Source organism: Dryobates pubescens, chromosome 18 (genome assembly GCF_014839835.1).
Source record: "Dryobates pubescens isolate bDryPub1 chromosome 18, bDryPub1.pri, whole genome shotgun sequence".
NCBI classification, from domain to species: domain Eukaryota; kingdom Metazoa; phylum Chordata; class Aves; order Piciformes; family Picidae; genus Dryobates; species Dryobates pubescens.
Genome location: NC_071629.1, coordinates 6,132,713 through 6,203,238, shown reverse-complemented (window position 1 = coordinate 6,203,238; position 70,526 = coordinate 6,132,713). Strand labels below are relative to the sequence as shown.

The 70,526-nt window shown below is 50.4% G+C and overlaps 1 protein-coding gene across 1 annotated transcript; it reads left to right on the top strand.

The window, feature by feature from the left end:
• Positions 1–19,559: 19,559 nt before the first annotated feature.
• LOC104306375 (gamma-aminobutyric acid type A receptor subunit epsilon) lies at positions 19,560–58,765 on the top strand. The gene is made up of 9 exons (XM_054169425.1): positions 19,560–19,653; positions 24,828–24,976; positions 25,169–25,236; positions 48,063–48,283; positions 49,608–49,690; positions 51,064–51,201; positions 53,451–53,603; positions 56,424–56,626; positions 57,687–58,765. The coding sequence occupies exons 1-9, from the start codon at positions 19,598–19,600 to the stop codon at positions 57,978–57,980; spliced, it is 1,365 nt and encodes a 454-aa protein (XP_054025400.1). The 5' UTR covers positions 19,560–19,597; the 3' UTR covers positions 57,981–58,765.
• Positions 58,766–70,526: the final 11,761 nt, after the last annotated feature.

Genomic DNA, 70,526 nt, shown 5'->3' with positions numbered 1-70,526 from the left:
GGGATGGGGACTCCAGAGATGGACCCAGTAGTCCACATGAGGTCTGCCCACAGTGGAGTAGAGGGGAAGAATCTCTTCCTTGGCCTTGCTGGCCACATCTCTTTTGATGCAGCTCAGGGTGAGGTTGGTTTTCACCCAACAGTACCCCCAGGTGCTTCTCTGCAGGTAGCAAGTGCTAGATGTACTTGGAAAGAAAGTTTCTAGCAAGGACCATGATCAGTGATAGCAGCCTGGCATTCGCCAGTACCAGGACAAGAGGACACAGTCTCAGGCTGCGCCAGGGGAGGTTCAGGCTGGATGTTAGGAGAAAGTTCTATACAGAAAGAGTGATTGCACATTGGAATGGGCTGCCTGGGGAGGGGGTGGAGTCACCATCACTGGAGGTTTTCAGGAGAAGACTTGATGGGGTGCTTGGTGCCGTGGGTTAGTTGTTTGGGTGGTGCTGGATTGGTTGATGAGTTGGACGCGATGATCTTGAAGGTCTCTTCCAACCTGGTTTATTCTATGTATGTATGTACAGTTCAGGATAATTTCTTTCATTACACAGCTGAGGAGCTGAGCACTGAGAAATCCCCTGCAGGCTCCAACCAAGGCAGCCTCAGAGATGCAAGCAGCCATGGGTTATGGTTATTTTCCAATGGATGATGCTTCTTCACATGATGGGAGGAAGGCTGAGCAGTCTCCAGGGCACTGACAGGGATGAGTGATAGCAGTGTGGATGGGGGAGCAGAATCAAATTTCTGCTGGAATAAAGGCACTGAGGATGAAATGCCAGAAAAGAGAATGACCCCAGCACAGCACTGCCATTAAAGCAATGCTCATGAGATGTGGTGAGAGATTGGGCAGATGAAGATGCCCCTTCTCTGCTACTGTTCCCAGAATACTCCCTTAATCCTTTAGTGCAGGCTTGAAGGAGAGCTTCTGCTCTCCCCGAATCAGACAGTGTGACAATGGAAAAGCAGATCACAGCTCTCTTGCTGGCAGAGTGGTGTGAAACAATGGGGATATAAAGAAGTGGTTATCTCTTTTAAAAAGAAAGGTCTGGTCTTGCTTGGCAGGTGTTATTTATTCTTCCTAGCCAGGGGAGCAAGAAACTGCAGCTGGAATCTCTGGTTGGCTTCCCAAGGTACTACTGTGACATTTTAGTGATCTAATTCCCCTCAAAGGTGGCATTTTCACTTGGTCCCCTGACCTATCACTGTACATTCTCTGTGAAGCAAACTATCTGCTAACAGCCCTGACATCTCAGGCTCACAGGAAAAAAGAGAATAAGGCTGTGATACTAACACAATGAAGGGACTCTTCACCCTGTTAATCCCTGTGAGGTTGTACCTGGCCATCTTCCCCACGTACTCTAGGGCCACAGGTTCCTCAGAAGCACACCAAGGTGATGCCATCCACCTGTGCAGCTCCCATCAACAGAACAGAATAGACCAGGTTGGAAAAGACCTTTGAGATCATGGAGTCCAACCTATCATCCAACACCATCTAATCAACTAAACCATGGCACCAAGCACCCCATCCAGTCTCTTCACAGAATCACCAAGGTTGGAAGAGACCTCAAAGATCATCAAGTCCAAGCTGTCACCCAACACCTCATGACTACTAAACCATGGCACCAAGTGCCACATCCAATCCCCTCTTGAACACCTCCAGGGATGGTGACTCCACCACCTCCCTGGGCAGCACATTCCAATGGCCAACAGCTCTCTCTGGGAAGAACTTTCTCCTCACCTCCAGCCTAAACCTCCCCTGGCACAGCTTGAGACTGTGTCCTCTTGTTCTGGTGCTGCTTGCCTGGGAGAAGAGACCAACCCCCTCCTGTCTACAGCCTCCCTTCAAGTAGTTGTAGACAGCAAGAAGGTCTCCCCAGAGCCTCCTCTTCTCCAGGCAAAACAACCCCAGCTCCCTCAGCCTCTCCTCATAGGGCTGTGCTCAAGGCCTCTCCCCAGCCTCCTTGCCCTTCTCTGGAACATATTCAAGAGTCTCAGTGCCCAGTAATGGTGACTCCACCACCTCCCTGGTCAGCCCATTCCAATGAAAAAACCTTATGAACAGTCCATTCAAAAGTCCAAACACTGAAGGGAGTTCTAAGCTGTTGTGCCTCAGCATGAATTTATGGTGGTGAAAGTACTCACCACTCTCTCAGACAAGAGCAGCAAAGACGTGTCATCATTGTGGCACCTGAGCAGAAAAATGGACTCAGGGAAGGAAGTTTACTTAATAGCTGATATTACTAGAAGAAAGCTGCTCTCTAGACAAACACTGAGCACCATTGCTCTTTAGTTTTCAATTTGGTTTTTTACCTTGTGAAGTAGCATCTAGACTCTGTATTTGGTGGCAGATAGGGAAAAGATGCATGTTTCAGGCTCTTGTACAAGTAGGGGCAGTATCTCCTATAACTACATGAAGGGAGGCTGTAGCCAGGTAGGGCTTGGTCTCTTGTCCCAGGCAACCAGCACCAGAACAAGAGGACACAGTCTCAAGCTGTGCCAGGGGAGGTTTAGGCTGGATGTTAGGAAGAAATTCTTCATAGAAAGAGTGATTGCCCATTGGAATGTGCTGCCCAGGGAGGTGGTGGAGTCACCATCACTGGAGGTGTTTAGGAAGAGACTGGATGGGGCACTTGGTGCCATGGTTTAGTTGATTAGATGGTGTTGGGTGATAGGTTGGACTTGATGATTTCAAAGGTCTTTTCCAACCTGGTTAATTCCATTCTATTCCATTATATTCCATTCTATTCTATTCCATTCCATTCCATTCTATTCTTCTATCAGAGGAGGCTGTGGCTCAGGGTGCACCTGTGTGATGTTTCCTGGCCCATTTACACTCCCCTCCTGCACAGCTCAAAGTGATGTTTGTGCTGGTGAGACCTTTTCCTCACTCTGCAGTGTGGTTCTGGCTTCTTTGGGGGAGGCACACCAGGTTGAAGTGTTGCTTCTGACAAGCGTGGCTTGGAGGAGGTAACCTGCTGAGGATGTAGCTTGCAGGATGTCCTACCCCACAGCCAGGCTTCTGGTTTCCATTCTCTGAGAATAAACTAGTTCATGCTGGTGTAAAAAAGAGTGTGCAGTGAAGAACACAACTACAGCAAAATAGTTTATGTAAAGCACTGATGTGGGAGAAATTTCATAAGAGGCTTCATGCCTCAAAAAGGCCTTTTGTCAAAAATAGAAGCATTTTCTCAAAGAAAGAAGAACCACATAAAAATCAAGTTTCTAACACAGTCTTACTGTCATGCTAGTGCTGTTCCTAGCTGCCATGGAGACCCTCTTTTCTCCCAGAGTGAGAGATGCTGTCATGGCCCTTTTCTGGGCAGGACAGAAAGCAGAAGCAGCAGCCCTCTCAGGAGTGACTGGCCTGTGAACACTGGCTGCCACCCACCCAGACAGCTGGTCCTACAGCAAAGCACATCGAGGACAGAGATCTTTGAGAGGGCAGCTTGGTTAGGGAGCATGAACCAGGGCAGCACCGAGGGGAGGCTGAGGGAGCTGGGGTTGTTTAGCCTGGAGAAGAGGAGGCTCAGGGGAGACCTTATCGCTCTCTACAACTATCTGAAGGGAGGTTGTAGCCAGGGGGGGGGTTGGTCTCTTCTCCCAGGCAACCAGCACCAGAGCAAGAGGACACAGTCTCAAGCTGCGCCATGGGAGGTTTAGGCTGGAGGTGAGGAGAAAGTTCTTCCCTAAGAGAGTTGTTAGCCATGGGAATGTGCTGTCCAGGGAGGTGGTGGAGTCGCCATCCCTGGAGGTGTTCAAGAGGGGATTGGATGTGGCACTTGGTGCCATGGTTTAGTAGTCATGAGCTGCTGGGTGACAGGTTGCACTTGATGATCTTTGAGGTCTTTTCCAACCTTATTGATTCTGTGATTCTGCTGTGATTCTGCCAAGGAACAGGGGAGATGCTGACTTGCCTGGGAGGGAGCAGGCTGGATGGGGATGGGTGTGTGGGGAATCTTCTGCCTTGAGACTGGGTCAGACAAAAGCATCTCAGCCATGCTGCTAAACCTGCAGGGAAACACTGGTGTCCAGCAGCAGTATTTTGTTTTCTTCCTCTGGGAAAGGAACAGAGAAACAGCAAACCCTAAACCAGGCAGGACTTGAGGGTTCCCCACCTCTGCTCTGAAGGGGCAGGGCGGCTACAGGGATGGGGAGAATCTAGGCAGAGAAACCAGGCCATGGAAATAAATGCAAATGACTTTGATCACAGAGTTTCAAGCCCATTTGCTCTGCAAGAAGCATGGCTGTCAGAAGGGATAGGCAGTGAGAGGGGTGGGATGTCGCAGCTTGCAAGATGAAATGAAGAATGTGGCAGATGCTTTTTTTCGCCCTAGCTTCACAGAGCCCTTAGCAAGAAGCCCTCAGCATGGCTTTAATGGACCAAAGAGGGAGGATTTCAAGCTTCAGCCCCATGCCACTGCATTTCTGTTGGTGCAAGTGGCAGCACGAGGGCTCACACAACAGTGTCAGCGTTGGTGTCACGCCTGTACAGTGATGGAGCCAGCAAGTGCCAGACGCTGGACAGGACTGGTGATGAGGAGGCAGCAGGGCCACAGCAAATGGCATCTCCCTTTGGCACAGGGAGGTTCAGTGCATCAGACCTGCAGGGATGCCTTGGGAGCCACCTGCCAGAGCAGCAGAGCCCTTCCAGCAGCAGCAGGGGCAGGGGCACCGCTACCTGCAAGCAGGCTTCTGCACCCTGCCAAGCACTCCTGGCGAGTGCTCACGTGGGGGAAAGCTCCAGTTGTGTCAGTCAGCATTGCTAGGCGTTTCTAAACAGAAATCCCTTTGGGGCAGGGGCTCTGTTTTGATCCAGAGCTGCATGTGAAGGGACGCATGCCTCTGCTCTAGTTTCTGAGTGCCACTGTTGTCATCGGCTAATTATCATTAATAATTAATCACTGCCACTCACAGAAAGGCTTTTCCCTGTCGGTCAAGGCTTGCACAGAGCACTAACAGATTTTTTGCCCTGCAAACACAGCTCCAATTTGGCTCGAGGGCCTCTCTGGCTCCGTCTCCTAGGCTGAGGCTTGTTGGCTTTTTCTTCCTTCTAATAAGTTTGTGATGCAGTGAGGCACCTGGAACAAATCTGGTGAGACTCATGCAGTGGGAACACAACTGTTTGCAAAGAGGTAGCTGGGAAAAAAACACTATAACATAGCAAAAGCAATGACTGCAGTTAGGGGGGGGGTGGGGGGAGGGAAGATGACATTCAGAATGTTTCTGCTAAGGCCAGGGAAGGAGAGACCCCAAGAGACCTGCTGGCCTCAGGGTCATGCAGCCACTGGGCACAGCCATTGGGCACACGAGAGATCCATCTCTCCCGGCAGGAGCTGCAGACATTGGGCACAGCCACGATCCATCTCTCCTGGCAGGAGCCACTTGCAGCATTGGCCTCTCCACAGCACTTAGATTTGGTTGTGGGGTTTTAGGTGGTGTTTTTTTTTTCCACCTCACAACTCAACTGCCAGATCCTAAAACGGGTCAGGCATATGGAATCATGGCATGAGCAAATACGACTGGCTCAAGTTCAGGTTTATGAGGAACTCAGTTGCCTTTTTCTCTCTCTCTCTCTTTCTTTTTTTTTTTTCCCCCCTTTCCCCCTCTTCTCTCCAGCTCAACCCAAATCCCCAACATAAATTATGGAAACCAGGAGCTTCCTGGCGCAGCCTGCAGCTGCTCAGCACAAAAATTGACTTGCTTGCCGTCAGCGCTGCCGCCCGGCGCGAACCTGGCAGCTGAGCCGCCGGACCCGGCTGCATCCCTGCTTTGCGATTCCACGCGAGTTCGGCCAACTTGGAGCGCTTCACACTCAGCCAATTAACAAAAACAACCAGAAAAAAACCACACACACACACACACACAAATAAAAGGGTTTAAAAAAAACCCCACCACCCCTGTTGGTTTATTGAGGAAATTTCCGGCTGGCTTTAATTGGGGCAGCTGTTAAGGCAGCAGCTTTCACAAGAACTAAAAGTCGCTTTCAGATGAGTAGAGCTCTTAAAACGGCTGCTGCTTTGATAGCTGCTCATTGCCTTTCTTGTCTGATTACTGAGCTTTAGTATCTTCCCTGCAAGCTTAAGGGGGAAAAAAAAACCAACCCAGCACCACACCAAAATCCACTTTGCCTGCCTCATATTTCGCTCCTCTTGACCAAATATTATCTCCTCCCCTCCTCCTGCTTCGAGCAGGCTCTGTCAGCTGGAAAATGACCCCAAACTTGGGCTTTGCAAAAATTAACATGTAGAGCATTTCAGATTAAGAGGCTCTCTCTCTTCCCCTCCCCAGGATCCCCGGGGTTCACAAGCACTGTCAAAAAGTCCCAGCCGATGTTTGCCGCCTTGCTTCAACGTGGGAGATCCTGCCAAGAAAATTAACGGGGCCTATCTTCACGAAGGGAACAAACTCATCTAATCCTGATGGTGAGTACTGAGAGACATGCAGCTTGCTAGCTTTCTGTAATGGCTTTTTTAATTCAATTGTTTGAGGTTTCCCCCCCCACCCTCACCCCTTTCCAATCCCATCCACCTTTTGGGGTTGTTTTTTTGCTAGCAAAGCAGGGAAGTTGAATAAAGCACACAAAGGGTCCTAAATAGCTCAGACAGTCCTAGAGTCTATGAGCTGGAAATTTTATATCCCTAGGGAGCTTGGAACTGTAAGGGCTTGACAAAAGCCCTTGATATAACAATATTATGAGCCTTGGTCTGATCTGCTGGGAATTCTCACCAAACTTGCCTTGATCCCAGCATGGCAATGGGTGGACCTGGCGCTCTAGAAGTCCCTGGTATGTCTTGGCTTTCTAGTCCTTGCAGGAAGGATGAAAGCAGAGTTGCAAGGTCCCTGGCAATGGCCTCAAAGTAGAGAAGAGATTTAGGTTGGATGTTTGGAACAAATTCTTTACCATGAGGGTGGTGGAACACTGGAACAGGTTGCCCAGGGAGGTGGTTGAGGCCCCATCCCTGGAGATATTCAAGGTGAGGCTTAACAAGGCCCTGGATAACCTGATCTAGTGGAGGATGTCCTTGCTTACTGCAGAGGGGGTTGGACTAGATGACCTTTGGAGGTTCCTTCCAGCCCAGCCCATTCTGTGATTCTATGATACAGCCCATTAGTCTGGGATGGTGGCAGCCACTCTTGCCTGAGCACAGCACGGTGTCCCCATCTCAGCTGGGGGGGACACTGCTGCCAGGCTTCACACAGGAGCAAGACCAGGCTGTCTGCTCCCCCTGCCCTGCTCTGCTCTGAGGCATGTCACTGCATAGGGGTCTTGCTTTTGATCACCATTTCCCCTCCCAAAGCTGAGCTGCTTAGACAAAACTGACCAAGCGTTCCTTTGTGCCAGCTCTGGCTGTGAGAGTGCACAGAGCTGGGGCCGCAGCAAGAGCAGCTCTCGGGGGGAATACACATTGCAGATATGGAAATTGCTCTGGAGCAGAGTGAGGAATGGATTAAATTTTGTTCAGATTGAATCAAACCATCTCTTTTCTTTCTTTATTTTTTTCTACTATGGCTTTCCAGTGACACTGGGGGGGGGGGGAAGGAAACAATGAAACAAATTCATCTTGTCATCTCACTGTGGTGTTCAAACCAAAACAGTGTTCAGTTTTGTTTTGGCTTTTTAACCTACCCTTTATATTTAAAGGAAGTTGAATTTTAAGTGAACAATGGTGTGCTGAGGAGGGGGGGAAAAAAACCCCACCACCTTGAATCATCTAATTTAGAAAATGGATCGAGGAAACATTTTGGCATTCTTAGGCAAACCATTTTTCCTTCAAAACAGGTTGATTGCAGCTGTTTTTCTTCTTGGGTCGTGGTTCTGCTTCTCTTCTTGCTTCACCCAGTTGCCAAATTCTGCCTGAATTTGCCAGCTGCTTAGGTGCCTTGGGACTCGTGCACCAGATCTGCAATTCATTTAAAATTAGAACCCTTTTACTTCAGATCAAGCATACACCAGGAGCTGATGGGAGGCCCCTGACTTCTGAGTCCTGATGCTCAGTTTTCTGGAGCCTGTGCTGGGAATGGCTACCTGACAGCAGTGCATCCCATAATTCCCCTATAGGCAGTGCTCCCCAGAGTGCAGTTTCGCTCCTGTTCATAAATAGGCTGCTAGAAAAATACGTGAAGCCAGTGCTGTCCCCCTGGGCTCTGTGACAATGCCTCTGCTTCTGCATGGCCCCTTCTCATGGGAAAAGAGCCCAGCAGCCCCCCTGAGGTCCCCAGCCCTCCCTGGGCAGGAGGGAAGGACCTTCTGCAGGACTCTGGGACCTATGGAACACGCAGTGCCTTGCACCTAGCTGCCGACCACAGTCCTACCCCTGGGGTGGCAGAGGGCAGGAATTTAAATAAAGAGCAGTGAAGTTTCTATTTAGAGCCCGAGGATGCTCCTTGATCAGATTACAACAGTTTTAAGTAGGTCAGGCAGGAGACCCAAGATATCCAAGTCCCCTTCAAAGGCATCCGTCCGTCACTTATTATTCCAGGCATCTCCCTTTCGCTCTGCCTTCCTTTCACAGCCCTGGCCCTTTTTTGCTGCTCTGGCTCTCACCATGCTTGCCAACACTTGCTCCTTTCATTGCCTCTCCCAGCCCTCACCCCTGCCTGGCTCTGCTACAGAAGTGACCTCAGTTGTGTCATGAAGCTGTGGGGTACTCAAGGCCACTGTTTTGGGGTGCAGCTCAGAAGCTGGAGGCCAGGAGGGAGCTTGCCTGTACGGAGCACTCCTCTCCTCACCGTGTCCCTCCAGGTTTGAGCACAGAAGAGTTTAGGTGAAAGCAAGCAATAGCAGCAATGAAAACATTCAGAATGCAACAGAATTCCTCAAGCCTCCCTGTTAAACACTTTTATTCTGGGAAAATAGCTGCCTGTCCTGATCAGTTTGAGACAGCCTGGCTGCCCTCAGCAGCCATCCAGGCGTTCTTTCCAGCCAGTTCTACCTCTAATCAATCCCAATAATAAAGGCTCTGAATATGCACTGGACTCTTCCTGCACGTTTCCAAACTGCCTGGGCAAAGGAATGCTCAGTGAGGAGGAGAACAGCTTACAGAGTCCTTGCACAGCCCTGAGATGCAACCCTGTCGTCTTCATTACCCTGAAAGACTTGACTCCCCTCTCCCTCCGCAGGAGCAAGTCTGACAGGGGTGAGGGGATCAGTATGGAGCAGCCCCCGAGGCTGATCCTCCAGCAAAGCACTTCAGTGTGCATTAAGTCGTTTTTTTTTTCCCCCCAGCTGACTGGGGTTCTCAAGTGCTCATGATTACAGGCTTTGTAGAGGCTCGGCAGGGATCTCGCACTTGGGAGGAGCAGGACTTTGTCACCGGGGGGAAGGAGCCTGCAGGCAAGCTGGGCAGGTCACCAGTGCTTCACGCATCCCCTTGGTGCCATTCTCCAAGCGGGTCCAGTGGTGCTGGGAGCCCCTGAGCTGGGGCCAGGGGGTGCTGCAGACCCTTCTGGCAGCCCCTCCGGCACATTCCTGGGGCCCAAATCCCCGGCGAGTGGCACCCACTTTTGTTTTTATTGCGGTATTCCCTTCACTTGCTCTCAACCCATCGCAGTTTTCAGCTCTCAGTGGGATTTTTGTTGTGTTTTTAAACTCAAGGCCTCCTTCCAGCCAGGGAACGCTGAGTGCTTGTTTTTGAATATTCTGACAGGTGCTATTTTGTTATTTGCTTGTGATGATTCAGGACATTTGCATCTCTTTGTCCTTAATTAAAAAGCACTTCACCCTTGCTGCAGGGCTACGGCAGATTTCTCTTGATCTATTCATTTGGGGGGACTTCTAATCAACATACCCACTCCGTCGGTGCGGGTGCATTTCTGCCGGGGGGGGGGAATGAAGTTTGGTGCAGTGTGGAGAACTGTGTGGGTGTAATTATGGCTTGCTCTTCTTTGGGGTTTTTTGTGTGTGTTAGGTGAATTTGACTGCTGTTGAAAGGCATTTTCTAACAGCCTCTTAGAAGGCAGGAGTCCTCTGACCACCGAACACGCAAAGGTAAAGTTTGCTGCAAAGCCTGAGGCTAGCAGAGCTTGCCTGAGGAGTCGATGCTTTGCCTCCCTGCTGCAGGCTCTAGCCAAGGTACTGTGACAGGCTGCCCACAATCTGAGGGACCCCCATGAGATCCCACCCTGCTGGCACAGACACAATCTGGTTCAGCCTATCTACAGCTCTGCACCACAGCCCCTTCTGCAAACACCCTGGGTCATAGAATCATAGAATTGTTAGGGTTGGAGGGCACCTCAAGGATCATCTAGTTCCAACCCCCCTGCCATGGGCAGGGACACTTCACACTAGATCAGGTTACTCAGAGCCACATCCAGCCATGTCCCTCTGCATGTGGGACAAAGGTGTACATTCTCTGCTTGCTGTGTTGGAGAGCCTTTGGAGAACGCTATGGATGACCCTCGGTGCCTTCCATGCACTTTCTGCAAGGCAAAAGGGTCTCACCTTTCACAGCAGGACCTTATTTCATGGCAACATGCATTGCCTTAGGCAGTTAGGGAGCTGAGCAGGAGATTCAGCAGCAGCTTGCTGGTCAGTGATAAGTACAAAGACTGGAAGCAGCTTCCACTGCAGGAATACCCCAGGCTGCAGGGGAGGATACAAGGAGAGGACAGACTCCCTCCAGACACGGCCCTTGTGAGAGGGGGGTGTCTGCAGGTATGCTGCAAGGCAGTGGGATGCAGGAGGGTGATTCAGCTCCAGGCAGGGTGGTGGGACCAAGGGGCTGCTCTGCCCTGGCTCTTTGCTCTGAGGGCCTGGGATGATAAGCAGCAAAAGCTCTGCCTGGGCATAAGCAGAGGCCAGCTGCCCAAGATGACTCCTTCCATTCCCCCAGAACAGGATGTTTCTTAGCAGCTCTTTCCACCTGGCTGGGTCCCACCCACAGGTGGGGCAGTGGCAAGCACCACAGACCTGCAGGGGGGTCTCTCCCAGTGAAAGGCATCCAATCCCTCACATGCTGCTGTCCTGGCTGGTCCCCAGCTCTATGGATAAATGGGGATTGGGCTTTGTCTTGGTGACCTGAGCCCATCAGGGAGCAGTGACCCCACAGATGAGGTCTCAGGGGAAGTGCTGGGTGCTGAGATCCCATAACTGCTTTTGGATATTCCAGCCTGAACTCCTCTGTCTTCTGCCACAAAATACCAGACTCCATCAGGGCTCCAGCTGCTGTTCTCAGTGTTTATCTGTTCCTCATTTCCAGGCTGGGGCGCAGAGGCTCGTGGGAACCTTTGAAGATCATTTCTCCAGCTTTCTGAAGAGACTTCAGCCTCCTCTTGAATCCTTTTATTTTGCCTCCTTTCAGCGCATCGGCCCCGATTTCTCTGGGACTTAGCAGCGACAAACAAGATTAAGATTGGAGCTTAGAGAGCGTTAGGAGAAGATCTCTCATTCCTGACATGCTGGCAATTGCCAGATCCCAGTGCCAGCATCTCTCCTTGGAGAGGCACTGCACGTGCAGGGGTTTCTGCTCCAGTGGCTTTGGGAGCACAGAGGCTGGAGGGCAGCGAGCACGAATGCTGCAGCTCACAGTGTCACCTCCGTTGCACTTCAGCTGCCACTGATTGCTTTGGGCAACTGGAGGGGATGGGGTGGAAAGGAAGAAAACTGAAGGTGAGTGGCACAGGGGATGCTGGACACTGTGGCACTGGCTGTGTTGGCCAGGCAGGATCTGGGTTTCCACCCAATGAGGTATGAGGACTATTCAGATGGGAAGTAAAATCCAGCAGATGGAATGTACCTGTGTGGGGCTCACTGCCCAGCAGCTACAGCAGCACAGCCCAAGATTGTATACAGCAGAGAGAATAGAATAGAATAGAACAGAATTGAATTAACCAGGTTGGAAAAGACCTTCAAGATCATCAAGTCCAGCCTATCATCCAACATCATCTAATCAACTAAACCATGGCACCAAGCACCCCATCCAGTCTGTTGCAGTTTGAGCTGGGTGCCCCCCTGGTGTGTTCACTTCCTGTGTCCAGAAGTCCAGCCCAGAGGGATGGACACAGGAAATTGTGTATTTCCTACCATAATTCTTTGCACCACTATAAGATCCAGTGCGGAGTCTAGCACGTTCTCTTTCCTTCCCTCTCCGAGACTTGGTAACTGGGGGAGAGATCTCCCGGCCATGGGCCTGACTGGGCCCAAGGCCACAGGGGGATGGGCAGTCTCAGGCCTGGCCAGCTGAGACTAGCCCAGCAGAGGGAGGGGGAAGAAGGAGCCCTGGGGGTTTTGCATGCACCCTCAGGTGGGGATGGGATCTTTCTTTGTCACTGCGCTTTGAGTTTTCTGTAACATTTACTGCTTTCTATTTAAACTTTCATCACTTTTGCAATCCGTTTGTCTGAGTCGTTATTTCTGCCTGTGGTGGGGAGGGGATCTGCACCAACCCATTACACAGTCTCTTCTTAAACAGCTCCAGTGATGGTGACTCCACCACCTCCCTGGGCAGCACATTCCAATGGCCAATCACTCTTTCTATGAAGAACTTCTTCCTGACATCCAGCCTAAACCTCCCCTGGCACAGCTTGAGACTGTGTCCTCTTGTTCTGGTGCTGCTTGCCTGGGAGAAGAAACCAACCCCCACCTGACTGCAACCTCCCTTCAGGTAGTTGTAGACAGCAATAAGGTCTCCCCTGAGCCTCCTCTTCTCCAGGCTAAGCAACCCCAGCTGCCTCAGCCTCTCCTCACAGGGCTGTGCTCCAGACCCCTCCCCAGCTTTGTTGCCCTTCTCTGGTCAGATTTGTTCATATCAGCATTTTGCAGGATATCCTGAAGCTGAGGAAGAGAGCACTGCTGGCATTTCTCCATAGGCTCTTGCTGAGGAGCATCATGGGTGATCACAAGAGTATGGAGGTGGCAAGAGTGCAAATGGCATCAGAGAGCAACTGGCTGCTGGATGGAGTCTCAGCTGGGAAAGCAGCCCTGCTTTGCCATGGACTTGGGGAACCCTGGTGGCATGACCATGTGAGGGTCTCAGGGCTGCCATGGGAGCCAACTGTTCCGCTGTATCTTACCTGGGTTAAGGGCACATGGAAGGAGAGGCTGTCCTGTTGCTTCCTCACATCTGGGAGTAGGTAATAACAGCATGGAGGAGGCTCTCTTCCCCTGAATGAATGTTGCTTTGGGCCAGAGGTGGAAGAGGAGCTGCCAAGCTGCTCCAGGTAAGTGCTGCCCCTGTCCTGAGCACATCTGTGCTGAGAAGCCCACGTGCTGGATGGGGAAAGTGCATTGAGATGTGACAAGCCCATTCTCAGCTGGTCCCTTCCCCAGTGAGCTCTTGCTAATGCAGCCCTGCTGGAGTGGCACCATGGAGCACACTGCCACAGTCCCAGACACCACCTCTCTAAAACACACCAAAAAACAGCCCCTCCAAAAGTGTCCCTTTGATTCAGGCACTTCAGCAAGAAGGTAATTTCCTTCTTACTGGGGATGACACCAGAGCTTCACAGAGGAGGGAAACAGAGGTGCTGAGAATCAGCAGTAGCTCCCAAGAAGGAAAGAGGCACGAGAGTACAGGCTCACTGCAGGCAGCTGTCCCTGGGGCTTCAGAGCGAGTTCTACAACTGACAGCAAAGCAACACGGCTCGTGTGACCCCAGATCACCTTGTGTGTGCCACAGAAGGGACTGTGTTCTGCCTTGGCCCTGGGAGGAAAACTTCCTTCCCTGGTTTCTCCACTTGCCAACCAGGCTGACAAAATGTCAAGCTGCCAGGCGAACCACAGAGCCGGGGCAAGAGGAGAAGCAGAGTGCAGGACCCTGGCCAGCTGCTAGAAGCAGTTGTAATTGCAACAGCTAAACTCGGCCACAGATGAGCAGTTAACATTATTTGCTGGTGTATAAACCTTTCCAACCCTGTGTAGAAAGAAGTCATTGAAATCCCCACATCTCTGGCCAGAAATACCTAAGGGTATTAACAATGGAAGGCAACCGTGCCTCCGTCTCACTCTCTTACATTCTGCCAGGGAGGCTGTGGATGACGATGTGCCCTCAGCTCTGCCTTCAGAGCTGCAGTATAGAAAAGGTCAGACAGAGTCACTGCTGGCCAGGTCCAGGCCCAGGTTTTTCCCAGCTACTGAGCAACCCTGAGAGGAATCACTACTCGAAATAGAGCTCGCATCCCAATGACAGCTTTTATTGTTTCCAAGACCTTCCTGCCTCTTTTTTCCCTATCCTGAGCTATTGTGGCATGTGTTGACAAGGAGCTAGTGTGTCTCCATCCAGAGTCAGCCACATTTCTGCAGTGAAGAGAAGCAGCTGCTCCTGTTCCTGCAGCTGCATGTACCCAAAGTTTGCGTCAGCAGTTGCCCTGTATTTAAAATATAGAATGTAGTGCCTGGGAGTTATTCTGGGGGGGAGAGGGGGGGTGACACACCAAACTACTAGCTCATGGTCCTGTATTGGGTGTACACATCAGATGTGGGGATAGCATAGCTGCAAATTCCATCTGACAAAAGTATTGAACCACCTGGTGCTCAACTGGCTGAAATGTTTCCTTCTTTTGTCAAATGCTGCTGATTCTCTTCCCTTCCCATGTACGCTCCCTCTTTTCAGGTGCTGACCCCAGGGAGGAATGGAACATGTTCAGCCCCGAGCTGGGGAGAGCATCAGAAGAGCAGAACCATAAAAGCAGAGGAAATGGCACCTTTCCCATCCCCAAGATGACAGCAAGAATGAATAGAGTAGGGTAGGGTAGGGTAGGGTAGAGTAGAGTAGAGTAGAATAAAATAGAATAGAATAGAATTAACCAGGTTGGAAGAGACCTTCAAGATCATCAAGTCCAACCTAACATCCAGCACCATCTAATCAACTAAACCCAATCACCAAGCACCCCATCCAGTCTCCTCCTAAACACCCCCAGGGATGGTGGCTCCACCACCCCCCTGGGCAGCACATTCCAATGGCCAATCTCTCTTTCTGGAAAGAACTCCTTCCTAACATCCAGTCTAAACCTCCCTGGCACAGCTTGAGACTGTGTCCTCTTGTTCTGGTGCTGGTTGCCTGAAAGAACAGACCAACCCCCTCCTGGCTGCAACCTTCCTTCAGGTAGCTGCAGAGAGCAGTAAGGTCTCCCCTGAGCCTCCTCTTCTCCAGGCTAAGCAACCCCAGCTCCCTCAGCCTCTCCTCACAGGGCTGTGCTCCAAACCCCTCCCCAGTTTTGTTGCCCTTCTCTGGACACCTTCCAGCAACTCAACATCTTTCCTAAACTGAGGAGTCCAGAACTGGACACAGGACTCAAGGTGTGGCCTAATCAGTGCTGAGCACAGGGCAGAATGACCTCCCTGCTCCTGCTGGCCACACTGTTCCTGATCCAGGCCAGGATGCCCTTGGCCTTCTTGGCCACCTGGACACACTGCAGGCTCATGTTCAGCCTATTGTCAACCAGTACCCCCAGGTCCCTTTCTGCCTGGCTGCTCTCCAGCTACTCTGACCCCAACCAGTAGCACTGCATGGGGTTGTCATGGCCAATGTGTTGGGTGTGTTCAGTCTCATGCCCTTGGACTCTGCCCAGCCTGGCAAGGACTAGACACCCAGGATCAGACCACCGATCCCTTTGGGGAATCTCTTCCCTCTAAGCAACTGATTTTGGAGAGGGACTGTCCACAGTGGAAGGGATGTGAAGACTCCTTCAGGCCTGGCCTGATGCAGCAGTAGAGGATGAAAGTTAAGTTCACACTCCCATCAGCACTCTTGTCAGCCTGTGGGACAGCTAGCACCAGCTCTCGCTACGGCCCGGGCTGTCCTCCCACACCCTTCACTCTCCTTGGGGAATGTTCACGTCACATTTGTTCAGGCTCCAAACACATTTTTTTCCCCTGTGTCAGCACTGCAAGTTCACTCCAGCACCTCAACACCAAACTGTGTCCTCTCTGCTCCATACATCATCACTGTCCGTAATGGTGGGAAGCCAGGACCCAGCTGGAGTGGTTATTGATGTTGTGTGAGCCCAGATGCAGCATCTGCTGTTGTGCCTGGTCTGCCTGGTGAGCCTGGAAAAGACAAAAGCCCAGCTATGTTGAACAAATGACCTGGCAGGGGAAACAAATGTTTCTACCATGCAGGATATCCCTCAACCCAGAGAAAAAGGCTGAGGCTTATACAGGGTTTTTCACCCTCCAAGTTTTCCAAAGGGATCTTGCCAGCAGCTTCTCTTCAGATGTCCTCCACTGCTCTCATCCCAGGCATGTCAGCACATTCAGCCTCATGCATACTGCTGTGGGAGACTCACAGTCTGCCCAAGCCTGCAGCTGTGGGTGCAAGGAGGAGATCCATGTGAAACCTCAGCACGGGAACCTGTATTGCTCCCAGAGAATGCAGGGGTTGGGTAACAGGATGAGCCTCGGTTGATTACTAGGAGGAGAGCGAGCACCAAGGACAGTGGCTCTAACTGTGATCTGTCCTCAGAGAGATGACGTGGAGCAGTGACAGGAGGAGGGGAAGACAATTCACCTCTGTGCAGCCCTTCAGAGCTGTTTGCTGCATGGCCCTGGCAGTGGCTGCCTGCAAACACCCTGGCAGGTCCTTGTCTTGGCATCTCCAGCTCTGCCAGCAGTGCTCTCGAGTCTGACCTGTTCCTGCACAGCCCTGTGGGATCTGTCTCTGCCCAGAGTCTTGCAGTCCTGCCGTGGGTCACCTTGCTCCTCCACCCTTGAAAGAGATCTGTCTGTGAAGGATTTTGCCAGTGCCCAAAGCCCCATTTTTCTCACAAACAAGCTCCTAATCACCTTTGATTAAACTTTTCTCCACTTGTACCTATATTCCCTCAATTTAGCACTCCTGAATTTAGCACTCCTGACATAGCCCAGAAGAGAAGTCTCCTTGTGGAGAGAAACTCCTTGACTTTGTCACTGCCTGAGGCAAGGAGTGACCAGCCCCTTGCACAAGAGGAGGGCAGAGCATGCCTCCTGCCTTCACCTGCTACTCCAGCCTGCAGTCAGAAACACCATCCCACCAACACTGGAGCAGGCAGCACAGATTTCAGGACTGACACTCCAAAGGAGCTTTTGAGAGCGCATAGCAGGATTCAGAAAGGGCTGCAGACGTACCCAGACTTACACAGGACTCTGCCTATGGGGCAGCTCCATCTGAAAGCTCTGCCAACCTTGCAAGGTTTGGGATCCTGGCACAGGGCTGGAATTTTCTCCTTGTCTCTCAGGGCTAAATCTTGCAGTGAAGACTGCACAATCAAACCCTCATTTACTGTGGCAGCATGGTCCCCCAGGCTCTGTGCTCATGAGGACTCTGTAAATAATAGGTTTTATTAGTTTGCCAGATAAACTGAAACACCAGAAGGGACAAAAAGCATCTTGAATAAAACATTTCATCTCCTCTTTAAGTTTGGAGAATCCCATGAGAGAAGACCTCAAAACAAATGTCTCTTTAATGTGGAAAATGTGGGCTATTGCCTCCCAAAACACTGGTGCAGGGCATTATGTCTTTCTCAGCATTTTGACTGAGGGTGGCTTCTCTTGGTCAACATCATTCACTGTGAATTTGAAGTGGGGTTCTCCCAGGCTGAGCCTCTGCTGCTGCTGAGCCTCTGCTGCTGCTGAGCAAGGTGTTTGCTTGAAAAGCAGTACTCTGCCCTTGCTCTCCTCCACCATCAATGTGCTTTGCTCTTATCTTTGATCCAGGTAAAAGACTCAGTACCAGTTACAAGAAGAAACCACTGTAGATGAGGGGAGGACCGGTGCTGCAATGCTCCCAGTGCATACAATTGCCTGCAAGGTGTCCCCCAAACAGCATCCTAAATGGATGTTGTGATTCCCTGACGTTGCCCAGATCATCCCCAGCTTTCTAAGCACCAGTCTTGCCCAGACCTCTCAGATCTCACAGAGAAGAAGGGGTGATTAAAAGAAATCAGTCCCATGGTTTTCCCCACACACCACTTCACATCCTGTGTCTTGAGGGGGAGCTGAGAGCACATATATGAACCCCTGGATTTTCTGTTGCTGCCCAGAATCCTTAACAGCTCTGTCATCCTTCCAGTTGATCTTCCACCTTTCCCAACTTTATCTTCATCTGGATCCCTGAAGAACTTCTGGGGCAATTCAGTGGCTTGCTTTGAAGCTTAAAGGGCTCCTTTTGCCTTCACTGCTGCTTGATAGTCATTATTTACTCTTTTGACACGTGCTTCCTGTAAACTCTGCCATCCCAGAGGTGGCTTCTTTGCATGCAACAAAGGAAACATAATCGGCAGCTGCTTCATTACAGGGAAAAGCCACCTCGGAGCTGCGATGCCTACAGCTGGATTCCACAGCTTTGGGGCTGCTCAGATCTCATGCTTGAGGGCTTAAGGTGATCATTGCAAGAATCAGCAAGGGAGAGCCTGCTTAGGAAGAGGCTTGAAAAATCACTCAGGTGTGCTGCTGTCATTTACTGCTCGTGCTCTTGTAGCACTCCTACTCTCCACCCAAACGGGTCCTGGCTATTAGGCACCGAATGTGCCTGAGGAACAGGCATCTCCCCATCCCGCTGAGCTGAGCACAGGAGACAGCAGTTACCAGCACGCTGCAGATCGAGAGCAGAGAAGTGATTTGCCCGTGTTTATATGGGGGAAGCTGTGACAGGGCCAGGAGCGAAAGACTTAGGTGTTGAGTGTTCCAATTCAGTACCAGGGATAGCCCCAGCCCAGTCGAGATGGGTGGTACAAAACCCCCATTTGTCATCTGTGTTACCAGAGCCGCTGGGACATGCGGGCCCAGGACCCTCTGGGGACAGGCTCCTGCAACTCAGGGCTGTAACCAGATGACGAAGGACAGTCACTGGTACCTGCTGTAGGTGTAACAAAGTTGGTTCCAAGCGACTCTCACCCACAGCTCGCCAAGAAGGAATCTGTCATTCCTGTTTATAAGTCAGATGCCAGAAGTGAAAAGCAATGTCCAAGTGCGGCTTGGCAAACCGTGAGAGCAGAAAGCGACGGGCTGAAAACCCAGAGCCCACCCACGACCCCGGCCGTCCTACGGCTCCTACCCACACACAACCCCCGGCGATTTTTTTCCGGCACAGCAACCCCAACAGGTGGGAAAGGACCCACTGCCGTCGCCAGCTCCCTGGCAGCTCAGCGCGGCAGGAACCGACACTTTGCGTATTTTAGCACCCATCACCCACTCCTGGGCTGTTGTTTCTTTTTTTTTCTTTTCGGAACAAAACCCCAACTGCTGTGCAGTAAAGAAAAAAACTAAATTAAAAACCCACCTACTATTAAGAGAAAGCGAGCGCTTCGTTACGCAAAGAGATCTTTACACCAGCTGACGGTGCTCGCTCCCCGGCAGCAGATGCGCGGGTTTGCCTCCGCCGTGCGCGCACCCCGCTGGCGCTCAGCCCCCGGGGGGTGCGGGGGGAGGTAGGGCCCTGCGCCGAGCCCCTCCCCGCCGCGGACTCGGAGAAGAGATGCCCAACTTTCCCCTTCCTTCCCGCCGGCGCGGAGCGGGGCGCGGAGCGCGGAGCCGGGCGGGCGGCGGCGGGGCTGGAGCGCGGCGCAGCGGGCAGCGGGGGGGCCCCGCTGCCGCCCCCGCCCCGGCCCCGCGCTGAGCCCCGCCGGGGCGGGCGCACGGCCGCCGCCGCCACCGCCGCCCCCCCGGGGCAGGTCCTCGCCTCGTCGAGATGCCCGGGACGGTCCTGCTGCTCTGCCTGGCCCTCGGGCCGGTCCTGCGCGCCAGGTGAGCCCCCGCCGGGACGCCCCCTCCCCGCCTCAGTTTACCCGTCGGGCCAGTGGGAGGGAAGGGGGCTGGAGTGGCGGCATCTCTCCCCACGCCCCCCACAGCCGGGCTTCAGCGGGGGTTTCGGCACCTCTGTGCTCCCAGCGGCTCCCTCCAGCCGGACCCGAGGCAGGACCAGCTCTGGCCGCGGCAGCACCCGGTGCCTGCCTGTCCTTTGCATCCATCCTTCGCATGCCAGGAATCAGGAGGACACCCCGTTTTACCACCGCCATCACCTCGCTGGCTGAATCCTGCCGGGGGCTGAGCTCCATCCGGGGTGCCCAGAGCAGATCCAGAGGGAGCTCGGCACCTGGGGGACTCCAGTGACCACCGGGGGATTTCCATGCGGAGCCGGGCTGTTTGGGAAGGAGCTTGCGTCCCCTTCCCCTTACTCCTGCCTCTGACACCCCGAAAGCGCCTGCAGGGCTTGCAGCCCGGCAGGAGGAGGGCAGCACGGGCTGCTGCCTTGCTCTACAGGTTGGCCCCTGGTCCCCGCTCCCGGGTGCCAGCTGGGAACCCGGCGCCAGCCCCATGCCACCAGCGCAGTAAGGCGAAGAGGCGAGCGGAGGCGTGCGGCTGGCAGATTCCGACGGTTCTCTCCCACCCAGGGCCGGCGTTTACTCCGCTTCTCTGTAACCAGCGAGGAGAGGCCCCACGCACCAGGGGGTTTCAAGTTTCTTTTTCTCTCCTTCCCCGCGCCCCGTCCCCCCCCCCCCCCCCCCCAATTCCTAGCCCTGCTGGTGAGTGTAATGGCTAGATCAGGGAAAGAACATGTTGTCAGCAGATTGTTGCCCCCAGGGTTTCGGAGGAAGAAGGATTTTACTGGCTGAAGCTAATTGGCAGAATAAGCCACCTTAAAGCCGATCAAATCCCATTACAAATGCAGTCAGGGACAGGGAGCATGAATCCTGCTACTAATGGTCTGTTCTGGCAAGGCTTCCCAAGCTCAGATATGGGCAGAAAGGTCCATCCCTGCCAGTTCTTCGGGGTCTGTCTTCCTGTGGACAAGACAGCGAGAGCTGCCCCACAGCTTGTGCTCTCACACCCAGCCTCTTGCCAGCATGCTGGGCCATTTGAGGTTCAAGAGGGGGGTCCATAGTGGTCCAGGTTCTTCTGCCCTACTGTCCCTGCAGCACACTGCCACGAGAGCACTGCATTTTGAAAGGGTCAATCATGAGCTGCAAGATCACACAGAGGAGCAGTTAAGTCATGTATTCACATGCCCTTGAGCAGGAAGATTTACCCCATAGCTGGCCTGGCCTCTCTTCTGCCCAGTCCCTCATGTCTACCTCTTTCCTGAGCCCCTCTTTGTTAGGAGCAGTGTTTGTGCATGTTGTAGGGACGATGGAGCAGAAGATGAAGCCTGCAGGAGAAGAAGAATACAAGTTGCAACTCATAGGAAGGTCTTACTCTACATCACTGAATTTTCCTTGTCTGCAGCTTGCTGGGGGTGAATTTTACCTGCCCTGGACTTGATGGTGGGTGCTGGGGTGAGGAGCCCAGTTCAGGTGATATATGCCTGCAAGCTGTTCCCCCAGCACAAGCTGCAAGACTTGTCCCCTGGTGCTGGAGCGGGCTGGATGTTTTGTGCCAGGTGACTCAGCACTCCCCAGATGGTCACCCCACTGCAGAGCTTAATTCACTGGCATTTCCTAGGGCACTGACTCCGGCTCTGAGCCCTGAAGGCAAGATCCCTGCACAGCATTGCACCACCAGAAAGCTAGGTTTGACTGATGGGTGAAAGGAGAGGTACAGAGACCTGTGAAAAGTGTAAGGTACAGTTCAGTGAGAGCCCATCCTTAAATCCTTTGCCTGCTTCTAATTTGGAGTCATTTGCCTGAACGTCCCAGTGGACACATTAGGACTGACCATAGTGCTTTTCAACCAAGGGAAATGTTACTGTTGCATTTTGTTGCTGTCTGTTCCTCCAGAGCTGGAGAGGTTTTGAGCTGTGTTTGCAGAAGGTGTGGACAACCGCAGCACCAGTGTCTGCATCTGCTCTGGGACGTTCCTGCCTCAGAGCTAGCGATGCCTGAGAGTGTGTGTGTGTTACCTGCTCAGTGGATGCAAGTCTCAGGACAAAATTGTACTGGTCTCAGACTTTATTAGCACACAAGGTTGCAAACAGTAGTGGGTATGCATCCCAGACAAGCTTCATCAGCTGTCCTAACAGACAAGAAGCCAAAGAATTTTCAAGGGCTCATGGCACATGTTGCTCTTCCCCTCCTCCTGCAGACAAAAACCTTGTCAGACAGCTTGGGCACTGGGGAAGGGCGCCAGCCACCAGCTCGTTGGGTGGCTTTTACTTTGACCCTCAGTGTGCTTGGAAACCTCAGCAAAACAAGTGTCTGCTTGAGCAAAACAGACCTAGGGAGGCAAGGCAGAGCATTATCTTGCTGTAATGCCAAGGGTTGCCCAAGGAGGGTTGTCCAACCCCATCGAGATACATGAGCACATCTGAAAGGACACCTCCCTGCTGCACAGACCTCCTGCTCTGGGCACCAGTGGGAGCTGTCATGGTTCCAACCATGTCTGTGAGGCCAGGGGTTTCTCTTTCATGTTGTCACCTCCCCTGCCCACCCGCTGTTGGCACTCGTGGCTGCGTCCCAGCCCCACGGCTAAGCACAGGAGTGCTGTGAGGCAGGTGTTTTGACAGTGAGGCAGGTGTTTTGACATTTCAACAAATGGAGTTGAGGAAATGTGGCCCTGCCTTTCCTCCCAGCTTCACAGAGACATATGAAAACTGGATGTCCCCTGTCACCAAGCCAGCTGCTTCGCACGGGGTGACGGAGCCACCGGGCCAGCAAGTGTTCACAGCACACTGGGAATTGCTGCAGGTTTGCAGTGTGACATTTCCATTAGCAGCTGTGGGGGAACATGCACATGTCACCTTAATTCCTTTCCTCTGCAACAGCTCTTGGACTCTCCCCTTCTTGATATGAAGGGGGGGCCACCGTGAAAAGGGACTAGGGAGGAGGTGTAGGCTTGCATAAGGTGGCATGAGAGTCATATTCCTGACCAGCAAGAGCTGCTGTGTGTCTGTGTGTGCATATTTTCTCCAGCAAAACTGATTTGCTTATGCTAAGATGGCTTAGTATGGTTTAGTAGTCCAGGATTAGCTGCATTAGCAAAAAGCATATTTTTGGTAGTGGCACTGCATCTATAATGGGGATGTGACTCCCTGGAAATGCTACCCCATGCCTTAGGGTATTACTTATCAACACTAAACAGGGGGGTAGCCAGAAGGCTGAGGTCAGAATATCCTGGGTTTACTCTGTCCCAAAGGGACGTTTCAGACTCTTCTGTGGCAGGAGCTGAGTTTTGGCAGGGCAGTGGGACACACTGCTGGCAGGTGACCTGTCTTGGGCTAACTTCAAGTACAATCAAGGGAACAGAGAGATAAGGTTTCAGTGTAGCTATTCCCACTCTGCTAGAGGCAGCCTTTATCACCCGAAGCACTGGCAGGGAGGGGAAACAGTTAGGATTGCTATGCCCTGCTTTGAGCCGGGCAGTGACAAACGTCCCTCTTTGTGCCAAGCAGGAGCAGGGCTCCTTGCCCCAGACTTTGACTCTGGCCAGCTTTCAGGTGGGTGCAGTGGTGGTTGCCTGTTCTTCCTGCAGCTTCTGGAAGCCCCGGAACTTCCTGCACGGCTGCATTTCAAAGGCACTCCATGCATGACAGCCAGGTGAGCCCTCACTGTCGCTGTTCAGATAGGGAAGCACATCCTGACAGTGTTGCTTAAGACTCCTTAAGCATCATTAGCAAGTGCAGCGCAATCAGGCAGGAAACAACAAGCCGATGTGCCAGCACCTAATGTGCGGAGGCAGGCAGGCAGCTGCGCGCAGCCCAGCCCTTGTCAGGGGACACATCCGGGTGCCCGAAAGCTGGGGGGATGCAAAGAGTTTCGAAGTGCTTGTGAAAGCAAGTTTTATCTGGGCTTTTACAAGAGGATAAATTGACTGCAACACGTCCATTTAATGCCTTTTCCCCCCTTTCATTTACCATTACTAGGCTGTGCCTCTCCAGGCACTGAACGCAGATGTGAGTCGATGGTGCCTGATTGCACCTCTGAGCTGCAAGGCTCCGGCTAGGAAGTGTCGACGCAGTGACAGCTCTTGCTGCACGACCCTTTCTGGCCCTGGAGTAGGTGACACATTGGCATGGCAGACATGGAGGGGAGTGTGCTGGGTGTGGGATTGCTTGACATCCTTTCCCACATATGTCTGTGTCATTCCAGAGGCAGGGTTGTGAATGAGCTTCCCAGAGCAGCAGCAGGTGGTTAGATCTTCCCAGGTGACCATGTGGACCTAATTTATTTAGAGGCTTTATAAAAACTCCTTTAGAAACAGGGGCAAGTGTGAAAGGTTTAGAGAGGGCAGATTTAAAGGGCAATGGGAGAAGTTGTTGCTCAGTGGATTGTCTAAAGGAGGATGTGAGCTTTCTTTGGAGCATCTCTAAATGGAGTTTATGCCAAAGGCTGATGAGGAAGGGTTGGTGAATACAGGTAATGGGTTGTGGCAGATCTTGGCCTGAGGGTAGAGGGGTTTGCATAAGGCTTTAATTTCTGAGGGTCTGTGCAGGGCAGATGGCTGGGGTTCTGGCAAGCCAGACGTGCATGCTGCCTGCTCAGTAGTTTTAGAACCTCTTTTCTCTGAAATGCTCTTATTGTAAATCCCTGGCTCCCCAGAAGTGCTGTTTGGTCACTGCCATCTGCCTTAGAGGAAGCCCACTTCAGGTGCATGCAGCATGCAGAGTAGCTGAGGTATTTGGAGGCAGATGCAGGAGCTGCTGGCAGCAGATGAGGGCCAGAGGTGTGTGGTGGAGGAGGGCAGGGACTGGCTCACAGTTTTGGATGGTTCCACTGTGTTTCCAAAGTGAGCTGGGGAGGATATGGAGCACCCCATGCCTGCTAGTCCTGACCACAGGCAGCAAGGCCCCTGGAGCTAAGGCACCAGGTGAGCTGTGTTTAGCAGCATGGCTGAAAGGCAATTCCTGAGCTCCTTAATGTTCTGCCTTTTAGCAGGGCTCCATCCTCCTACTTTAGTGTCTCTGAAACCCCTCTGTGCTCCCACTTACACAGAGCACCAGAGAACTGCCACAGCAACATGTCTCTCCTTTTGTCTCTCCACTCCAGGTGTGAGAGCACAGAGGAATATGATTATGATTACCTCAGCATCAATAAAACCTGGGTCCTCACGCCCAAGGCACAGGAGACTGACGCCACACAGATCCTCAACTCCCTGCTGAAGAACTATGACAACAAGCTGAGGCCTGACATTGGCAGTAAGTGTCCCTTGAAACGCCCTGGGGCCACGGGTGGTGACCCAGCCTGGCTGTGTCTCCCTTTTTCCATAACCTTTTGGGCTGCTCTAGTTGGGATTCTTGGCTAGATGGAGCCATGCTGATCCCAGATGCTCCTCAGGCCTTCAGGGATAGATGATCCTAACTCCAGCTCCTCTTCCATTTCCTTTGCAGTTAAGCCCACCTTCATCGACGTGGATATCTACGTGAACAGCATTGGGCCAGTCTCTGTCATCCAGATGGTGAGTGGTGGTCTGGCTGCAGGGTTGTGGGATCACCTAGCTCAGGAGGTAGCTGGCTCTGTGCTGCTGGCAGGTTGGGTCCTTCTGGCTAGACATGGTGTGAAGGTGGTGTTATCATGAGGAGATGTGGATTTGTTTCCCTTGCCCTGGGAAGAGCTGCTAAGGACTGGAGCTAGAAGGGCTTGATTGCCATTCCTGGTTAGGAGCAAGGTCCTCAAATGCCTTTGGTGAGCTCAGCAACCCTACCACACCCATGGTCTCAGGCAGAAGGATGATGATGTCTTGGGTGACAGGTTGGACTTGATGATCTTTGAGGTATTTTCCAACCTTACTGATTCTATGATTCTATGTTCTTTGCTCTCCACTGGCAATATGTGGACAGACATCTCTCTCTGGTGGCTTTGCCTTCTCCTGCCTGGGAAGCATGTGGGCACCAGGATACATAAGGCAAGTTATAGAATAGATAAAGTATAGAATAGAATTAACCAGGTTGGAAAAGACCTTTGAGATCATCAAGTCCAACCTATCACCCAACACCATCTAATCAACTAAACCATGGCACCAAGGGCCTCATCCAGTCTCTTCCTAAACACCTCCAGCGATGGTGACTCCACCACCTCCCTGGGCAGCACATCCCAATGGCCAATCTCTTTCTCTATGAAGAATTTCTTCCTAACATCCAGCCTAAACTTCCCCTGGCACAGCTTGAGACTGTGTCCTCTTGTTCTGGTGCTGGTTGCCTGGGAGAAGAGACCAACCCCCACCTGGCTACAGCCTCCCTTCAGGTAGTTGTAGAGAGCAAGAAGGTCTCCCCTGAGCCTCCTCTCCTCCAGGCTAAACAACCCCAGCTCCCTCAGCCTCTCCTCATAGCGCTGAGCTCCAGACCCCTCCCCAGCTTTGTTGCCCTTCTCTGGACACCTTCCAGCATCTCAACATCTTTCCTAACCTGAGGGGCCCAGAACTGGACGCAGGACTCAAGTTGCATCACCCTGGCTGAGCCAGTGCAGTGGTGGCTGGGACAGGCAGTAGTGCTCTTCCCAGGAGGACTGAAATAGGTATCTGGAGATTATTTCCATGGCAATGGTCTGATGGTGTGAAGCTTGGGTTCCCAGGCTTCATGGGGAGGGGTAGGCAGCATGCCTTGGGTCCAAAAGCTTTTCTCCACTGCACAGCACCTTTGACGCCGCTCTGGCTGTGACAGTTTCTGCTCATGGCTGTACTGGGAGCTGTGGAAACACTCAACAGGATTCTCTTTGGTCTAGACAAAAAACCCTCCAGGCCATGCACCAGAGAGCAACTGTTGATTTTCACAGGAAACATCCATTCAGTGAAATCACCTTTTTTTGATCTTTTCTAGCAAGAGACAAACCTAACTGCTGCCAGCCAGGGCAGTGGGGTGGGGAAGACAAAGGAGAGGTGCAGCCAGGACAGTTTGGTTTTTCTTTTCTCTCTCAATGCAAAACAGAGCAGAAACAAAATTGACTCCCTTAAAGCAGAAGCAGCAAGTTCTCAGGCTGGGCATGTTATTTCAATTTCCCAGGCAGAAAATTGCCACTGAACAAACACCTCTGGGGATGAGGGTGGGGAATGGCATTGGATTTGTAATACTTCCACTCCAAAAGGCATTTTTGATGCAGCCTCTCGGACTGTCCACCACAGTGGGCATCCAAGTACTGCCTGTTCAAAAGCCACCAGCTGGGCACCTGGCTGGGTGCTCACTTGCACAATGAGGGCACCATCAGGATGCCCAGCAGGGATGACCTGAAGGCAAAAAAATGTTCCCTTTATTAGTTTTCTGTGGGCTTAGTCTTCAGGAGCACAACCAGAGCCTGAGATGTGTGGATGTCATCCCTGGCTGCCAGGAGATACCACAAGCTCCTCCGTCCCATGTGGGTGTGTGAACATGGTGAAGAGCAGCAGTGCAGGGGCAAGGGTGCAGGGGCTGGAGGTAGTCACCTCCCCAGCCACTGCTGTGCCTGGAAGTAAAGGATAAGTCGTGTTATAGGTGGTTGTTCTCTCTGTTTTGCACTGCCCAGGGATGTACCAGGAAAACCATGCAAAACCACAGTGTCCATCCTCATTCCTTCTCTTTCCCTTTCATCTGTTTACCCCTTTCCACCTCTGCTGGCAGCTCTGCTCCCTTCCTTGTTGCCAGTGCACTGCATAGCCATGCAGGTGGTAGCAATAAAGAGGGGCTTATAAAAATCCAGTCTTGCATTCAGAGTTCATCTCTTCTCCTAAATGGAGCTATCAGGCAGTGCTGCTAGCCTGGTTTCCTAAGAAACCCAGCTTATGCCATGGTGATGGGTATGTGAGAAAGTATCTACGTCCATCCCAGGCTTTCAGCAGTTTAGATCCACTGGGCTAATACAAACCTTAGATGGCTGCAGGAATAGGAGCTGCAGGCATGTTCAACATCCCCAGCATTTCTGTGAGCACAGGATGCAAGGCAGTGACAACAGCCAGCCTCACCGAGGAGAAAAACTCTTGTGTGAACTACTAGATGCCAGAGAATCATATGGGAGAACACTGCTGAAGACAGCCCTCACTACTCCTAGAGAAGCTCAGCCCACGTGTTTAGCTCTTTCTAAGAGTCAGTAGAATCTTTGCTTCATGAAGTGGGGCTCCATGACTGCACAGGCTCCCAGGGGGCTCCTGGCACACGTCAGGTGATCCAAGAGTGTGAAGGGAAGAAGGGCTGTGCTGGGGAAGGTGCTGCCATGGGGCTAACCTACCTGTCTGCAGCCTCCCCATCTGAGGAAGGTATTGCCATTTCTGGGAATAGCATGGTGAGGAGCTGCTCAGGCAGGGGAGGAACCCACTTGACACAGAGGCAGTTTGAGGGATGTTGTGGCATCAGCCACAAGTGGCTGCACTGTCTCTCCAAAGTGCCCAGATGCTGCGAGTCCAGGGGCCCCTGATGGGTCCCAGCAGTCACTACTGATCTAAAGACACCTCCATGTGATTCTCCAGGTAAACTTTCTATAGATGTCTCTCCTTCCCTGTGCCCTTAACTTAACTAAGCTTGAGTCTGTGATGTCCTTGAATTTAAAAGCCTTTCTTCCTGAGATGCTGGGCTGCTATTAAAGGTACTGAGAACAGCTAGACCCAGGTCTCATAGCCTTGGATGGCAGCTTTCTGACATCTGCGTTCTGAATACCTTCTCCTGCTCATGAGAAAGGCTGCATCCTGCTGTATTGTCTCTTGAAACAAGAGAAAAAGACTGTGACAAAGCTGCCACAGTGTCACCTCTAGCCTTGGCTGCTTCACCCACTTTGTTTACTCTTCCTTGCTGATACAATAAATTAGGTCATTCTATGGGTCATGCCAGCCACTGGCAGGCTGGCACTGACCGTGTGGTACAGAATGTCTTTGCAGGGGACATGGCATCAGCTGTGTGGTACAGAATGTCTTTGCAGGGGACATGTCATTCCCACTTTGCCCCCTGTTCCAGGTGCCTTATGGGTCCCTTTTCCCACCCACAGCCCGAGGAAATGCAGATTTCCAAAGGAAGGTATGGGATTGTGGCTCAGGGCTAGGTCTCTCCCAGGCCCACAGTGACATTCTCTTTGCTGCAGGCACGAAGGCTCCTGTAGGCTGGAAGGTCCACTGGAGGGGAAATATCCCATCCATCTCTCTTAGGTGCACTGCAATGACAGCACCTTACATCAATATTTCTCTTTCACAGAGCCAGGCAATGTGGAAGATAAACACCTAGTGCTGCTTTTAAGATATACAGCAGCATTACTGTGGCAGTTAGCTTGGAGCAGCGTGCTCTGCGCCTCTGAAGCTGAAGGCTATAGGGTGGGCCTGGCTTGCTGGTGGAATAGAAGGCTCCAACTTACACAGTGTAGTTTCAGTACTGGTGTCTTGTGGTCTTCTGCTCCCCCCTCAAAGAGTTAACCACTCACCAATGCCTTCAGCCTGGTGCTGCTCTGTCAGGGCTTGGAAGCTGGCCCCGCGTAGCCGCTGCTCAGCCTCCAAATGATAAATCATGTCAGGATCCAAACCTGATTCCGGTCCTTAAAAATGAATAGGTGATTTGAAAATGCCCTGTGCTCGGTGTGAATTCTGCATCCCCCTCATCAATCACTTGTCATAAATAACATTAGCATTCAGGAGTCAGCAGAAGGCAGGGAGGGTTGGAGTGGGGTGGGGGGGGGAAGAAATGTGAAGTGCTTTCCTGGTGTCTTTTGTCGAGCAGAAAGGCAGGCTTGTTTCCCATTTAGGGAGCTGGGCAAATTCTGCATTCTCTCCTCCCTGGGGGAAAAGATCCTCTGTGCTCTGCCAGCCAAAATGTGGCAGTAACTAGAAATAAATCTGGGAGATGACTAAATGGTAGGAAGTGGGACAGAGCTTGGTTGGAAGAGATGGGCTGAGAAGGAAACGGGTGCGGAAAAGTGGGACCATCAGGTCCCGCAGCTGTTTGCTCTTGTTCCTGCATGGATTAGGGTTTCCTCCCCATCCCCATGAGCCTGTTGTGGACTGGGGCACTTGGCACTTCTCAGGGCAGTGGGAAGCTGTGTTTACACCATCAGGGAAAGGATGTGCATGGCCATGAACCCTTCTAGAGCCAGCTGCTGCCACTGGGTGCCAGCCAACAGCACCTCAAGCCAAATGATTTATCCCCCAAAGTACTGCAACTTTCCAAGCTGCGTTGTGGATCTAGGTTCCCAATCAGATTCCCATTAATGCAGACAACATTGTCCTTGTCTTGTCACTAAACTGAGCCTGGTGCAAAGACCCACCCTGGTTCTTCAAGTCTGTTTGCAGGAAGAAATGCCAGGGAGGGCTACAGCAGCAGGGAGCAACAGAGGAGACTTTTGGTTCAAATTTTCCGCTGACTGGTTGTTTGCAGGAGGGATTTGCTCCTGGTTTTGTTTTGTAATGGCTTTATTGCCATAGATTATAGCTTTAACTGGTGTCAAGGGCACCTACAGTTCTGGATCACCTTCCTTTAGGGATGCTTAACTCTCAGGAAATGATGCTGTAGAAGTGAAGTTGTTGCCAACTATTGGGGCTGAGTGCCTTCCAGTCCTGGGGATGTCTGTGAAGTGTCCATGTGAGAGCCACCATGGTTGAGACTGGAAAAAGTGCTTCTGTTCCAAGCTTGTGGATGGAGCAAGTCCTACCCAGAGCTGCTCAGTTTCTTCCCAGAGGTCAGAGCTGAACATCCTTTCCTTCCTTTCTTTTGCCTAAATGTGAGGGTTAAGGAGTTGAACACTGAGAACATAGCCCAAACACCGTGGTAGCCTCCTGGCCAAAGGGAATGGAGACATGCCACTCACCCAGGACCTGCCTTGGTTACCTGCTTCAAGTGTCTGGAATCAGAGGTGGTGCAGCCAGGGTTGGTTTAGATCCCATGCTTTGGTATGCACAAGGAGGTGCCCTTGTGTGCCAAATTCTCTATCAAACCTTGCTGACAGCTGTTCTGGGACTGTGCACCACCTCGATCTCATTACTTAATAAAGATGGAAAGAGGAAAAATTGGCCTCCCATCATTCACCAGGGGGGAGATGCTGCTGCCTCTGAAGTGCCTGTGATTTCCAGGGGGTAGGGCTAAGCTGCTGCCTCTGTTACTACAGCACATTATTTTCTTATCTGTGCCTGGGAGCCAGGGACTAGAGCCCAAAGTGGGTGATGTGTCCAAACACACATGTTGAATGTTTCCTCCTTCCTGCTTTAGGGTGGAGATGCTGCACACTATTAAATTCATAACGCTGTGCCTGGCTGCATTAGTTACCATGCAACACACTAACGAAACTGAGGATGAAGAACAGATTTTCCCACGTCCAGAATACTGCAGAATAGATGTAAGAGATTTGCATGTATGGTGCATTGTAGAAACACTGTGAAAGAGGGAGAGGGAGAGGAGGGAGAATGTTTATTCATTATCAGCTGATGAATAATTAATTTACAAACGTTGTCTTGTTAAATATAAATTAAATCCTCATTTGACACACTTTATAATTTAGAACTATAAGCCCAGCATGAATGAAGAGAACTCCCCACTGACTGCTTTCATGTAAATCCGGAGGAGCCAGGGAAGGAGGTTTGGCTTTTGCAGTTAAAGCTGACAAGAGGTAGCAGTGATGAAGGGGGCTGCTGTGACAGAGCCAGCCTGGGGACCCGGGGCTCTTTGTCTTTGCTCATAGGTGCTTTCTGTGTAGGGATGGCTGTGCAGGGCAGGGGGGCAGCAACTGGCTGCACAACCCTCTTCCAAGCGTTGCTTCCTCCCCACTCAGAGCTAAGGGTGGACAAGCTGATGAATTGAGACTCTCTGAGTAAAATCCCCGTGGATGCCGCACTCCCAGAGTGTGCAGCAGGCTGGTAGCTGCTTGTGAATGGCTGAGCTACCCCAGCAGCAGGGGCAAAGACCCCCCAAGAAAGGAGCTAGGCTCAATAAAAACCATTAAGCCACCCTCACGACAGCCCTTAGGCAGTTTGAGGCACCTTCCTCCTAAAGGGAAGCCTCTTCCCAAGGAAGAGTGACTGTGCTTTGTTGTTGAAAGGCAGTTAGTGTGGGCACCACAGTGGGAAGCCCTGAGCTACAGCCCTGGTGTCCCACCGCAAGGCTTGGCTTCATTTCTTTGACTTTTCTTAATATGTGGGGAAACTGAGACTGGTACTAATCATCTAGTTCTGAGGAACACTTAAGACTTGATTCTACTTAGCCTTGGCTGCTTTGGCATAAGTAGGAAGGAAATGAAATGGAAATGGCACTTTTTGCAACGCTTGACTATGTTGCTCCGGAGCGCAAGATAAGCCCCTAGGTAAATTTGTTACCTCCCCCCCTACCCTCTCCTTCCCTGATAATAATAGACTCCAGTGGTTGCACAGCACTTCTCAACTGAAAGGACTTAATAATGCTTCACAAATCATCTGTCTAGGAGGCAATAGCCCAGATGCACCCACTTCTAGGGTGGATTGCAGTGCCTGAAGCACGCCGCGGTGCTGTGCCAAGGTCCCTCTCCTCGGCCTGCCCGGTGCGCAGCGAGAGTCAGACATCAGCATTAATCTGGGGGAGCTGCGCGGGGCACGTGCTCACTGATGAGCTAGGTCAGCTTTTGGCCCCTGCTATAGATGTACATGGTGGAAATTTAAAGTGCTGGGAGATGACTGTTGCCCACTAAGGGCCTCAGTGCCTTTTTCTGGCTGTTAGTTTCCACGCCTGAGCTCTGTGCCGCCGGAGCTGGTGGTGCGTTTATATCACCTCCACAAATACTCCTGTGCTTGGAGAGTGCTCCTGACTCTTCATTCCTTGATGGTCAGGGACAGCCACCTAGGCCCAACCCTGTGGATTGGTTGTGCAGTCTCACTCTCTGGAGAGTGAGAACAAGAGGACACAGTCTCAAGCTGTGCCAGGGGAGGTTTAGATTGGATGTTAGGAAGAAATTCTTCATAGAGAGAGTGATTGCCCATTGGAATGGGCTGCCCAGGGAGGTGGTGGAGTTGCCATCACTGGGAAGAGATTGGATGGGGTGCTTGGTGCCATGGTTTAGTTGATTAGATGGTGTTGTATGATGGATTGGACATGATGATCTCAAAGGTCCCTTCCAACCTGGTTTATTCTATTCTATTATTCTGTTCTATTCTATTCTAGTTGATTTGATGGTGTTGGGAGATAGCTTGGACTTGGTGATCTTGAAGGTCTTTTTCAACCTGGTTAATTCTACTCTACTCTACTCTATCTGATTAGATGGTGTTGGCTGATAGGTTGGACTTGGTGATCTTGAAGGTCTTTTCCAACCTGGTTAATTCTACTCTACCCTACTCTACCCTACTCTACCCTACTCTACCCTACTCTACCCTACTCTACCCTACTCTACCCTACTCTACCCTACTCTACCCTACTCTACCCTACTCTACTTGATTAGATGGTGTTGGTTGATAGGTTGGACTTGGTGATCTTGAAGATCTTTTCCAACCTGGTTAATTCTACTCTACCCTACTCTACCCTACTCTACCCGATTAGATGGTGTTGGTTGATAGGTTGGACTTGGTGATCTTGAAGGTCTTTTCCAACCTGGTTAATTCTGTATTCTATTCTGGTTCAAGACCTGTCTGGATGTGTTCCTCTGTGATGGGATATAGGTGATCCTGCTCTGGCAGGGGGGTTGGACTGGATGGTCTTTCAAAGTCCGTTCCAGCCCCTAACATTCTGTATGCCCACATGCAGCCTTCCTCACGTAGCTGCTCGTGTCCACAAGGCCTGGTACACAGGGCAGGGCAGACATTACCCAGCAGCCATCCTCCTGTAGCCAACATTTGTCATTGCTTCAGGAAGGAACGGCCCCAAGTCCTCCCTGGGGAGCAGCACCAATGACGTGCGGCTTGTGGGACAATCCATGAACCACAGCAGAAGGTCTGATGAAATAAATGAGTTGCTCCCATCCTGAACACATCCCAGGAGCTTCTGCAAGTTTTCAGGATCTGCTCCCAAACTGGAAGAGGGCTGATTTATTCCCCATAAATAATTCACCTGGCTCCTTTTGTTATCCAGCACCATACACCCGTTCCCTCCAGGTATTTTCTGCGTGACATTGATGTTGGCATTTTATTTATAGGCTACTTATTCAGAAAACACAGGGAGTCTGTTATCAGGGAAGACAAAATGAAGAGGAGAGGGGGGGAAAAAAAAGGAGCTACAGTTTTGCCTTTAAAAATCTGGCACGCAATGAAATACGGAAATCTGGACAGCAGCCTCCTGGGGGGGGGAAAGTGGTTTTCCTCAGAGGCATTTGTGGAGAGCAAAGCCCTAAAGTTAATTAACATCTGTGCTCCCCCAACCCAGTGCTAAATGGAGAAGGTGGCTGTCTCGCTCAGCTTTCCCAAGCCGCAGCATCAGTCCTGGCACGCAGGTGTCTCCACGCAGCACACGGCTCGGGCAGCCTCTGGCCCTCGGGCAACGGGGGATAAATCAACAGTCGTGATGAAGTAAAAGCAGCTCTGGTAAATTCCTTCACCTCTGCGTTTTCTGGCCTCCTGCTGGCAGGAATGTCTCAAGCTCACCTGCGTTTTGTGACAGACTGTGGAGGGGATTTGCATTTCTGCAGGCAGGATGTATGCAGAGGGAGTTTTTTGCCCTGACCCCTTGAAGGCAGCCTAGGAAGGATGCTTACTGTAGGTGCTTCCCAAGCAGTTGATGTGCTCACTGTGCCCAACCTGAGGGCCTTGGAACTCGTAATTCCTCACAGATATCCACACAAAACCTTTCTAAGTCACTCACTGCAGCAGCTGTGCTTGGCCTCCTTTTGCAGTGGTGTCTGTCAGCAACTGGATTTCTGCTTGTTAATAGACCATGATGACAGTTTACCAGGGATCACAAGACTCTCCATACTGGAGCCTGGACTAGGCTAGAGGGATCTTGGCACAGGTTGGACTTGATGATCCTTGGGGTCTCTTCCAACCTTGGTTATACTGTGATACTGTGATCTTTCCTCTCCCTTGGCAACCCTGGCAGCTAGCAGCTTTCTTAGTTTGGTGGAAGCTGTACCCTCTGGTAGGGCTTTGCTCTGATGCCCTGGTGTGGACATGGCTGTAGTCCCCAGGCAGTGAGAATGCAACCTTGCCTGTCATGTGCTGGTAGGGATGTGCCAGGGAGAGGAGAGGCTCAGGGGAGACCTTCTTGCTCTCTACAACTACCTGAAGGGAGATTGTAGCCAGATGGGGTTTGGTCTCTTCTCCCAGGCAAGCAGCACCAGAACAAGAGGACACAATCTCAAGCTGTGCTAGGGGTGGTTTAGGCTGGGTGTTAGGAAGAAGTTCTTCCCAGAAAGAGAGATTTGCTATTGGAATGTGCTGCCCAGGGAGGTGGTAGAGTCACTGTCCCTGGAGGTGTTCAAAAAGGGATTGGATGTGGCACTTGGTGCCATGGCTTAGTAGTCATAAGGTGTTGGGTGACAGGTTGGACTTGATGATCTTTGAGGCCTTTTCCAACCTTATTGATTCTATGATTCTGTGAGATATGGGCTCAGGCTCAGAGCTGCTGTGTGCAGCTTCATCTTGTGTGGATGTAGCCATGGCCATCACAATGGAGCTACTGGAGCTCCTCTGTGGTTCCCCAACAGCCCCACTTCTCCATATGGAGGTATGTGTGCATGGACAGGCCTGGAAGCATGTGTTTGATTCAAGTACTGCTCTGTGCTCTGAACCTCATTAAATTGATTCTTCCAAGTCAAAGGGAAAGCACTGTTGTGTCAAATTTGAAAGATATAGGTTCTGAGCTGTAGCAATATTTTGTCACTTGATGGGCTGAATCCTTTCTAAGGCAGAGTTGATTTATCTGAACTGAAGGCTTGAGATCTCTCCATCAGAGAGAGCTGGATATTTCAGGTGTGTGAGACCCAAGTCAAAGAGCTGGTCAGAGGCAAGAGCTTCTGGTCTAAGGTGAACAACCAGCATTGTAGGGGAGGAGGGCTCATTCTTCCCTCCCACTTGGGGCAGTCAAAATTCTTCAGCATTTCTAAGGGGAAATGTGTTGGGAGATAATCAATGCGTCTGCATTTAGTCTCAGCAGATTGCTTTGCTTTGCTTTTCATGGGGGTGATAGATTCTGTCCTCTTCAGGAAAGCATGAAAATGAGTATTTGAACATAAAAGTCAAAATCAAGTGAATCAGACAGAAATCAAGTTAATCAGATAGACAAAGGTCAAGCAAAAATATTTTGTTAGCTTACTGAAGGGAAGGAAACAAAAGTTGCTGAATGAAGTCATGAGGCTGAGCTAATTCAGTTGACAATTTTCATTCATTTGCCACCAAACTTCATTACTATTAGGGGTTTTTTTCCTGTAGAAATTGGGCCTATTTATTTCTTGCATCCCCAGTCCTACCATCTCCCCTGAAAGGCTGATAGGAAATTTGCCTGCTGTAAATGTGTTATGAAATGGAGATCGCTTCTCGGTATTCAGTGGTTGTGGGTGACCAGAGGCAATGTGCTGCAAGAACCTCTTCATGCCTCAATGTTAAAGGCTGAATATTCAGACTATTACTTCCCATCTCTGTGCACAGGAAGGGTTTAATTGCCCATGATTCAAACTGCAAGCAAGCAGCAGTGGAACGGTGATGCTGCCAGCCTGAGACTCCTCATGGCATGGGGGCTGGCTGGGCTGAGGCAGCGCTTTGCTTCTCCTCCCTGCAACCACTCACATCAACTTTGTCTCTAAGGCATTTCCTCAGTGCCTCTGTGTCTTCAGCTTGGTGTCTTTTGTGCTGATAGGGTTAGGGTCAACAAGTGCATGGGCAGCCAGATCTTGACAGTCTTCTGGTCAGAAGGAGCCCATTCTCCACTGCTGTGAGTTTGCAGACACTGCAGCCATTTCACACCTGAGCTGCTCCTCAATGCAGCAGCTCCTCAAACTCATCTGGCTGCACGGGGAGCAATACAGGTCAGGGTTTGGTGTGTGCTGGGTTTACTGTGTGCTGGTGGTATGGAGTTGGTGGTAGCTGGGAACCCTGGTAGAAGCCTTGCTTGTCCATCTTCATGTCCAGAGGGCTTTGTTGTGAGGAATTCCATGGTTGTTTTCTGACCTACAGTTAGCTGGGAATGGTTCTAACCATCTGATCAGCTTTGCTCAACAGGAGCCTTGCAGGCAGTGATAATGGCTTACCCACAGGCAGATGCACATGGGATGTGTGAACCAAAACTCTGGGGAGCGTGGGTGAGGGAACACCTTGTCTCCACGTGGCTGGGGAACAGGGAAGGTCAGAGCAGGGACTGCAAATGTTGTGAGCTTTGTTTTTGACACCTCCCCCTGATTTGCTTCTTTTTCCCTCCAGCTTTGCCAGTGTACCTGTTACACCTCCCACACCAGACCTGTGTCCCTTGGCCTATCATCCTCTTCCACAGGCACCTTATTAGTGTAGTGAGGATGAGAAGAGGAAGTGGAGCAACAGGGTAGAGAGGTGGGAAAAAATTGTGGGAGTTAGACTGGTTGTTGCTACAGCCACGGGGAAGTGGGAGGATGAAGTTAAGATGATAACTGTCTGATCCTCTCTCCATTTGCTCCTTGAAATAAAAGCTGAAGGCAAAAAGAACCACAATATTCAAGACAGCCACTTGCTTTCATGATCTGAGAGTGGTGGACTGACAGACAGACCTGTCCAGTGCTTGCAGCCTCAGTTGTCACATGAATCTGCATGTTGTGAGCAGCCACAGCAAAGAGCCACAGTGGTGTCATGGCTTGGAGCAGGAGTGCCAGAGGGATTTGCAGAGTACTTCTCAGCAGGAGGCCTGGGGAGGATCTCTGCAGAGATGGCAGGGCATGGAAAGAGCACTGGGAACAGGGGTATCAGGCACCTGGGTTGCACTGCAAGGAAGCAGTGAGCCATTGCATCAAGCCACGCTCCCTTGCCACTGCTCACAGCTGTTTGGATGTGAGCTCTGGCTCCAGTTCTGCAGCAGTGAGGCTGCTTAGATGCTGGTCCTGTCTCATGGGACCAGCAAGAGGGAAGAATAAAAGACCTCAGTGTTACTGCTATTGCCAAAAGCCAAAGGCAAGTTCAGGTGCTAGGGTTGGGTAAGGAGCAGCAGGCAATGGGCTGCCCAGCTCCCATGACCTTTGGGGACTAAGCTCTATAGCCAGAATCTTTGTATGTGTGATTCTGGGATACACAAGCTCTGCCTGTGCATTCCTTACACTTCTGTGCAGACAATCTGAGCTTTCATCCTTTTCACTGCTTCCCAAAGATGTCCTGAAGCCATCTAGGTCCGCTAGGGAAGGTAGAATAGTTGAGTTTTAATGGAGGCATCTGCAGCAGGCTGGGTCTCTATTAGAACTGTTGGGAGCTGGAAAAAGAGGACTGAGAATAACATCCCCCAGTTTCTGAGGAAAGGCTTTTGCAGCCACTAAGTGCCATAGGAAGTGATCAACTCAGAGCAGTAGAGCTCTGCAGGTCCTGCTTGCCCAGTGGCTGATGTCTTGCCTTCCAAATGATCACCACACTTGGCCTGAGGATGTATTCCTCAAAGGAGTATCAGCTGGCCTGGTGTCCCTTCTGTAACTGCAGCTCAGCGTGCTTTGCCCTTTGAATACCCAACAGGGGAGACAGAAAGAAATTGTTCTCTCTCTGTAACCTGATTCATTTCCCCCAGCTGCTTTTCCTCAGCCTGGTGCTCCCTTGAAATTTCATTAGGGCTGGGCTGTGATTTTCTGGTAGTTTGAAAAGAAGAATTGTGAAAGGGAAAACAAAACAAAGCAGGGAGAAGGAGCTAAATCAAGGAACTGGCAGAGCAGAGAGAGAAAGCTGGCAAGCACAACAAGGGGGCATGACAGACAACATGAAACAAGTTTTCTGGGAAGGGTGAGTGGAGGAGAGTACACTGTCCCCTCCTCCTCCATCTGAGGCCAGAAGAAACCAGTGTCAGGAGGGAGGATTTCTGCAGAGGGCACAAAACCATTCTGCCCCTCTTGTGAAAGCAGAACTTTCTCTGATTTTTTTAATGTACTTTTTTCCTCCTCCCTGAGAAAAAGGATTAAAAAGGGATTTTGCACAGGCAAACAGTGCTTTTGCTCCTGGCCAGCACAGGTATTTCCATACAACAGATGGCATCCCAGGGGCATGCCTGCACTGTGCTTTCTCAGACCTGTTTTGGTGGGAGGAGGACGGAGGAGCATCGAGGTTTGAGATGTTGAGGGTCTCAGCTGTCACCCTGGCTTGCTAATACTTGGAGAGCTCAACCACACTGCTCACCTAGGGCCATGTTCTTTGTGATGCTTTGTACTGTGTGGTGGGTCGGATTGGTTGATGGGTTGGACGCGATGATCTTGAAGGTGTCTTCCAACCTGGTTTATTCTATGTATTCTATGACTCTGTTGGCCCACTGCAGCCCACTGTTGGCCCACTGCAGCCCACTGTTGGCCCACTGTTGGCCCACTGCAGCCCACTGTTGGCCCACTGCAGCCTGTGATTCATCTGCCACATGCAGCGCAGCTTCCATGGCCGCTTCTCCAGCACCACTTCTGGGCTCCACTGCCTTCACCTGAGGGCTTTTTCCCTGCTGCCACAACAGGATGCAGCTCTCACTCCTGCTTCTCCATCCTTGGGAGGAGATAGTGAGGCTGCAGTGCCCAGCTCCCAAGCTGAGCAGGAGCCTGCAGGGAAGCTGGTGGGACTCCAGCAGCGCAGGACCATGAGCTTTGTAAGGACAGAGAGATGGAGCAAGGAGCACGTCAGAGCTGGAGGAACAGATCATGTTCCCAGGCAACAGCAGATTTGCACATGTCTCCATGGGGACAAGCTGACCACCTCAGATACCCTTCCCCAGGACTGTTTAGGACTGGACACCTTGGATTGTAGGATCTCCTACGTGCTTTTTCCTGGTCCAGGGGAGCTGCAGCAGCTGCTCTTCCAGTCCTGGGCAGTGTCAGACTGCCCATCCCAGCCTGCTTCATTTTGATCACAGTGGGTGGCATGGGAATGGGGAGTACAATTAAAGAAATTCCTGCTTCTCCTCTGAATCTTGCCAAGCTGTCCTGGAGGAGCTATCTTGGGGAGTTAATTGTATGCAGAGAAAAGGTTTATCTTCTAGCCCTTTCAAAGGAAATTTCTTTTTGTCTCATCAAACACCCCATGAGCTTAACGGACTGATAAACAAAAGCACCTGCCTGAAGTGCTAAATATTCTCTTCCAGTTATTCTACGTGCTGCTCTCTTCACCTCTTCTCTCCCCCCATTTGCTTTCTTCTTCTGGCACAAAGTTGCTTCAAGCCAGACATCATGGGGAGCATTTAAGCATTTAGCAGTAAGGTTTGACATGCAAACAAGACTTTGGACAAATGTGGCTTTGCTCTGCAAGCAGCCCAGAGATCAAGGTAACTGAGCTGCATTCTTGTTTGCATGAGACTTTCCACCCAGGCCATGTCCTGTCCTTAGAGTGGTGAAGAACACAACTAGAAGGAGGCAGCTCCTTCCCTGTGGTGTTTTTCATACCACTTCATCAAAGTGTTCAGTGTCTTCCCCTTTAATTACTTCTTTTCCAGCTGCATAGAGCATTCTGTGTCCGTGCCTCTGCCTTTTCAGTAATAACCTCACCAGGGACAGTGCAGACAGACTGTGCTTCTATAAACCAGAGTCTGGCTGATGTCATGTCTCAACTCAAGGACTTTCCATGATACTTTGGGTGATGACTGTTGATCAGATGCTAAAACACACACATCTAGGTCATGTGCCCCTGGGGTTCACAGTGAGAGCCTCCAGGCACCAGGCTATGATCCCATGCAGGCACCAGAGCAATCAGCAGCCATCTGGGGGTTGGATGTGAGGAGGTAACATCGCTGAAGGGCAGGAAGGGAACAGCTCAGAGGAATGGGTCTGGAGAAACAGCCTGGGGTGGTTGGTTGTCATGTATATAAAAGCCTGCCTCTTAGATGTCCCTGCCTGCATGTGCATGGGAGCAGGTGTAAGCAGAGGTGTGTGGGAACGGTCAGGTAGCAGGCTCAGAAGCCACCACTTGGTTTTGAGAGCCCTGTCCAGTTCCTGTCTGCAGTGGTTCCAAGGATGAGCGAGCCATGACTGGAGAGTTTGCAATCAGCAGAGCAGCATGTGCAGCATGTCTTGTTAGAAGGCTCCTGGCACAGGCACAGGGCATGGTGATAGGTTTTAGCAGCAAGTTGGTATTATAAAAAGAACTTTGTCTCAACTGAGATTCCCTAGGCAGAGGCAAAAGGCATTCAGACAAGGGCAGTGCTACTGGTGTTGCTGCAGAAGTGAAACAGATGGGAAGTTCAGTGTGTCACCTTGAAAACACAGATCATCAGCTCTGCTCCCTTTGTCCTTGTGAGCTCCCCCAGCCATCGTGTCCAGATAGCTCTCTAGGGTTGGACGTGGAGAGGAGGACTTTGGAAGCATAATGATAGTCAGGTTCTTATCCTTTTGCTCTTTCTGCTGGGGTGACAAAACTCAAGCAGAACAGGGGCACAGAGGCATCCACAAGCATGTGTGTGTCTCTCAGTAGTAATGGGAGAACTGAGAGAAGCCTGAAGCTGCCCAGCTGGCCACTAAAGTGGTCAGTGTCAGGCATGAGCTGTTAGTCCAGGTCCTCTCTGCTTGCTGCCTTTGGAGAGTGTTTGCACCTCTCATGCTAGAAGCACATTCCTGCCCACCAGTTGTGAGGACAAGTTGTGCCTCAGATGTGAAGACCATTCTAAAATAAGGTTATTTTATTTAGTTTGTTTATTTAGTCTGGAGAGTGCCTGCAGACTTTCTGCTCTTACTGAGCATGTCCCCTGGAACGTGGAGCTGGCTGCTGGGAGCAGTCCAGGCTTTGTAAGAGATGCTTGCAGGCTCAGAGGGGATACTTGGGAGACATGGAGAGGAAAATGCTCACCCCTGAAGAGATGTGAGGGTTTAGAATTGCTGAATGCAGTTCTGTCTGAAGGCAGGGTGCTTGGGCTGAAGATAGACACAAGAGGAGAGGTTTTGTGGGTCACCTTCAGCTGCCCAGAGCAACCTACCACCAGCCCTTGAAAGAAATCCATCCCATTTCTGGGTCTCCTCCTGAGGTTTTCTTGACTTGCAGCACCCCAGAGAGTTTTCCCTTGATATTTAACCGTGCCTAGCTCTGGAGCTGACAGCTTGCAGCCATCAGATTCACCTCAGCCCACATGATATGCTGGCCATGCTTCTCAGAAAGAAGTCTGCATTACTGTACTGCAGCAAGGGACTTGCTGGGAGGTGCAGAGGGAAGTGGACTCTATGAATAAAAACAAATATCAGAAGAATGAGCTCTGGAAGAAGATTGCCTAGGCTATTGATCACTCAGCCCCACTGCTATTTGGATTCTTCCAAACTGTCTCTTCAGCAGAGGCAAAGGGAGGAACCTATTTCCAGGCCTGTGCCTCCTTTATTTGGAGGTTTTCTTGTTGGTGTTGAATGTAGGAGAAGTTGCAGGAAAACACCTTTAAATCCTTAATGTTCAGGAAGACATCTAAGCCATCCTCATCTCATAGCTTAGTTTCTCTCTTTGGCATTTGTCAGAAAGCTGAGCTCTTAGATAACACTAAGAAGCTCATAGATGGAGAGAGAGGGACCACAGAGTACCAACTCCCCTGTATCCCCCTAATTGCATCCTTGGCTGAACTGCACACACACAAACTTGCTTTAAGCCCTTTGAAAAGGATCTTCTGGCAGTGCACAGCTGTGCTTATTTTGTGTATAAGGTAATCTGAAAATACAAACTGCTACTCTCAAGTTGTGTCAGGCTAAGCCTGTGAGTTGAAGCTGCTAGCCTGAAACTGGGTAGCCCTAACTCGTATCTGCTCTGAACCCAAGCATGGAGGTTAGTCTGGAGTAGAGCTCCTGGGGCCAAATCCAACTGGAAATATGGGCTGATTCCCCATGTGTGTGCACATACACACAGAGGTGAGAGAGTAGGCACAAGGATGAGCTAACTTGGGCCAGGTTGGATGCCCTTGCTATGCCAGGACATCAGGATGGGGAGCAGGGGCGTGCTCCAGGGACATGAAGGTTGGGGCAGAGTGGCTGGGGCTGGGATAACCAGAAGAGCAAGTCTTAGGGTATCACACAGTGAGAAGAGTGGCGAGCTCCCAGCTCTCCTGGGCTGGGGACAGGTTGGTTTCTGAACCTGTTTATTTGCTTTCAGATTGAAAATGTAGGGGGCTATTTGAAGTTATCCTTCAATTACTTATGGAAATTCCCTAGCTTTCCATGCAAACTATGCTGTTAAAAATGAAAGGGTTTGAGAGTTCTCTTAGATTAACCCCAGCCATCAACTAAGCACCATGCAGCCACTCGTTTATCCCAGTGAGATGAGGAGGAGAATCGGGGGGGGGGGGGGGGGGGGGGGAGGAAAGTAACACTTGTGAGATGAAACAAAACCAGCTTAATAACTAAAATAAAACACTGTAGTAATAATAATTAATATAGAAAGCAAAGAGGGAAATAAAACACAATAAAAGATAAATGAGGCACAATGCAGTTAGTTGCTCACCACCCACTGACTGATGCCTGAGGCAACTGCTCAGTTGATACACTGAGCGTGATGTTCTGTGTTGTGGAGCATCCCTTGGGCTAATTTGGATCTGCTGTCTTGGCTGTGCCCCCTCCCAGCTCCTCCTGCACCTGCTGGCTGGCAGAGCACAGGAAACTGAAAGGTTCTTCACTTAGGCTCTAAGAGCTACTTAGCAACAACCAAAAAACATCAGTGTGTGACCAGCGCTGTCCTCACACCGAGTCCAAACCACAGCACTGCACCACCTCCAAAGGGAGCAAATTAACTCTAGCCCAGCTTTTTATTGTTATTGTTATTATTATATTCACTGATTTATTATTATTATCCTATATTATAAGCCCAGCAAGTCTTCATGCCCTCATGCTCCATCCTAGTGGAAACCAGGACAGCAGCACAGTAAAATCTTTTAATTGTTGCTTTATGTTTTTCTTCCAAGAGGAATGATTCTTGTCAGCTCTGTGTTCTGGGCTCCTCAGTTTAGGAAGGATGTTCACTTGTTGGAAGGTGTCCAGAGAAGGGCAACAAAGCTGGGGAGGGGCTTGGAACACAAGCCCTATGAGGAAAGGCTGAGGGAGCTGGGGTTGCTTAGCCTGGAGAAGAGGAGACTCAGGGGTGACCTTATTGCTCTATATAACTACCTTAAGGGGGGTTGTAGACAGGCAGAGGTTGGTCTCTTCTCCCAGGCAACCAGTACCAGAACAAGAGGACACAGTCTCAGGCTGCACCAGGAGAGGTTTAGGCTGGAGGTTAGGAGGAAGTTTTACACAGAGAGAGTGATTGGAATGGGCTGCCTGGGGAGGTGGTGGAGTCACCATCACTGGAGGTGTTCAGGAGGAGACTTTATAGGGTGCTTGGTGCCATGGTTTAGTTGATTAGGTGGTGTTGGATGCTAGGTTGGACACAATGATCTCAAAGGTCTCTTCCAACCTGGTTTATTCTATTCTATTCCATTCTATTCTATTCCATTCTATTCTATTTGTTGCCACAAATGGTCATTTCCAGGCCTGGGGTTTGTTTCACTAAATGTTTTCAGATTTTCTGGAACTGGGTTTCCACCAACATCTGTAGTGCCCCCACAAGGGAAGTGAGGGCTGCTCGGTGACGTGCGGCAGTGCCAGGTGGTGATGGTGACCGAGGGCCCGTGGGGGCACGTTGAAAGGCTGAGCTGGACACAGGCCCATCTAGCTAGCAGCTGTGACACTGCAGGGCACTCCTCAGCACTGGCTAAACTCAGACATGTGGGCAGTACTTAGAGCAGGCAGTCTCCAGTGTTTGCCTCCCAGGTAGTTTGGTTTGTTATTTCCCGGCTGAAGCCTGATGCCATATTGTGTTCATGCCAACATGTGTGTGCTTCCCTAGGTGTGATCCACATGGTGTGACCTAGCTGCTAGAGCAATTCCTCTTCCTCTGCTAGCTCCTTCTGTTAAGAGCACTAAAAAAGCCCATTCTTTTGCAGAGAAGCTAACCACCTCCATGTGCTGCCTAGCAGATGGTACAGTAATGTCAGAGGCATATTTCACAATAACCTTTTTCCACATGGAGAAATTGAGGTATTGGGAAGTGTTTTTCTAAAGCTTGGGAATGAATCAGGCAGAGAGAAACTGCAGTGGTGCAGGAGTTCAGGAAGCAGCACTGCCCTAATTTTTAGGCTGAGCTCATCCTGCCAAACTTCAGTAATTCAGCTTTGATTGGCCTGAACTCTTCTAAGGTCAGTAAGAGTGTGAGGCATTTCCAGAAGACAACTGAGACTGCTTCAACAAGAGGGCACAGTCTCAAACTGTGCCAGGGGAGGTTTAGGCTGGATGTTAGGAAGAAGTTCTTCACAGAAGAAGAGATTGGCCATTGGGATGTGCTGCCCAGGGAGGTGGTGGAGTCACCATCCCTGGAGGTGTTTAGGAAGAGACTGGATGGGGCACTTGGTGCCTTGGTTTAGTTGATTAGATGGTGTTGGGTGATTGATTGGACTTGATGATCTCAGAGGTCTTTTCCAACCTGGTTAATTCTATTCTATATTGGGATCTCCTTCAAGAATTGCCTACCCCTCTCCAGTGACTCTGTAGAAGGTGTTTTGACTATGAGTTCTATTTTTATCACCTTGGTCAGATGCCTGCAGCTAAGTGGGATCTGATTAATGCTCAGAGAAAGATCTGAGCACTGTCCCACATCTGACCGGTGTAGAGCTGCAGTCGTGCAAGGTTCCTCAGCATCAACACCAACCTCACCTGAGGAGAGAAGTCCTCAGAAACTGTTGTGCTAAGCTGGCTAAGGGAGAAAATCAGCGGGGGGAATAGAGCTCCCAAAGGCTGGAGCATTTTTGTGTAGATGTTCTTGCCTCAGATAATTCTGAATGAAAACACATTTGTAAATGCCAGCATTTCCCAATGAGTTCCCCACCCAAAGGCAAGGGAACCAGCTCAGCGAGTAAGTTCTTCTTCGTGAATAGCTCTGCTAATAATAGCCACTGAAATTAGATCAAACCACAGGACAGTGACAATAACAGCTCAGATATTTCAGAAGAGCTCAGTGACTCGTGCACTGCACCTTTTGCAAAGGCTGCCTGTGAACAGCACAGTTGGAGCTCTTTAATGCTGATCCCTTCTGAAAGCCTGAGCTCGACAACAAATACTAAATCCCTGGGACAGCTGACCCTCCACTCTCTCGAAAAGTTAGCAATGGTCATCCCAGGCCTGAATGCTGAACTTTACAGCAGGACATCTAACCTGAGCAGCCAGCAAAGGAGTGAGATCTCACAAGTGATTCCAGTTAGGAGTCAGGAAGTGATAGTGACATCTAACCTGGGTTTCTCAGTGCGGTTTTGATTGCTTTCTCCTCCCAGGGAAACCACTTAGGAGGAGCAGTGTAGAGTCATACTGGCTGAGGCAGGGGTTTGCACAGGGAGGGGAGAATATGTCACCTGTTGTGTCATTTTGGCCCCAACAGCTGTCAAGGAAAGCAAAAATGACCCCAAGCAGGATAAAGTCAGCCCTCCCCATATCCCTTGTCTCCTTGGGTTGCCATTGTCACATCTCGTACCTGCTGGGCCAGTGCTCCTTTGCCCACCTGTGGGCTCTGTGTCACCGTTTCACAACCTGGTCCATGCGTTCATCACCACGTGGCCTGTGTCCAAGCAGTGCCCGGTGTGATCCAGATGCTGGAAGGGGCTCTTCCCATCTCCTGGTTTTGGGCAGTGGCCATGCTTGTGCACTGGGCTTTGAGGGCTGCTGCTGGGCTGTGTGATTCACCTCTGTCTTGAAGGAGCTGCAGAGGCAATGGCATCAATCTGAACATGCTGCATCTGTCCCCATTTACAGAGACGTTGCAGCCTCCTCCCTGTCATCTTTGCTCATCCTTCTGCCTAACCGGGGTGAAGGATCAGCCCAGAGACTGACTTGACCGCTCCATGGCAAATGCTCTTTCCCTATGATCTCATTCCTATGCAAAGGACATTTTTGGTACCAATCACTCATCACTGGTTGGCTGACAGTGGAGCAAGGGCGAGGAAAATGAAGCAGGGAGTCGTGTGCTGCCCTGCTCTGCCTGCCCCCGGCGGGACATGCTGTCCAAGGAAGCATGCCAAGAGTGCTGCATCTATTTTAACAGCATGGCTTGGGAAGTCAGCTCTGAACCGGCAGCAAGGGCAGCAGAGGGAGGGTGTGCTGCAGTCATAAAAATTCCACCAAGATAAATCAATAGAGAGGGGAGGAGAATGAGAGGGAGAGATGGCAAAGTCAGACATTGTTCTTCTCTGCCCAGAGGAGAGAGGGAGAGACGAAGCCTCCATGATCATGGGGGTTTAACAGGAGTAAAAGAGAGTAAAGTCCAAGTGTGAGAGGAGCTGTCAGGAGCAGGTGACAGCCTCTAGTATGGGCTGGTGGAACTGTATCTGGGGGTCTGGTTCAGGCAGCCACTGAGTACCAGACACGCTCCTGCATGGCACTAATTAGCACCTTCACAGGCAAGCCGAAGAAGAGTGTAAGGAGCAAATTGTCTTGCAGCAGCAAGCAGCAGAATGGTGGGCTAATGATGTGGCCTGGCAGTCCAATCCAGAAAGCAGATGCCTCCCAGAAATGCTAGTTATGGGAGAATTAGGACACCTTCTCTCCCACCAAAACTGAAGGTCTTCATTACAATGAAAACTGTCTTCTATCTGCAAAAGCCTCACAATTTTGGACTGGTTGCACCAAGATCTGGGGTCACAGCAGCTCCTGCCCCAGCTTCCTTTTCTAACCTTCAGCAAGGGCTCTCTGCTCAAGAGCCCACAGTGCCCCAGCTTTTCATGTAAATTGTTTTCAGGGTAAGTCCTGCAGCGTGGGATGGCTTCTCACTGGGTTCATGCACAGCACTACTCTTGCTGCACATACAGTTGAGATGTATGAAGCACTGGCTGTATCCTGATAAATAACAGATAGAGCTGTCTGCTTGCCTTCTCTGGTAAGCTGCTGAGCAGCTTCTCCTGTCTGTGTTGGAAAGGTGTAGCTGAACTTCGGACTGGATTCAGCCAGTGTCCAACACTACCCCTTCATGCCTGTGCTTAAAAGGAATGCTTGGCTCAAGTTGTCTATCAGGAGGAAGCTCGAGCCATTGTTCGCACGGTTTTGACTTTCCAGGCATGGATCAGGCCAAACATGCTATGGCTCAGCCTTCCAGTCTTTAGCTCTTCCTAAGTGTACCATGGATGTCCTGACCCTGAGCTAGAGAGGAGCCTGGAAAGCTGCCAGTGGTCACCAACACCTGCTGCCAGATATAAAAAGCAAACATTCTGGCTGTGGCCCCAAAATGGTGGGCTGCAGGGTAGAGGATGGGGCTGTGCTTGGCCTGAAGCCCTCTCAGCCAGCTGTGTTCTTTCTCTCTCACAGGAGTACACAATTGACATCTTCTTTGCTCAGACGTGGTATGACCGGCGCCTTCGTTTCAACAGCACCCTGAAGGCCCTCACGCTGAACACCAACATGGTGAGCCGCATCTGGATCCCAGATACCTTTTTTAGGAACTCCAAGCGGGCTGATTCCCACTGGATAACCACTCCCAACCAGCTCCTCCGCATCTGGAATGATGGAAAAGTGCTCTACACGCTCAGGTACATCCAGCAGGCGCTGTAGCTGGCTGCTGAGGTGAGGGAACAAGGAGCTGGTCAAAGCAGAGGAGGTTTACGGGTGGCCCGCAGCAGAGTAGTCGAGATGTCTCCCGGTGCTGGTGGGACTACACGTGCAGTACTGGTTGCAGAATGGGTTTCCTCTTCCCAGGGTGAAAGCTTTTTTCCCAGTGTGGTGGTCTGAGCCTTAACTAGGATTTAGGAGCTCAGATGGGGGCCGAAGCTGAGAATTCCTCCCCCGCCCTCCCCCCTCCTCCTTTCCCAATTGAGAGGAAAAGAAAAGAAAGGGAAGGAGCAAATCTACCAAGAAATAATTTGGAGTCGGTTTGGAAGTAGAGAGGTAAAAGTTTTCTTTAAACAATATATTTAGATAGATATAACAATAACAGGAAGGGTTCACAAGGGTAAGGAACAAGGATGGATGGGGAAAAATATGTATACTAAACCAATCCTTTCAATAGGCATGGATGTAGCAGGGAGCAGGAGAAGGCCTAACCATGTGGCAGAGAATCAGGAAGCAAGCAGCAGTCCTCTTGTCCAGGCAAGGCAGAAGCCAAAGAGAGAGAAAATGGCTGCAGTCTCTTCCTTTTTATAAGCTTGCTGGACAGGGAGGGGGAGTGGAAGAGACTGACTCAGTTCCCCAGGGGGAAAACACCCTCCAGGGAGAGCAAGGCTCTCACAAGTCCCCTGCCCTGCTTTCAGGATGGGCATAGCCCATCACATCCAAAAATCAAACAGTTTCTCCTTACCACAGACTCACAGAATGATAGACTGGTTCAGATTGGAAGGAACCTTCAAAGGTCATCTCTTCCCCTGCATGCTCCACTAGGTCAGGTTGCTCAGAGTCTTGTCGAGCCTGACCTTGAATATCTTCAGGGATGGAGATGCCTCCCTGGGCAACCTGTTCCAGTGGTCCACCATCCTCATGGTATATCTAGTAGTCAAACCTAACCCAAAAGTTCATGGGCTCAGTTTCGGAGACTTCCTTCTGGGAGGGAGCATTTGGCTTTAGTTCTCATAAATTCTGGATCTCAGAAATGAATTGGAAAATCTCACTAAACAACAACCAAAGGAAAAAAAGCTTTGAGAATGTGAAAATTAGATGGGTTTTCTCACTTCACAAATACCCAAACAGATGTGCTTGGTTTTGCTGCTGGTTTGAAATGCTCCTGCAGACAGAGTGATCCTCAGGACATGAGTGTTTGTCTCAAGGAAGCGAGGATCCCCCCCGTCACCTGGCGGTGCTGGAATCAAACCGCCTTCCCCCAGCACAAGATCTCAGTCTCCCCTCTCTCTCTTCGTCTCCCAGGCTGACAATTGAGGCTGAATGTCTGCTCCAGCTGCAGAATTTCCCCATGGACACTCACTCCTGCCCTTTGGTTTTTTCCAGCTGTGAGTATATGTATTTTTAAAATGGTTTTGGCAGGCAAGTAGCAAAACCTTAGTAGAGCAAAGCTCTTCTGGAGAGATCATCCTCCCTTTTAGCTACATTTTTCACCCAATCTCTAGGACTATCTTCCTGGGCCATTACTCATCATGCTCTGAAGCATCCTCCCACTACTGGACTAGCAGAGGCCTTCAGGGAGAGATTCACAGCACCTCTGAGTTTCTCCTTAATTGTTGGAGGTGATTATTTCACTGACTTTCTGGTCACTCTAGACAGAATATATCCCTCTAGCTGGCAGAAATGGTATCTGTCCTGCCTTCAATCTTCTCCCTTCTGTTCTCTGAGGGGGACAGCTTGGCTTTCCAGATCTCAGACCAAAGACAGGCCCAAGGCTAGAAGAGGGATACCCAGACCTCCCCCCTCAGTCCCCACTCGTTCATTCTCATCAGCAAAGAGGGCTGCAGCTTTTGGCACATCTCCACTGGTAATTTTGCAGGGAGCCTTTCTGCACCAAAAGATTCCTGTCCTCATGCGTTGGTTGGAAATCTCATTTAGTCATCTCAGCTCCAGTTCACATCTCCTGCTTCTCCTGCCACTGAAGAGATGCAGATCACTTGGCTCTGAGGTGCTTTAGAGGGAGGCAGCATGCTGGGGAGATACCATCCCCTCATCTCCCACCATCTCTCGTTCTTTGCTAATTAACAGTACATGCCATGCATGCTTGATAATTAGAAATACACTTCTAGCTGCCAAGCTCTTGCTCCTTTCCTCCTCTGAGGAACTCCTGTAGATGTTGAGGTTTTTGCTTCACAGTAGGCTTGATTCTTTGTCAAGTAAGCCAGAACCAGGAGAAGCTGTTCTCCAAGCCTGCAGGAGGCAGGAAAATGCACCCCTTTCCTTCCATACATAGATCAGTTCCCAGGGCAAGAGGTACAGAGACAGAGCAGCCACAGCCAAGCTACCTCTCTTGCTGGCAGATTTGTATTCCTTGGTGTCCTCATGCCAGGGAAGGTTGTCATATGCAGCAGCAAAGGCCTCATCCTGCCCCAGCAAGCCAAAACCCTGAAGGATTTCAGCTTGAGGGAGTCCTCTTACACCAATCCAAGTCTCATTCCCACCAGTGCAATTCTTAGGAAGTCTCTATTTGTGGCATTGCTTTTCCCAGCCCTAGTGTTTGAAGCACCCACAAGGGGAGATGCTGTTCCTGCTGCCATTGCAGGCAAGGATGCCTCAGGGAGGCTAAATAAAAGGCACCAGAAGCAGCTGCCTGAGAGCACCCTGCTTACAAAGCTGGCAGAGCGAGAGGCCAGTCAGGGTGGTGCATGAGGTGGAGGCACAAGATGTACTCTCTCATTGATGTCCTTGCCCCTTTTCCCAGACGGCTACCCGAGGGAGGAGATTGTCTATCGCTGGAGGCGCTACTCCATCGAGGTCTCCGACCAGCGCACCTGGAGGCTCTATCAGTTTGACTTCACAGGGCTGAGGAACACCTCAGAAGTTCTCAGGACTGGGGCAGGTGAGGCAAAGGGAGACAGTCCACAGAAATGCCAGTGGGATGGAGACCTCCTGGGAGGCAAAGGACACAACACAGCTGCACAGTGCGGGGAGAAGGAAGGTCACAAGAGTGCAGTTAGGAAAACATAAGAATGAAGGGATGGATCCTTGCTAGATGAAGCAGAAGTGATGGAGATGAAGGGTGAATGGAAGATGTAGCAGGGGGAGCCCCTAACCATTGACATCTGTTAACTAATAGGTGGCAACGCTGATGTGAATGAAGCTATCCCTGACTGAAGTCAGGAGGGAGAGGAGATGCAGCTCAGCTCCCCTCTTGCAGCAGTGTGTGCATTCCCTGGGTGATGCTTGTCATTGGAACAGGGAGCAGGAAATCAGAACTTCCAGGTTCTGTAAAGTCCTGCAAAGTGTGGGGCTGATGAGCACTTGAATTATGCTTTAAGAGACAGGAACAAGGCTGCATGTGTGAAGAAACCACAGAATAGAGGCCCTTCAGCTCCTCCTCCTAATAATAGCTCACATCCCCTTTCTTTCCCACAGACAGCTGAGAAAAGCCTCTTTGAATTCCTGCAGGTTGGATGAGCTTGTATTTTTAAGCCCTCTGAAGAGGCAAGGTCAGATAGTACTCCTCTCCCTCTGCAGAAAGCTGCTGCTGCCAACTCTAGCAGGCAGCCTCTAATGGGGGTAGGAAGGCAGCGCAAACCCAGGCAAGAATTGGTGCAGTGAAAGTGCCTGGAATGCACCAGTGGCTGTCTGATGTTTGTAATTCTCTTTTTGGGTAATTGCTTGCAAGCTCCATCTTAATGCTAGAGCTGTCAGGTGGCTTTCTTCCAGTACTCACTAGGAGCCTCTGAAAAAGAGGAAGAGCCTGAGCTTCAAGCTGCCAAATGAGAAATTAGGATGTACAGTGCCACATGCCTTTTCCAAGAGCAGAGCCAGAGTCTCAATGGAAGTGATTGAAGGACACCTCCTTTGTCACAGCCCAGGTAGTTAGCAAGCCAGGCCATGTAGCCTGTTACAGCTCAATAGCTTCTGTGCAAAAGAAATCCTTGCAGCAGTCAGCTGCAGTCAGATGAATACTCTCTTGCTTGCAAGAAGATCGCGTACAGAGGAGATCACATCTGCTCCTTAGCAACATCAGGGAAGGAAAAAACCCAACAGCATCACTGTATGCAAGGGTACAAACATCAATAGAGAATCATAGAATGGTTGGGGTTGGAAGGGACCTCCAAAGATCAGCTAGTCCAGCCCCACTGCAGTCAGCAGGAACATCCTCTGAGCAGGTTGCTCAGAGCCCTGTTGAGCCTGACCTTGAATATCTCCAGGGATGGGTCCTCAGCTACCTCCCTGGGCAACCTGCTCCAGTGTTCCACTAATGCATCCTAGCGGCCACATAAGCAGCCAGATGGATAGCCAGTTGGACAACCACAAAATCAGCTCTGAAACTGGTCACAAAGACATTAAGTCAGAAAGCTACAGAGCCAACTGGGTAGCCACAGAGTCCATTAGCCACAAAATCATCAAGCCAACCATGACATCAATACGACACCCAGCCTACATAGCCAGCCACACAATCTGGGCAGCCACAATGCCAGCCATAAAACCAACCAGCCAGGCTCTTAAAACAACAACAAAAGATCATCAGAGACACTCCAAATTCTGAACTGTGCTGGTTTGGGTGTTTTAGGAAGCCATGTGTGATTCTTGAGTCCTGTGGCCAGTTCTGGGCCCCTCAGTTAAGGAAAGATGTTGAGATGATGGAAGGTGTCCAGAGAAGGGCAACAAAGCTGGGGAGGGGTCTGGAGCACAGCCCTGTGAGGAGAGGCTGAGGGAGCTGGGGTTGCTTAGCCTGGAGAAGAGGAGGCTCAGGGGAGACCTTACTGCTCTCTACAACTACCTGAAGGGAGGTTGTAGCCAGGTGGGGGTTGGTCTCTTCTCCCAGGCAACCAGCACCAGAACAAGAGGACACAGTCTCAAGCTGTGCCAGGGGAGGTTTAGGCTGGATGTTAGGAAGAAGTTCTTCCCAGAAAGAGAGATTGGCCAATGGAATGTGCTGCCCAGGGAGGTGGTGGAGTCACCATCACTGGAGGTGTTTAGGAAGAGACTGGATGGGGCTCTTGGTGCCATGGTTTAGTTGATTAGATGGTGTTGGGTGATAGGTTGGACTCAATGATCTCAAAGGTCTCTTCCAACCAGGTTAATTCTATTCTTATTCTATGCTATTCTATTCCAATGTCTCTTGTTCCTTCCTAGGGGAGTACATGGTGATGACAGTTTCCTTTGACCTAAGCAGACGTATGGGTTATTTTGCCATCCAGACCTACATTCCCTGCATCCTGACTGTTGTTCTTTCCTGGGTTTCCTTCTGGATCAAGAGAGACTCTACACCAGCCAGGACATCTCTGGGTAAGAGAGATGTTGCATGTCTGATGCTTGTTGAACCAGTGCTAGCAGCCTGGCAGTGCTGGAGTACAGAATCTCCTAAAGCACTTTGCCATTTTCAGGCATTATGCAGGGTGACCTCATTCCCATTGATGAAGATGTGCAGGGCAGTGTTGGGAGGATGGAGCCAGACTCTTCTCAGTGATGTGCAATGATAGGACAAGGGGCAGTGGGTGCAAGCTGGAGCAGAGGAGGTTCCTTATGAACATATGGAAAGACTTTTTCACTGTGAGGGTGACAGAGCCCTGGAGCAGGCTGCCCAGAGAGGCTGTGGAGTCTCCTTCACTGGAGGCATTCAAAACCTGCCTGGATGCATTCCTGTGTGACCTACTCCAGGTGATCCTGCTCTGGCAGCGGGGTTGGACTGGATAACCTCTGAAGGTCCCTTCCAACCTCTAATGTTCTGTGATTCTGTGATTAATGGAAGCTATTCCATTTCTCCATCTTTCTGACACTATCCTGAAGCACAACTGAATCTTGAGCTGTGCTGGCCTGGGCTACTGGAGTATTTCAGGATAACACAACACTCTCATACCTTGATCTGAGACCTGGATACACATCCTCTTCCAAGCTGACAGTGTGATACTCTCTAGCACAGGAAGGAGGAGGGAAGGGGTAAGCTGTGGCATTGAAACACTGAAGGCTGTAGGTTAATGAGCAAAGTTGCTCAGCTGCATCCATAGAGTCTCAAGCTCCAGCAGTATGTGGAAGCTCTGTAGGAACAGCCTTTCTCTTTTGGTCACACCACAGGAGAGTCCAGGATGTGGCAACATCTCTGTCTATTGTTAAGATTTGCTCAGCAACCTGCAGTGGTTCTTTGAGGTGGAAAGAAAGTTTGTTGATTGAACTCTGCTCTGATAGGCACTCCAGAGGTCTTTACAAATCTTTAATGCAATTTGGCTGCATCTGCATTTTGCAGCAACCTCAGCTTCACAGCACTGTCCTTCCCCTCAGCCTTGCTGACTTTCCACTTAATTGGAGGTAGCATTTCCAGCCTTGCCTGCAGGCCTCTTGGGGAGGGAGAGGCAAGGGGCCAGCAGCATCAGGAAGGGCCATTCAGAGCCTATCCATTCTGACCATCTTTCCCCACCTCCCTCTCAATGCAAATTTATCTGGTTTCCATGGACAGAGCAGGAGGAGGAGTGGCATGTCATTTCCAGTGGAGGTGAGGGTGCACCATAGTCAGTGGCTGGGAAAGGAATGAACAGCAAGAGGCAAAATGTTCTGCACAGCTGACACCACTATGGTGGCTGTCTCAAAAAACAAAGCCAAATTTCCCCTCCCTGTGGGAAGGGACCTCAGCACACCAAGGGTGATGTACTCGCTCTACAGCTCCTGTTGTACTCAATCCAGATGATTCCCAGCACATTTTGAGGCCACCAGCCTACAGCAGAGAGATGTCAACTGGAGCAGTTCCATTGGCATTTCAGATATGTAGGAAACATATCCCATCTGCTTATTGCTAGGGGGTTGGGCTAGATGACCTTTAAAGGTCCCCTCCAGCTCAAACTATTTTATGCTTCTGTGATGAGCTTTGCATTGGGCTGAATTGATCCTGGGAGTAAATGTTCAAAGACAATAGGAGAACAAGAAGGTTTGCCTGGAATGCCTTTGCTTTCCAGCTCTGATTCACATCAGACAGAAATAGCAGTCCTGTGTCATCTGAGACATTGCCATGCTTATTGCTGACTCAGCTGGACTTTGCCAACTGATTCCCAGCTCACCCATTGCCTGCCCAAAGCCAACCGTTGTCTCTTAGCATGTCCTTCCTTTGAACTCTCCTCCCCTCATGTGAGCAGTTGCTCCTGTGCACAGCTTTAAGCAGAGTCCAGATTCCCTGCTCCTTTATAGAATCACAGAATTGTTTTGGCTGGAAAAGACCTTGAAGATCATCAAGTCCAGCCATTTTCTACCTCTGCCAAGTCTGGTACTAAACCATGTCCCTCAGCAGCACATCTTTGAGTCTTTTAAATACCTCCAGGGACAGGGATTCACCCACCTCCCTGAGGAGCCTGTCCCAGTGTTTGAGAACCCTTTCAGTGAAGAACCTTCTTCTAACATCCAATCTAAACCTCCCCTGGTGCAATTTGAGGCCATTTCCTCTCATCTGTATTGGTGGCCTGCATAACATCTGGGTTTGGAACAGCTTTTTTTTTTCCATACCACTTGTCAGAGGGCACCTCAAGACCAGAATCTGGCTGAGCAGATCAAAAATGGGAACAGACAGCCAGAGGAATTGAGACTCTTGAATGTGTCCAGAGAAGGGCAACGAGGCTGGGGAGAGGCCTCGAGCACAGCCCTGTGAGGAGAGGCTGAGGGAGCTGGGGTTGCTTAGCCTGGAGAAGAGGAGGCTCAGGGGAGACCTCATTGCTCTCTACAACTACCTGAAGGGAGGTTGTAGCCAGGTGGGGGTTGGTCTCTTCTCCCAGGCAAGCAGCACCAGAACAAGAGGACACAGTCTCAAGCTGTGCCAGGGGAAGTTTAGACTCAAGGTGAGGAGAAAGTTCTTCCCAGAGAGAGTTGTTAGCCATGGGAATGTGCTGCCCAGGGAGGTGGTGAAGTCACCATCCCTGGAGGTGTTCAAGAGGGGACTGGACGTGGCACTTGGTGCCATGGTTTAGTAGCCATGAGGTGCTGGGTGACAGGTTGGACTTGATGACCTTTGAGGTCTTTTCCAACCTTATTGATTCTATGATTCTGTGAGTCTATATTTTAAGGACTGGATGCATGCAGCAGACAGAAGTGCTCCTCTTCATTACTTAAATCACTCCTTCTCTCTCTTAGGTATCACAACTGTGCTAACAATGACCACCTTGAGTACCATCTCCCGCAAGCACCTTCCCCGTGTCTCCTATATCACAGCCATGGACCTCTTTGTCTCTGTGTGCTTCATCTTCGTCTTTGCAGCTCTCATGGAGTATGCTACACTCAACTACCTGGTGGGAAACAAGAAACCACTTGAGCACAACAACAGGAAAGCCAGGCTGGTAGGTAAAGGGGTCACCAGAGCTGGATGCTGTTAGAACTCCAAGCTAATTAGAAATAGCCCACTTGAGTCTGCACTGGAAAGTGCTGACATGGTTAAGTGCCTGACCATGAGGTCTTCAGACCACTCTGTGTGCAGACCACTCAAAGCACCTGGAAGGTGAGACTCAACCAGAAAAAGCAGCTGAGACTCCCCTAAAACAAGGAGGTGTCTGTCAGAGCCAGGCACCCTGTGCTGTCCTCAGAATTGCTGGAGACTTGATCAGTACAGTTTAGGATGACTGCCGTGACCGTGTCCATTTTAAGGCAGGGTGATCCACATCCAGGTTCTTCCACCTGTACCAGTTTGAACTCTGTGGATTACAAAGGCATCACAGGTTACAGAGATGCAGGAATATATACTCTCTTTTGTCATCTGTCCATCAGAAGACCACCTGAGTGTGGGGATAATGAAACCCAAGTGGTCATCATCCTCTTGAGATCTGCCCAAGCTCATGTCAGGTAATTCCAACACATATCTGAAGCAGGCTTCTGAACTGGGACAGAACTAACCCCCAAAAAGACAGATCTCTTCTGTCCCAGCCTCATGTATCTGCACAGATGGAGAGAGCTTCCATGAGGCTGATGGTAGGCTGCTTCTACCTGGACCAAGAGGTTATGAGTCACACATAGCCTTTCCCCAGCTTTTCTCCAGCGATTGAAAGCAATCAGAAGGCACACCTGGAATGTGTGCTGCATCTTCAGAGACAGCTGAGCACAGGGGAATGAGAGACAAGGTTAGCACACCTGACACCAAACAGATGCTGTCAGTGGCAGACATGGGGAATCAGAGCAATTAGATCTTTGCTGACTAAGGCTATGCCCTAGGCTGCCAGGGAGGAATCTCACAGTCCCTACACGATGCCAAAATGGTGACTTACAACCAAGTGCAGAGAAGGAGGGATGACTTCATTGACCTGCACCTGTGCTGGGAACTGATCTATTACAAATTGGATTGGTTTTGGTGTCTAGAACAAGTTTTGTTGCCTTTTCCTTCCCTTTAATCCACCTTTTTCATTACAGCCTCCAGCTGGTGCACAGGTGATGCCATCCTATACCACCATCAACATCAACAACATCATGCACTGGCCCCCAGAGATAGAGGAGGATGAGGATGAAGATCCTGGCTCCCCTTGCCTGGAAGGAAAGGAATGTGAGAGGTTCTTCTGCTGCATCGAGGACTGTCAGACAGGAATGTGGCGGGAGGGGAGAGTCCGCATTCACATCTCCCGCCTGGACTCCTACTCTCGCGTCTTCTTCCCCACCGCCTTCCTGCTCTTCAACATTGTCTACTGGATTGCCTATCTCTATCTCTAGCCACTCTGCATCCTCATCTGGAATGGACTGGAGCCCAGCCAGATGGACTTCTCAAGGAGCGTAGAGAACAGCATCCCTTCGGTTGTAGTGAGTTGTCGGTCGGGACGATGGAACCTGGCGATTCCCTCTGCCTGCTCTCTCAGCTCCTCCCAGAAGAACCAGACAGCTTTTTTTTTTTTAAGCCTTCTAACATGACTTTTTAGAAAATCTCCCCTTCCCAAACAACTCCCCTGCCCAGCACCACCAGCCTTTGACTCCTTGTAAGATTCCCCCCGAACCATCCTGTTCCCATCTCAGCCGTTAGGGATTTTGTCGGAACCAAAAACCTTCCTGAGTTTTCATCTTCCCACCCAGGCCTGCTCTGAAATTCCAGGGGAAGCGATGGCAAATTAAGTTTTCTTGCATAATTGTTAAGACTGTCAAGGAAATAAAGTAGATTTTACTGGCTACAATGTTTTCAACCTGCCCAGAAAGCTGACAGTGGCACTGAGGAGGATGGAGTGGCTGCAAGCCTCCAGCAGCTCCCCATGGAATGTGTGGAGCGTTCTTCCTGGAGCGCTCCGCTTGCACCAAGTGGTACCCAAAGCATCAGCCCATTAGAGGCATTGCTGATTCCCATCAGGTGGTGGTAAAAAGTACTTCACAAGTCTGAAGGGCCCATCCTCTCTTACTGCAGCAGGCTCTTCAGGGACCTGGGGGTACTGGTCAATAGTCGGCTGAACAGGAGCCAGCAGTGTGCCCAGGTGGCCAAGAAGGCCAATGGCATCCTGGCCTGGATCAGGAACAGTGTGGCCAGCAGGAGCAGGGAGGTCATTGTGCCCTGTGCTCAGCACTGATTAGGCCACACCTTGAGTCCTGTGTCCAGTTCTGGGCCCCTCAGTTTAGGAAAGATGTTGAGGTGCTGGAAGGTGTCCAGAGAAGGGCAACAAAGCTGGGGAGGGGTTTGGAGCACAGCCCTGTGAGGAGAGGCTGAGGGAGCTGGGGTTGCTTAGCCTGGAGGAGAGGAAGCTCAGGGCAGACCTTCTTGCTGTCTACAACTACCTGAAGGGAGGTTGTAGCCAGGTGGGGGTTGGCCTCTTCTCCCAGGCAAGCAGCACCAAAACAAGAGGACACAGTCTCAAGCTGCGCCAGGGGAGGTTTGGGCTGGATGTTAGGAAGAAGTTCTTTGCAGAAAAAGAGATTGGCCATTGGATGTGCTGCCCAGGGAGGTGGTGGAGTCACCATCCCTGGAGGTGTTTAGAAAGACTGGATGGGGTGCTTGGTGCCATGGTTTAGTTGATTAGATGGTGTTGGGTGATAGGTTGGACTCGATGATCTCAAAGGTCTTTTCCAACCTGGTTAGTTCTATTCTGTTTTTCTATTCAGGGCCCAGGCTGCCATTATGCTTTGTGATCAGGAGCTTGAGCAGGCTATGCAGCTTATGTTGGGCATAGCCAAAAAATGGGAAAAGTCCAGAAGCAATCTCATGAGCCTGTTGTGAGGTAGCTTTCTTTGGCCTGCCTTCTGTGAGCTGGGCCCTATTGTACCATGCATCACAGCAGGGCAGTGCTCTCCTTCACTATGACACCTGCTGAAACCATCAGATCTGTGCTCAGGAGAGGTGCTAACCTGAGAAAGGGGTACCAGAAAAGGGAACATGATCATCTACATGATCAGGAATACAGTCACCTGCATCTACCAGTGGTGGGGAGAGAGTATTCCTGCAGCTCAGATGTGTTTCCTTACACCTTTTCTGCATAATTCCATGAAAGTTCAGATTTCACTAAACCCATGTGACACCTCCCAGTTGCTACCAATACTTGGCCCTTTGCTTCCTCCAAGTCAGGAAATGAAGCAAGTCATCCTTGGTAGATTTCAGGAAGGTCAGGCAGTGAGATGGTTCCTTAAGGTCCATCTTCAAGGGCTAGAGAAATGGAAAATACAAGCTCAGCTTGGAAGAAACTGCGTCACATAGAAGAGGAAACTCAGGCCCATAAGGCAGAGTGTTAGGTCCTGCACTTAAGTTGGGGCAGTCCTAGATATCAGTCCAGGTTGGGGGATGATTGAGAGCAGCCCTGTAGAGAAGGACTTGGGGTTGCTGGTGGATGAGAAGCTGGACATGAGCCAGCCGTGCACTTGCAGCCCAGAGTGCAAATGGCATCCTGCATCAAAAGAAGCCTGGCCAGCAGGCTGAGGGAGGTGATTCTGCCACATTGCTCTGGAAGGACCTCCCCTGGAGTACTGCATACAACTCTGGAGCCCTCAATACAGGAAAGGCATGAACCTGAGGGAGCAGGTCCAGAGCAGGTCCATGAAAATGATCAGGGGGCCGGAACACCTCTGCTATGAGGACAGGCTGAGGGAGCTGGGATTGTTCAGCCTGGAGAAGGCTCCAGGGAGATCTATTAGCAGGCTTCCAGTACCTGAAAGGGGCTACAAGAAGGCTGCAGAGGGACTGTTTGCAAAGGCCTGCAGTGATTGGGTGAGGGGCAATGGTTTGAAATTAGAGAAGAGTAGATTTAGATTGGATGTTAGGAACAAGTTCTTTATCCTGAGGGTGCTGGAACAGGTTGCCCAGGGAGATAATGGAGGCCCTGTCCCTGGAGGTATTCAAAGTCAGGCTTGACAAGGTTCTGAGCAACCTGATCTAGTGGAGGATGTCCCTGCTGACTGCAGGGGAGTTGGACAAGATGACCTTTGGAGGTCTCTTCCAACCCAAACGATTCTATGTGTAAATCACCTTCCTCCCCATTTATTCCAGCTGCTGACGTGGTACACAGCATGATTGAGAAAAGCTGTGTGCCATGAGTAGTTACTTGCTGTGTAAATTACACATACACACAAAATCTTTCCAAACCAGCATGTTTTAGAAACAATTAGCACTTAAAAGGCTTGTCAGGAGAAGAAAGCCAGCATGGCTGCAGCGATAAAGGAACGAGTAGCTCACAGGACAGCTAATGGGGGCAGGAGGTTTTCCATATTCTTCAAGAGCAATTTGATCTGGTTTAAAGACAGATTTTGACACTGTTAAATCTGATCTGAGTAATGAAATGTCATATTTAATTCATTCACAAGCACAGCCTTACCTTGGTTTCAGAGGAACAGCTCGAGCGCCTAATTAAGGATACAATAGTACAACACTCAGCTAAGTATAACCTAATGGGGTCAGACCAGCATAGCTCTGGAAGGGAAATTATGCCTGTCTAACCTGTTACAGTTCTTCTTTAAAAATACCAAGTAAGAGATAAAGGTTACCCAGAAGCATAATTTACTTAGCTGCTCCGACAGCTTCTGAAAGGATGGAAAGAAATTATGGCGGGTGGTTCTCACCGAGGAAATTGATGTAGCAAAAGAATTATTAAGGAGGTTCTAATTAAAGGAAATTAACTGAGGAGAGGGGAAGAAAGAATTGGTAAGGAGGCTCTAATTAGAGGAAATTAATGTTTTAGAGAGAAAGACACAGAGAGGGAGAAGTCTAAGAAAAGAAATCAAAACAACTTCCAGACAAGGAGAGCTGCCGGGTGACAGTGCCGACTCCCAGCCAAGCCCGCTGATGTGCTGCTCCTGATAGCAAAGCACTGTTAGATGTAGCTGCAGAAACATTTGCTATCACTCAACCACACACCAGCAGGGAGCTGGATTAAACAGGGTCCTGTGATCTCTGTGGGGAGGCGAAAGGAAAGAGCATCCCGGACTGGAACTGGCTCACACAGCAGCGTCTGAGTGAAGCATCTCTTCACGTGTCAGAAGGCAGCTCCTAGCGTGTGTGTGTGGGCAGGGGCGCCCTGGTAGCAAGCCAGGGCCCATGCTGAATGTGCTCATTAACAGTGCAGTGGTATGAAAGGTGTGCAGGCAATGCAGGCTGCAGCAAACACAGGCAGCAAAGTGGGAAAGGGGAGCATCTGAGAGAGGGGTGGTGGGGGGCCAAGATTTGACACCCGTGTCTGAGGAGTCCAAACAGCTGCAGTTCCCTGCAGCTTTGAAGCATTTGGGAGCAAATGGAACCATCATCACCTTCTCCTGCCTCATCCAGCTGCTGGTTGGGGCTGCCTCTGGGATCTTCTGCTGGCAGGGGGTGGACACGGATGACCATCACGGGGACTGATCTACAGACCTCAGCCCTGAGAGCAACAACATGTTGAAATCAGACCTTTTACAGAATCAGCCAGGAGAGAAGTAGGAACTTGGGCAAAGCAGACTTGAAAGATTATAAGATTTCACCAAAAAATGACAAAGCCAACACACACCTAGGCAATTTAACCAATGATGGAGGATTTGACAGATGAAAATAGCCTAGCGTGGGCTGAAGCTCAAGGAAACTGATTACTAAGGCTGGGGAAGGAGGAGGGAGGGGGCTTTTTGGCTTAGGGAAATCTATGCCCATCATAAATAGCTCAATAAATAAAGGCATGCATGAATTCAATCATGTTTTTAAGTCTCTACAGTATCTCAAATAAAAAAGGAAAGCTAAGAAAAGCCAGAAAGAAAAAGCCACCATTTTTGTTTGGAATTACTTTGCAAAGTGCCAGTTTCCTAAATGGAAGGGTTTCTCTGCCATCAGCAGGGAATCCAGGGCACAGAGACCTCCAGTAGCCTTGTGAGGATCTGCTCACCAAGGCAGTGAGAGTCAAGCCCCAGTGGTCCCCTCCAAGACCAGCATGAAGCATTTGCCTTTCCCTGCGTGCTGTAGTCTCTGCCATCACACTGGAGCGAGTTGTGGCACCGCAGCGTCTCTCGGCCCAGGACAGCACCCAGGGGCCATAGCCCATGAACACAGGGCTAAGCACTGCCATGCCAGGCAGGAGGCATGGGGACACCTGGGAGGCTGCACTGCTTCCTCCTCTCTCAGAGGTTTGGACTTTGCCACTCAGAAACTTTGTGGTGGAGCCGCATCAAAGGCCACTGGGCTTCCTTCTCCTCCTCCCTCCCCTTCCCAAGGATGAACAAGTTACCTTCTCACCCTCTGTCAGACAGCTGCTACATGAGAAGGTTCCTTGCTGTTGGCACAAGGCTGCCTGATGTTGGCTGTCACAGTTGATCCTGTAGCAGAAGCATCCTGAGTTAGTGAAGGTGGCAGTGACCGTGGTCATTTCCACCTCCTGCTGGACAATCATTTCCACGACTTCCAGGATGAAGTGGATAATGAGCTCATCTGCCACACCTGCCTTTGGGCTCTGCTCCAAACTGTGGACATCTCCTGTGGCCATGTGTACTGTTTCAGATGCCAGGAAGGAGTACAACTTTTGTCCTGGGGACTGGGAGAAGTTCTCTTTCCAGCAGCGTCGCAAGGCCCAGCCTCGAGTACAAAACCTGTTGGAGAAGATGATGGCCTTCTGTCCTTTCAAGGCAGAGTGTCAGCAGGAAATGCACTAATGTCAACTAGAAGCTCACCTGCAGAACAGGTGTCCTGGTTTCAAGAAATACCAATCTGAACTACAGTGGAAAAAGAGAATCCCATTTCCAAAGGAACATCTCCCCATTAGGGTGGAGACAAACACACCCAAGAATCCAGAGGTACCAAGCAGAAAGCTCTACAGCTGCTGTGCTGTCACTGGGGAATGCAAAGCTGGTTAACCCAGCTTTTGAGGAGGCTGAAGACCTCCCTCAGAGACTCAGTCTTATGGCTGAAATGGAACATGTCCAGAGAAGGGCAACAAAGCTGAGGAGGGGTTTGGAGCACAGCCCTGTGAGGAGAGGCTGAGGGATCTGGGCTTGCTTAGCCTGCAGAAAAGGAGGCTCAGGGGAGACCTTATTGCTGTCTACAACTACCTGAAGGGAGGTGCTGCACCAGGGGAGGTTTAGGCTGAATGCTAGGAAGAAGTTCTTCCCAGAAAGAGAGATTGGCCATGGGAATGTGCTGCCAGGGAGGTGGTGGAGTCACCATCACTGGAGGTGTTTAGGAAGAGACTGGATGGGGCACTTGGTGCCATGGTTTAGTTGATTAGATGGTGTTGGGTGATAGGTTGGACTCGATGATTTCAAAGGTCTCTTCCAACCTGGTTAATTCAATTCAATTCAATTCAATTCTATTCTATTCTATTCTATTCTATTCTATTCTATTCTATTCTATTCTATTCTAAGTAAACAACAGCTGAAAGTCACTAAGAAGACCTGGAGGAAGAATTGAAGATGAGAATAGGTGGAGATAAAGATGCTCTATTAGGAAATGCTGTTGTTAGGAAAGTCTTGCAGGATTCTGTCATTGCTGCAGCTGGAAAAATAGCACCTGGGGACCATATTCTTGAGGTGTCAACATGAGCAGTGTGACTCACTGCCGAGCTGTCTCCTTTCTGCACCGCTTCGGGCCAGGGCCTGTCCTCTTTAATACCTTTATCAATGATCTGGACAAAAGGATCTAGTGCATGCTCAGTAAATTTGCAGGAGATGCCAAACAAGGCAAAAGAGAGTAGAAAGTCTCTACAGAAGGATCTGGACAGGATGGATCAATGGGCTAAGGCCATTCAATAAGGTTAAGTGCCAGGTCCTGCGCTTGGATCACAACAACCCCATGCAGGTGTGGGGAAAGCAGCCTGGTGGAAAAGGACTTGGGAGTGTTGGCTAAGAGCTGGCTGAATATAAGCTGGTAGTGTGCCCAGGTGAACAAGAAGGCCAACAGCATCCTGGCTTGTATCAGCAATAATGTGGCCAACAGGACTAGGGTAGTGATTGTCCCCCTGTACTCAGCACTGGGGAGGCTGCACCTCAAATACTGTGTTCAAGTTGTGGACCCCTCACTACAAGAGACATTGAGGTCTTAGGGTGTATCCAAAGAAGGATAACAAAGCTGGCAAAGGGTCTAGAGGGCAAGTCTTATGAGGAGTGACTGAGTGAGCTGGGTTTGTTTAGTAGGGAGAAGAGGATGCTGAGGGGAGACCTCATTGCTCTCAACAACTACCTCAAGGGAGGTTGTAGTGAGGTGGGTGTTGATATCTTCTCCCAAACAACAAGAGATAGGACATGAGGAAATGGCCTCAAGTTGTGCCAGGAAAGGTTTAAATTGGACATGAGGAACCATTTCTTCATCAAAAAGGTTGTCAAGCCCTGGAACAGGCTGCCCAGGGAAGCAGCTGAGTCACCATCCCTGAAAGTATTTGAAAGCTGTGTAGACGTGGAGCTGAGGGATGTGGTTTAGTGGTGGACTTGTCAATGTTTGCAGGTTCACAGTTAGACTCAGTGACCTTCAGGGTCTTTTCCAACCTTAATGATTCTGTGGTCCAAACATCTTGCTAGGTGGAGACTGGAAACGATGCTCACAGCATTTATTTTTGTATGGCTTTTGTTAGGAAGATGAAAGGAAGTCAGGAAAAAGGTTTCTGTCACATTTACCTGTCTCCAGTTCCTATCCTTTGCCTCCAAACTATGCTGTGTAAGGGACCACTGTTAGACTGTCTGCTTTCCAGGGCAGGGACTCTCTTATTGTGTGCCTGTACAGGGATTAGCACAACAGGGCTTGATCCTTGATTGGGCTTCCTGGACTCTACTTCTTATACATAATAAACACTAGTATGGGCTACTTGTCTTCAGCACCACTGGTCTCTCCACATCTTGTAAGGAGGCCAAAAACTTGTGTGTGTCCCCCATTCATCTCCTAATGGATTTACTGAAGCTTGTTAATATTTTTGTTTCCTGAGAGGAAAGTATTTTGTTGGAAAGCAGGGAAAATATTGGCCTGATATTTTTGGGATGAGTAGGGGGGATTATTCTGAGTTTCTGTTTCAGGAAAGACAGATGTTGCTTCAAACCAACCCTGCTCAGAAGCATTCAAATGGTTTCTAAGGCAAGAGAAACCCTTCCCTGGGCCCCTGCTATAACAATATTGCCCCAAGTGGCTGGGGGGATTTTTTGGGGGGTGAGAGTGGTGTGGCATTAGCTTGGAGGAGACTGAGGGGTGACCTCAGTCATGTTAATAAAGATGTGAAGGGCAGTGTCAGGAGGACAGAGCCAGGCTGTTCTCAGAATGCCCAATGATAGGACAAGGGGCAGTGGGTGCAAGCTGGAGCAGAGGAGGTTCCATGTGAACATAAGGAAAAACTTTTTCCCTGTGAGGGTGACAGAGCCCTGGAGCAGGCTGCCCAGAGAGGCTGTGGAGTCTCCTTCTCTGGAGACATTCAAACCCCACCTGGATGTGTTCCTCTGTGACCTACTCTGGGTGACCCTGCTCTGGCAGGGGGGTTGGACTGGATGATCTTTCAAGGTCCCTTCCAACCCCTAACATTCTGTGCTTCTGTGATTGATACGTGGTGCACTTAACTTTGGCCTTTCTGCTCCCCATGATGATGCTGGTGACTTTTGGGGTGATCATAACCAGAAGGACAACTCCAGCTCTGAAGAAGGCCTCCCCTCGAGAGTCACCCAGCCTCCTGTCCTTGAACTGCACGGAAGAGCAAAGGCCAGCAGTGCCTGCACGTCTGCCAAATCCACACACATGGGTGTGTGAGACCTCACCCCTTGTGCTTTGGAGAAGCACTCATTAGTCATGCCTGATGTGCTAGAGAAATTAATTGGCCCCTCACTATCCTCCCTCTCCAAGTGCTGTCTCCCTTTCAGTGCTGCCTGCCTCCCCACATCCTGCACAGCCCCATGATGCTGCTGGCACTTCCTTGTCCTTGAGGCTCTCCTAAAATCTCTGCTAAACATCTAATTTACCACAGGAAGAAGGAAAGGAAGCATTGATGCTAATGAAAAATCCCAACCATTAAAAAAACACCACAAGATCATTCTAACACACAAGACATCTTGCCAGAGAAGGGCCTGCTGCTCCAAAGACCCCTCCACAACCTGCACGTGCTTCATGGGCTCACAGGGGGAAGTGGCCATGCCATCCTCTCACCTCACCCACCACATGAAGGAGGGCTGAGCCATCTCCAAGAGACTGCAGCCCATGTCACCTCCCACCCCTTTATCTTATAGCCTCTCCTTAATCTTTATCTGGGGGCAAGTTTTCTGCCCATGACCTCATCCCAGGCCACCAGGGGTTTTCCCAAGGCACGTGGGCTGATGTTGCACCCTGCACAGGGAGGCTTCGACAGCCCCCCACTGCCCTGTGTCACCATGGAAACTGTTTGGGCCTTAAACTATGAAATTGTTGTATTGCTAATGTGATTTTCCCCCCCTTTTTTCCTCCACTTTCGAGTGCCAGTGGGAAGTGTTGTTATTTTCCTTTGAAACAAGGAGGGAGGGTGCTGCTTCCAATGAAGGCTGGGGTGTCCAGCTGCCCTGGGGCAGAGGGCCAGAGGGAGATGGGAAAGTTATATTAAGTCACCTTTTTCTAGTCCTTAAAATGCATTCATAATTTGGCTGCTTCTTAATGCCTCAGATTTCCAGTCTCTGGAAAGATTGAATTGTAGGAGACTGAGTGTGGCCAAAAATGTTTCAAGCTGTGTGCCGCAGGCAGACAGAAATACCTCTGCCTGCACAGCCCCAGAATGGTTGGGGTGGAAGCTGGCTGCTGTGCCAGGGTGACTGTCACACTGCTCCAGTTTGGTTTGTCTTCTCTTGGACAAGCTGCATCAATTGCCCAACCACACAGCACAGCATCTGGCAGCTCATCAGGGCCAGGAGGGAGCCGCTGAGAAGTGTTGGGGTGTAGCATGGCTGGGCTCCCAGCTCTCCCATCAGACTGGGTGGGGAAAGCCTTGCACCCAGGCCAAGTGCCCTGGTAGCTGCAGATCACAGAATCACACAGAATCACCAAGGTTGGAAGAGACCTCAAAGACCATCAAGTCCAACCTGTCACCACAGACTTCACCAAGTGCCACTTCCAATCCCCTCTTGAAAACCTCCAGGGATGGTGACTCCACCACCTCCCTGGGCAGCACATTCCAATGGTTAAAAACTCTCTCTGGGAAGAACTTTCTCCTCACCTTGAGTCTAAACTTCCCCTGGCACAGCTTGAGACAGTGTCCTCTTGTTCTGGTGCTGGTTGCCTGGGAGAAGAGACCAACCCCCTCCTGGCTACAACCTCCCTTCAGGTAGTTGTAGACAGCAAGAAGGTCTCCCTTGAGCCTCCTCTTCTCCAGGCTAATCAACCACAGCTCCCTCAGCCTCTCCTCACAAGGCTGTGCTCCAGACCCCTCCTCAGCCTTGTTGCCCTTCTCTGGACACAATAAAGTGTGTTTAGGAAAGCAAAATAATACTAAAATAAAATTGAGGTTGCTTTTGTGGATTTGTTTGATTGTTTGGTTGTTTTTTAAGGAGTATGCCAGAGAAAACTGACTCTGATTTCTGTCAGAGCAAGCTCAGGCCTTTCAGCTTGGATTGTCTTGGTTGTGCTTGTTGGTGATTCTGACATGATTTTACCCCTCTCTCCTTCCGTTTTTCCCTTTCTCCCTACATCTTCTGAAGAAGTCAATATCAGAGGCCAGGCCTCATCCCTTCCAGCTGCACTTTTGGCACTGTCTGAGCCCGTATGACACTAACGACACTGCAGGATGGAAGAGAGCAACTGAAGCCTTAATAATTGCTGTAAGCAGGTCGGCATAGCAACATCTCCAGAGAGAGCTCTCCATGGGGTCATTTCTATTCACTTTAAAGCCCACTTGGGCTGCTCGAGTGGTGTAAAATGGACTCAGAAAAGCTGTTAATTAGGATTAGCAGCTTCAGGAACATCAAGCCACGGTGCTGCAAGCTGAGCCATTTATCTGAGTGAACTCAGGCCTCTTGACTGCCTTCTGAACCAAGGCTTAGGACAGCACATGTCAAGGCAGACAGCTTAGGTGACCGAGTGGCTCTGCCATCTGCTCTCAACGAGAGAAGGTTCCTACCCCAGCTGCTGAATGGCACTGCAGCACCTCTCCTGCAGTCAGATTGCCCTTCGCTAGACTTGAATGACTGGCAAGTCCAAGGAGCAGGGAAGAAGGCATGGAACTCCTCAATACAATTTGCATAGGGTGTGAAATCCACAGAGCATCTGGTGAGTGCCCCTGTGTGAGGTTTCTGGATGATACATTTGCCATAAGGCAGCTGCAGGGCTCCAAAAGAAAGCAACCACTGTGGACAAGAGATGGCACCCACGGGTGTCACCATGCTCTTTCAAGGCCAGTCACAGACTCTGTGGAAAGATAAAGCAGCAGCTTATGTTTCACAGCTGCTGGAATATGATTTCTGCTGCCATAAACCTCCTGCCCTTCATCAGTCTGCAGTGTGAAAGGCCCAAGGATAAGTCCCTTGCATAGCAGTAACACAGCGAGCCAGTTTTGCAATAGCTTCTGTCACACACATGAACAAACAGGCTGTAGGGAAAGGTTGAACCATTGCCAGGTTGTCATGGGGCTAATTTACATCTCTGATGTGTTACTGACCCTGACAAAACTCCTAAGGCAATCTTTTCTGACCTTTTCCAAGTGCAAGGTGAAGCAGAGATGTCTCCCTCACATTATTCTGCTTCTCCTGGTGTTTTCATCTCCTCAGGGTAAAACACTACCTGAATCCAAGCTGAGCTGAAGGCAAAATTTTCCATCTGGGAGTGGAGCACTTGCTTCCTTGCATATGTCTCTCTTCCTGGAGACACACATTAGGTCTGGGTAAAGAAATACCTGTGGCAGCGATTCAGGCATTCACACTGCAAGATCACACAGTTCAGGGCTGCTGGTAGCCATGCTTTCAGCTGTGTCCATCACAAAGTGAGAAGTGGTTTACCATATTGACAGCTGGACCAGGTTCCTGCAGATCTCAAAACAATTTAAGGCAGAATTGGGCCTACACACCTCTCCTATTTTAGCCACACAAACTCCCAATAGACTCAAGGAATATATGTGGCAGCAGAGACTCATCAGGCCAGAAAACCAGAAATCCCTACCCAAATGTTTACAGTCAGCATCTTGAACATGGTACATACCAGCTGTGGTCTGGAGATCTTCTCTTGCTCCTCTCCAGAAAATGCCCTTCACCAACCAGCCCATCTGTCACAGAGCTTCAGCCAGTCCCCAGCAGCATCCAACAGGGGGGAAAGTGAAGACACTATGTGAGAAGAAAAAGCTGCAGGAAGGATTTAGCAAGCTAGAACTGTCACACCTCAAAAGAATATGTACAATGCTAGGTGACTAAATCTGTGAGTGAGACCATATGTTTGTGATTTGGCCAAGCAGGTAGAATCATAATTAGTTTGGGTTAGAAAGGACCTTTAGAGGTCTTTTAGTCTAACTCCACTCCAATAATCAGGAACATCTTCAACTAGGTCAGATTGCTCAGAGTCCCTGTTAGCCTGACCTCAAATGTTTCCAGGGGTGGGATATCTTCTACCTCCTGGGCCACCTTCACTGCCCTCATCATTAAAAATGATTGGCTTTTGTATCTAGTGTGAATCTACACTCTTCCAGTTTAAAACCATCTCTCTTGTTCTATTTTGGTACTAAATCAAAAAGCAAAAGAAACCACACAACTGTTAGGGAAAGCTATCTCAAAGTCTCTCCCCTCTGCCCAACACCAGTGGGATATGAAAGCCTAACAGGCAAGTGGAGAAACATGCCAAGCTCATCCAGGCATTTCTCATTAGTTTCCTAAGAATTCCCAGTATTCTGCTTCTCAATATATTCAACTGGCAGCAAATTATGGATGAGGGAAAAGCCT

Coding starts and splice junctions, on each gene's coding strand:
- LOC104306375 (XM_054169425.1), top strand. CDS start 19,598: ATGCCCGGGACGGTCCTGCTGCTCTGCCTGGCCCTCGGGCCGGTCCTG. Junction 24,977..25,168: donor GCTGAGGCCTGACATTGGCA/GTAAGTGTCCCT, acceptor TTTCCTTTGCAG/TTAAGCCCACCTTCATCGAC. Junction 51,202..53,450: donor AGTTCTCAGGACTGGGGCAG/GTGAGGCAAAGG, acceptor GTTCCTTCCTAG/GGGAGTACATGGTGATGACA.